Here is a 68950-nt window from a genome sequence, read left to right on the forward strand (position 1 = left end):
ATTCGCAGCTACGCGCTCTAAGTACTTCTTACGCTTCTTATATATATCATCGATAATGCTGTTTAGTATACTAAGTATATCGTTAAGCGGCATGTCCTTCGCATTGTCCGAATCCTTCTTATACTACTTTATAAACGCTAGTACTCGCTTATTAAGGATAGCCGCGTCGATATTGTCTCTATATAGGTCCTTAGTAGGCTTGAAGACCTCGTAAAGGTTCTATAGCTTATACTTTAGCACTATAACGTTTGCTAGAATGTCGCAGTTCCGGCTCTCGTAGATAGTGTTATCGAATACGCGCTTAGCCTACTTAGAAATCCATTCCTCGATATGCTCTAGAGCATAGCCCGATAGACTACTCTTTCTCGGCTTCTACGGTAATAGAGGTGCTGCTAGCGGCTCGTAACTATCCTATACTAGCTTCTTTAGCAAGTCTAGGTTATATATACTATAGCAGGTATCTTTGCCCTATACGACCTTGCCTTTAGGGATTAGGTATATATACTCCCCTTCTCTAAGGTACTTATTAACAATAGCCCTAAAGCACTAGCGCTAACCCTTTACCGAATGATAGCGTATATTAATAAGACGCATAAATATAGGAGATGCGCTCTCTCGGCTCTTTATCTTATCGGAAGTCTATTTCGGTATATTAGAGTTATCTGCGATTGCACTATCTATAGCATCGTTAAAGGCACTAGCGCCGCTTCTATATACGGCTATCCTAGGATATATAGCAGCCTCGTCTATAGTACGACGTACGCGGACCGTAATGCCTTCTCTATTATCGTGCTTATCTAGACTATCTAGCTAGTTTATAATGTTAAAGATATCCTCGGAGAAGTCGTCGAATTCCTCGCCTAGAACCTATTCAATCTTATCCGAGACTACCGTATTGCGGAGGCTACTAGGATTCGATAGAAGATATGCCTGCTCTTAGTATAGAATAGCCTAGTCCTTGTTATAAGGATTGATTATAGAGACATAGCTGCGCTTCTCTAGTAGAACACGGCCCTATCTATTATTGTACTAATACGGCAATATAAACACCGCGAGAGCCTTAATATTTAGCAGACGCGTACCGCGACCGAGCTTCTATATTAGATCGAGAATATCGTTTGTAATAGGAATACCCTATTGTCTAACGATCTCGATATCCGGAATGTTAGTACCTATCGTAGTAGCTAGCGTGCCCTATATAATACGGATATGTAAGTCTAGCTTCTTAAATTCCTAGTATCGGAGGTCCTTATCTAGCGGCGCGATATAAGCCGTATAGAAAGAGATTACCTTTCGAATATTAATAGTTAGCTTTCCTCTTAGCATAAGTAGTGTACTAGTCTATGTATACTTATACTCTGCTAGCTCTAGGTCGATGTCCTTAGTTAGATCTACTAACTAAGATCGCATTAGGAGATAGGTACGATTAATGCTTACGCGGCCGTCGACAAAGATAAGAGTCTTCTAGATTAGGTCGGATGTGCCGTAGCCTTCCTCGTTAATCGCATACTTTAGTACGAAGTACTAGAACTTAAAGGATGTTAACTTGTTCTTCGGCAGAGGCTTAATAATATATATCGTATCTAGGCGATTAATACTACCGCGCTAGACAATGCTCTAAAGAGGCTTGTCTCTAATTAGACGAATAGCACGACTCTTAACTAGGTAATCGATTACATCTTTCGGCATAGTAGTAGAGGCTGCGATAGTAGGCATATATATATCGTAGAGGTCGCGAAGGAAGGCGATCTTTCTAAAGGCAACTCGGAAGTTTAGCTACCGATAAAGAAGATATACCTTATCGTATGCGATTAACCCTAAGGATAGAGCTATAGAGCGTAGGACCTCTTAAAATTCCGGAGTAATGCCTTGCTTAGGGCTATAGAGGACGTAGTAGTACCGGCCTGCCTTTAGGTCTGCGAGCATATATAGATCGCGCCGCTTACTATCTACTATAAGGATACAGACATTAAGTAGTCCTTACTCCTATAGCGACAACTAGCGTATAGCTTCTTCGATATTACCGCCTTACTCGTCCGCGATCCGAGTTAAGACTGCTACTTGCTATATAGCTATACCGGTTAGGAGAGCGAAAGCCTAGTAGATTAATAATTTTCTAGAGCTAGTAGCAGCCGGATATATAACATCCTGCTAGCTAAAGAAGAGCGACTAGAATATATCGATTTGCTACTATAAAGGTTCGGGTTCTAGGATGCGATGCAGATATAGTATTAATAACACTACTAAGAGACTAAGGCGTACTATTTCTTCCTATAGATGCTTAGACTTATCGTAATACTGCGCTATATCCTATATTAGGAGCTAGATCTCTTTAAGGAGGTACTTATCGTCGCGTATATACTCTATACGCGCCTCGAAGTAGGCATGCTATATATAAGGTAGTAAGTTGTCCGGAGGAAGTAGTAGGCGGGCGACGATATCGAATTGCGGGTTATAGCGATTAATAGCGCGTCGACCTCCTAGTAGTAGGCGCTTTAGATCCTTCTTACGTCGCTAGACCTTAGCGGCCTGCTTCGTAGCTTATTCTTCTTATTATACTTGCTTCTTTCGCGCCTCTCTATCCGCCTTTACCGCCCTATAGCGATCCTTAGTGCCTAAGTGCGAGTACTTGCTAGTCTTGCTGCTACTACTACCGCCGCCTCTACCTCGACTAGGAGGAGCTATAGTATCGTCGAATTGTAGAGATAGGTTAATAGGTTAGAGGGTTAAAGGGTGTTTAAGGCTAGAGTTATTAAAGCGCGGAAGAAAGAGAAAGAGTTAGATATACGCGTTACGTATTTGCAATAATGCCGGAAAAGTAGAGCCTATACCTTTTACTTTTACTATCGCTAGACTCGAATACCGCCGCTATAGATCTAGACGAAGCGAGAAGTAACTAGGCCTATTCTAGACCTCTAAACGTATGCGCTAGAGTCGCTAAGGTATATTAAGAAGGTTAGTATAGTTAGAAGGGCGGAAATCGATCGACCGATACTAAAGATATCGATACTTCTATAAGATAGTAGAATATCGCTAGTTCCTCGAGCGAAAGGGCACTTCTAATAACTTTAGCTAAAGCAACCGACCCTCTAAGATATACCGAGTCGATCTATATCGTTAGAATAGTAGAAATCGAAGGGGTACGAATATAGTCGCTACGACTCGGAATTTAGAATAGTAAGCGGAGGTAATGCAGCAATTAATAACGCGATACTATATAACTAAGCGGGTAATAGTAATAGAATCTACGAATATCGATACTAATGTTTGCTAAGTTTAAGGTTGCTCGGTAGCGTAGTTATTGTTCTATATAGTCGTTTGTTACAAACATAAGTTAAGCTAGTTTAATTTCTATAGAAGAAGGTCTATATATAATACAGTTTTACGCTTCTTACGAATACTTTCTAATTACTATATATACTGTCGTAAATCTATAAATATAGTAAGTTTAGAAGGACGGGAGCTGAAAAATGGCAGCGAACAATCAGAAACGAAGGGAAGACAGTTAAGAAGGAAGGGAGGACGAATAGAAAGCACTATATACTAGGGTAGAGGAGGTGCTAAAGGCGGAAGATAGAAGAACCCCTAAAAGGGCATATAGGATAATAATCTTAGAACTCCTTAGAGGACTAAAAGCAATCTACAACTAGGCAAGCTACGTAATTATAAAGGTAGCTAATATAGTCGCAGCAAAGATTACGAAGAAACAATAGGAAACAAGCCTAAACTACCGCACCTAGGTAGTAGTAGCTAGTTAGGAGGCGCTAAAACCCCCGAGGACAGTAGTTAGAGTCTATATTACGGACCTATAAGAGCAAAAGGAAATCTAAGGACTTATAGGGAAAGAGATTGTAGAAAGAATTGCAGTTAAAGAGGTAATTAGGGCTAGGAACGAAGGAAAAGGGGTAATCAAGCTATTTATAGTACAAGAGCAGGACAAAAAGAAGCTAGAAACACAAAAAGAATAGACAACTAAGATAGGGAAAACAGCAAAGGTCTCCTAACAACAATTTATAATTATAGCCTATAGTATAACAAGAAGCTTTAAGGAAGAACAGGATATTAGGAGCCTATAGAGACAAAACTAAGCTATATACCTAGGCCTAAAGATTACAAAAGTAGCATAGATTAAAAGGAAAATCGAAGAGACTAAGAAGCAGTCTTCCCTAATTATCTAGGTAGGGAGTATAGAGCAAGCTAATATAGTACTAGACTAGGGGTTGTTCTAGGACTATAAGAGATTAGAAACAGAGATATATAGAAGCAACTATAGGATAATGCAGTGCTTCAAATGTTAATACTATAGACACTTAGTAGCTAAGTGTATAAAGACAACCAATACCTGCTCCTATTATATAGGGGATTACTAGGTTAAAGAATACAAGGCATACAAGGGAGAAGTAAGATGTATATACTGCACTAAAAGACACCCCTCTTAGGCGAAGGAATGCCTAGTAAGAATATAGGCAGCGAGGAAGGCAAAGGAAGCTAGAATTAATACACTAAAAAGATATACAATAAGCTAGGGCAGCTAGGTACAGAAGCAACCTAGCTAAGTACTATAAAAGAGGTCTAGACAAGATAATAGGTTCACATTTAGGGCCTTACTAGTATAAGAGAATTACTAACAACTAGGGAGACTAAGATACCTTAATATTATAGGAAAGGAAGCAGGGTAGACAAAGCTTAGTCAAATGTTAGTCTAAAGTAAGGGAAGACTAAAGGAAAACTTATAGGGAAATAATATAGATAAAACCTAATGAATATTGCAACATTACTAAACATTATATAGTATAATGTTAATAAGAGCAAAGACAAGGTACAAAGGAGCTTCCTTTAAGCACTAAACCTAAAAGAACATTACATTATTACAATCTAAGAGCCCTAGCTCAACCTATATATAAAGAGACTAGCAATAGTTAAAGACCTAAGATACTACCTAATTATCCACAACTAGGGAGCCCTAAGGACATATATATATATTAGTAAGGAGATAGATACAGAAACCTAGCAGGCTATACTATAGGAGGATAGGGACCTAATATTAGTTTAAGTAGAGACATCCTAAGGTACACTCTAAGTCTACTATATATATAACCCACTACTAGACTTAAGAAGCAGTACCTAACTAAAAACCCTAGAAAGACTACCTAGAGTTATCTAGGGGAACACCTACTAAATCCTACTTAGGGATTTCAACCTCTACTATCCCCTCTAGGGCTTAGACTTTACCCTAGCTTACTACTTCCTAGTAGGAAGACTAATTAATATATTAGAGAGGGAAGAAATAGAAATTGTTACCCTAAAGGGACTAATTACTTAGGAGGCAAGAGGAAGTAGCAGCACACTAGACCTATGCTTTATATTACATTAGATTAGGAATAGGATTACAAGATATAGGATCAACTAGGAACTAGAAGAATTATTAGACTACTTCCCGGTATAGATTGAACTAAATGTCTAAGCCAATTAGGAAAGGGAACTAGAGGAGAAGCTCAACTAGAAGGGTACCTAATAGGGCAGGATTAAGGAGGAACTAGAAAGGGACCTAAAACTAGAGGAACTTTTAACAAAGTACCTACTAAGGCTAGAGGACATTAACAAAGCAGTAGAAGAACTAACAGGAATCCTAAAACAGGTAGCTAGAAAGCATACCCTAGCAAAGAAACATTCACTATACTAGCAACTATACTAGACTAGTAAATATATAAGGAAGGTTAAAGTAGCAAGGAAGGCTAGGAGGCAGTAGATACAAACCTATACCTAGGAAGCATAGGACAACTATAACAAAGCCTACTAGGAAAAGAAGATCCAGATTAAGAAAGACAAGATATAAGAATAGAGATCTATAATAGGAATAATTATAAAGAAACTAGAAGAGATATAGAGGATAGCTAAATAGGTAAGGAGACCTAAATAGGATAAGGATATACTACTACAATTCCCGGACATTATAGACTAATAAGGACAAATATAGACTACAATAGAAGGGAAAGTAAGAGCCCTAGGCCAACACTTCTTCTATAGAAAAGTATAAGCAGACCTATCAGATATAAGGGAGATAGAATAAGAGACTCTACTACTAGGCACACTAAGAGACACCTAGGTTAAACCCGAAACTATTGAAAAGATCCTAAAGAAAATTCTAGGCAATAAGGCACTAGGAGAAGACAAGATCTATAATAAACTTCTAAAAGCATATAGGAAGGGGCTAGCCCTAGTACTAGCTAATATCTTTTTATAAAGCCTAGCACTAGGACACTATCTAAGACCATTTAGGAAGTCCCTAACAGTAGTGCTAAGGAAGCCCTAGAAGGAAGACTATATACAGCTTAAGGCCTACAGACTAATAGCCCTACTTAATATAATAGGCAAGGTGCTAGAAAAAATTGTCGCTAAAAGGCTAATAACCTTTGCCGAGGAAAGGAACATCCTTCCTAAAGGCTAGATAGGAGGAAGAAAGAAGAGGTTAATACTAATAGCTATAGAACTAATTATAGAATAGATCAAGCATATCTAGTACTATAGTTAAAACTAGGTAGTAACCCTCCTCTCCCTTAATATCTTAGGAGCCTTTAACAATGTCTCCTATAAAAGGCTCCTATATATACTTAAACAGAAAGCTATACTAAACTGGATAGTCCAATTCATCTAGTCCTTCCTATAGGAAAGATTAATACAGCTTATTCTAGGCAAATTCAAATCAGACCTAATGCTAACTAAAAAGGGAATCCCCTAAGGATCAACACTCTCCCTAATCCTCTTCCTTATCTTTATAGTAGACCTACTCCTACTCCTAGAATTAAAAAATATATTAGCATTAGGGTTTGTAGATAATACGAATATCCTAGCCTAGTCTAAGACAACAGAAACTAACTACAAGATCCTAGAAGAGAAGCACTAGGAGTATAAAAAATAGGTAAGGAGGTATAGAGCAAAATTCGCCCTAGAAAAGTACTAACTTATCTACTTTAGTAAGGCTAAATCAACCTACAATATAAAGCAATCAATTACTATCTAAGGCTTTGAAACCTAATTATTAGCAGAGCTTAGGGTACTAGGGATCTAGCTAGATCTAAAACTGAATTAGGGACTACAAGTAAAGAAGGCAAAGCAGAGGGCAGATGCTAATATACAGTCTATTAATAGGCTTATAGCCTCTATATAGGGGGCTACATTCGAGAAAGCTAAAGTTATATACAAAGCAATTGTCAAACTAGCAATGCTATATAGAGCACAGATATAGACAGCCTAGGAGAAAACACTAAAGAGGATTAAACAACCAGTTAGCAGGTCCTAAACCTAAAGCCTAAAGAAAATCCTAGGAGTATACAAAACTATACTAATAAGGGTAGTAGAAATAGAATTAGGGATCCTACTAGTTAAACAATACTTTAAGGGACTAAGACACTAATATGCAGCAAAGATAATAGAATACCTAGCCTAATAGACTATCTAAAAGGCACTAGACAAGATAAAAGCCTAGTGCATTAGGACTAGGAGGCGAGACAGACTATAAATAACTCCCTAAAAAGTCAAAGACCTAGAGCAATATAGAGTCTTAATAAGAGAAATACTAGAGAAAGAGCTTTAGGGACCAAATATAAGGCTAAAGGAAGACAAACCAAAGGGAGAGAAACAAAGCTTAGCAGAATCAATTACTAGATACCTATAGGAGCAGGAATAGAACAAAACACAAGTTAGACTAGGAACCCTAAAGGCACTAATCAAATTTGGTTAATACAACTACTAGCTCTATAAGGACCTAAACAGGGCCGAGGTAAGCCTAGCTATCCAAATCAGATCTAAATATATTAGATTTAGATCTTACCTATTTAGAAGAAACGTCCTAGGAATTAAAAGCAGGGCTTGCTAATATAGCTACTAATCTTAGAACCCTAAGTATATACTGCTAGTCTACCCTTAATAGTTAGAAGGCAGAAGTAATTAGAGACTAAAAGCAATAGAAAGGGAATACGATAAGCTAATCTAGAGCAAAGAAGACCTAAAGAGGATAGTAAAGTGGATTATTAAATAGGGATTTATATAACAATTCGCACTAGTAAGGGAAACTAAGGAGTAGATAAGAAGGAGGGAAGAAGAGGGGGAAAGAAGGGCAAGGTAGTAGGCAAGGTAGTTAGAGAGTAACAACTATAATACTAGTGCACCCTAAAGGAAGGAGAACAAGAAAACAAGGAAGATTAATACTTATAAATAGGACAGGAGGGAGGTTTTTACTAACTAAGTTGGTTTCCTACCTAAAACAATACATAGAAATAGACCTATATAGGCCGAAAGGCACTATAATAGGCGAATGAAATATCTATCTATCTATATACTATCGTAAAATGTATAACCCGCTAAAGAGACATTTGCGAGAACTTGTGTATATATAAAGTTATATATTAAATGCTATCTAATAGAATGGCAGGTTATAGTGTATATAGTCGCTTCCTACTGTTTGTCGTCAGACGCTCCGCTGGAGCCGGTTCCTTGGCAGAACCTGAGGCATCCACGGAGCTTCTGAAAGGAGACAGACTTTGCCGAGTGAACCGAAGCTGACCCATGCCAAAGAAGTTCCTGGCATGAATGCGGACAATCAGAACCAACCCCCATCGTCGACCTCGCTCTCGTCTTCGAGATGGGACCTTTGGCTTTCCAGGGGCGAGCAGGACCTCGACTTCCTGGACAGTATGGCGGCCAGTCTGAGATGTAGCGTGCTCCGTCAAACACGCAGTGTAAGACGAGGAAGCGCTTCCGTTTCGTTCCGTCACCACTCCGTGAATGCTGCGGCAGTAAACAAGGCGTCTGCTGTGCGAATACTGGAAGTTGGGCCACGCGATGGTTTACAGAACATCAAAGCACAAGTCCCTACGCAAACGAAAGTTGAGCTGATCCGTCGCCTTGCACATACTGGGCTTCGAAATATCGAAGCCACTTCCTTTGTGTCACCCAAATGGATCCCACAATTAGCTGACAGCCAGGAAGTCCTCCAAGCGGCCCAAGCGATCGGAGAGCCCCTGGGGGTCTGGCTACCTGTGCTGACTCCCAACATGAAAGGTCTGGAACGAGCAGTACAGAACCAGGCAAGGGAGGTGGTTGTCTTCGCATCGGCGTCAGAAGGCTTCAGCTGGAAGAACACCAACTGCTCAATTGAAGATGCTCTCCAAAGGGCCGAAGAAATCGTAAAGGCGGCGAAAGCTCATGGCATTCGAGCACGTGGCGTGGTATCTTGCGTCGTTGCTTGCCCTTATGATGGTCCCACAGATCCGAAGCAAGTCCTGGATGTCGCAAAGCGTTTCCTAGAGATGGGCTGCTATGAGGTTGGCCTTGGCGAAACGATTGGCGTGGCCACGCCGCATGATATCGAGGAGCTGCTTCGTGTGCTGCTCGCTGAGATCCCAGCAGAAAAGCTTGCTGGTCACTATCACGACACGTATGGCCAAGCCATCGCCAACGTGGTCAAGTCGTACGAAATGGGACTTCGAGCATTCGACAGCAGCGTCGCCGGACTTGGAGGATGCCCCTACGCGAAAGGTGCGAAGGGAAATCTGTCGACAGAAGACATGGTATACACCTTCGAGAAAGCTGGAATCCCCACAGGAATCGACTTGCAGCAATTGTCAGAAATCGGCGACTGGATCTCGAAAGAAATCGGCATCCCCAACAATAGCAGGGCAGGATCGGCTGTGGTCGCAAAGAGCCAATCCAAGGAAAACACTGCCGTTTCCAAACAGGAAAACCACGTCGTCAAGAGTCCCGAGTGGTCCTTGCTCCGGGACGCCGGGGACTACAAGGTGCAAAGGGCCGACCATGCTGTCAGAATCACGTTGACCAGGGCGAAGAATGGTACTGCTCTGACGAACGACATGGTGGAAGGAATCACAAGAACATTCAAGGATCTCGCCAGCGACCCGACAGTTTTCCACATCATTTTGGATGCCGAGGGCAAATACTTCTGCACAGGCATGGACCTGAGTGGCGGTGGAGCAAGTGCTTCAAATGATCCCGCTGAGAAGTCAGAATACTACGGCAAAGTCGAAGCACTGTACGAGGCAATCGACCATGCACCACAAACCACGATTGCTGTGGTGGATGGTCCATCGTATGGGGGAGGTGTTGGCTTAGCCTTTGTCTGCGATGTCCGTCTCCTCTCCTCGAATGCCCGCTTTACGATGACCGAAATCCAACTCGGTCTGTCTCCCGCAATCATCTCGAAATACATGATTCGGGAATGGGGCATCCCATTCCTGCGCGAAGCAATGCTGGCTGGGCGAGAAGTCAAGCCCGACGAACTGCACAGAATTGGAGTCGTTCATGGCACGGCCTCGAGCTCGCAAGACCTGCAGGAATTGACCTCCCGATATCTTCGGGATTTGAGGAAATGTGCGCCTCGGTCTGCAGCAGCGTGTAAGCAGCTTGTCAGACTGGGATGGAGAGATCCTGGCGGAGCAGAGCAGCAACACTTCGTGACCAAAGTGTTTGCAGGCATGATGCAGCCGGGCTCGGAGGGTGAGCATGGTCTTGCACAGTTTCGGCAGAAGATCAAGAGTGTCGATTGGGGCCAATTTCATGCGATGAAGAGCATCAAAACGGCTGCATCGTGAAGCACTAGGTCTGTTATGAAGTTCTGATTGTAGATGATTATATAGAGGAGGAAGGTTAATTGCAGAGGTAGCCGTTCCTCCATTAGTTAGCTAGCCCCTTGACTGCTTCCTCCTTGTTCCGTGGACCGTAACAAGGTCTTTCACTGGGAAGCATACCAAGCAACTCCGCATCAGAAGTGGTCGGTGGCATATTCTAGAGCTCAATAGGTACCTGCGCTAGAGCCAACCGTTCCTCAACCCCGCCATCAATCAATACCTGGAGGCCTAAGGGTTGCAGTGCCGTATAGTCTACACTACAATCACTGCTCTACAATCGACCCTTGTGTAGCGCGTTCCGGAGAGAGTTCTATCATGGCCAAGTACAATCCAGCGGACTTCACAAAGCTATACATCAATGGCGAATATGTCAATTCGTCATCGGGAAAGACGTATGCTTTGAAGAACCCAAAGAACAATTCCGAGGTCTGCAATGCAGTGCCGATTGCCAACGACGAAGATGTCGAACGAGCTGTGATTGCTGCTGAGGCTGCTTTCAAAGGAGAATGGAGCAAATTCACAGCCTTACACCGAACAGAGTGCCTTCATAGGTTGGCTGCGCTTATGGAAGAGGAGATCGTGCCCATCCTCAGCCTCGACAGCTTGACAAGTGGCAACCCCACCAGCATCATTCCCACTCGGGAGAAGACGTATATCAAAAATTGTATCTTGTACTTCAGTGGCTGGACAGACAAGCAAGCAGGCGATTTCTTCCCGGACGACGATGGCTTCACCAAGATTGTGACACACGAGCCACACTTGAATGTAACTGATGTATTCGAGAGAGACTATCTACGAGAAAGTCGGAAGAAGAAGTGCGGCAGTTGCAGCCTGAGGCATTATGCACGTAATACTATACTATACACACTCTTCAAGTCACCCCCTTATCGCGTGCATACAGCCAAACAAAGCAAACAAGGGGTTTAAATAGACAGTAGTTAAACTAGACAATAAGCATGTCTTCTATCTATTTAATACTTAGTAGCAGGCTAAGCGGCGCCTTTAATAGCGGCCTTATAATCTACTAAGTTTAACTATTTAACGAAGCGAGCGTGCTTAAGCTTATTAAGCGGCTTAGTAAAGCTATTAGCAATCTAATCGTAAGTGCTAATCTAGGTAACGGTTATAGTACCGTTAGCGATCTTCTTACGGATATAGTATACTCGAGTATCTATATGTTTAGTGCGGCTATTAATACTCGTCGACTAAGTAATAGCAATAGCGGACTAATTGTCCTCGTATAGCGTAATAGGCTTAATAGTGCCCTTATAACCAATCTCCTCTAACAACCGAGCTAGAGTAACGGCTTCCTTAGCGCCGGTTATTAATTGAATATACTTAGCTTCTATAGAAGACAGAGTAACTAGCGTCTAGCGACCTAACTTGTGTAATAACAGCCCGCTAGCTAGAGTAAAGTAGAAGCCGCTAGTAGAGCGGCGAGTAACCGGGTTATTAGCCTATAAGGCATCGTAGTAACTAGCGAGATTAAGCTTATTATCGCTCTACGTGCCTTAGAAGCGCATGCCGCGGCTAAGAGTGCTAACTAGGTACTTAATAAGCTATAGGAGCGCGTAATAGTGTTCCTTAGTTAGATTAGCGACAAAGCGTAATAACAAACCGGCGGTATAATAAGCGTCCGGTCGAGTAATTATTGCCGGCTATAGAGCCTCGCTAATGCCCTCTTAGTACTTAGTCTTGAAGGTAGCACTAGCTATATAGGTCTTAGGCGTACGCTAAATAGCCGACTTGATATAGCGTAGAGCTATTAGAGTAGTAGGAGCTATACGGCCCTATATACCGTACTTCTTACTAAGCCGGTTTAGATAGGCGTCCTATACTATATAGATAGTACGGTCCTTGCGATTGCGAATAATGCGCATACCGAGATAGTAGTAAAGGTTACTAAGTTCTCGCATATTAAAGCGATCCTTTAGCAGTTAAGCGACTGCCTATAAAGCAGCTATTAAGTGTGCAATAATAATTATATTATCTACGTAAATGACGATAATTGAGTTGCTAAGCGTGTGTTTAAACACATGTACGTCGCTTATTATAGGGATAAAATTAAGGCTCTTCAAGTACTTACGGAGCTCTTCGTGCTGTAGTATAGGCAACTGCTTTAAGCTATATAGAGCCTTTAGTAATAGGCAAACCATGCCCTTGCTACTACAGTCTTCAAAGCCGTATAGTTGTTTAACGTAGATCTTGTGCTTGTCGCTAATTATAGCGTTTAAGAAGGCAGTAAGAATATTAAACTGCTAAGCTTCTAGGTTATAATAAGCAATAAGGGCGAACAGGGCTCGAAGAGTTAGTAGCTCAGCAATAGCGGTATAAGTCTTATTATAATCCTTACCCTTAACTTAAGTAAAGCCCTTTACAACCTAACGGGCCTTAAAACGGCTAATCTTGCTATTAGCATTACGCTTAATAGTAAACACCTATCTACTACGGACAACCTTGCGGCCTACAGGTACTTCTTGCTTAGCAACGTAGACCTAGGTTGCGTTGTCGATAAGTGACTTGTATTTAGCCTTATAGGCCTCTTTCTATTGTAGCTAGTATAGTAATTCCTTAGTAGCCTTAAAGCTCTTTAGAATAGGAATATCGTTAGCAGGATTATCGGCCTGTTTAGCGATATAATAGGCAGCTATAAAGCCCTTTACATAGGCTATTAGTATATTAGCTAGGTTACGGCGCGTTAATCGATTAACGCTAGCATCGGCTAGATAGCTACGCAATAGCTCTCGTGCTAACTTGTTGCTTCGAGTAGTACGTATTAAACGAGCGCCTGCGGTATTTAGTCGCTCAAACTCTAGCAACTAGCTAGGCTCGCCCTTCTTAGCATTTAGATTAAATAGTGTCTCTTCCTTAGCAGATTGGAAGCTATCTTCCTCGCTTAATAGTTGAATGTTAGGCATATCGTCTTCCGTTAGTAGTAGGTTAACTACCTTATCTACTAGCGGTATATTAAGTTGCTCTATAGGGACCTCTTATTAAGCTAGAAGTTGCTAAATAACACTAGCTACTTCTGTAGCCTTCGGTGCCTTACTCGTTGTCGTATTAAACAAGGCTAGCATAACTAACTTAATAGTTATAAACCGGCTCTTAGACGGGTTGTTAGGATTGGTATATAGCTTAACGCCCTCCGGAAGCGACAACTTGTCGTCTCCTAACTTAATAAATTAGACATCCTTCGAGGTAACAACCTTGTGCTCGTTAGGCAAGTAGATTGTGTGTTTACCTAAGTCTACGGAGTCCTTCGCATAGCTAACTAGCTTGCCGAGCTTGCCGCGAGCGTTAAACTTCTTGCTACGAGCTATACTATAGTCGTAGACAATAGCTATATAGCTATAGGCGCGCAGGTATCGAATATGTAGCTGCTTACGTAACTAGCCGAGTTCCTTAGCAACTACTATATAAGGGCTATCTCTATCGAGGGCCTAGCTTAGTGTGATATTAATAACCTGTATAGCGGTAGTAACAGCCTACGGCTACAGAGCCTTTAGAAGGTTAGTATGCAATATTATCTTTCGAGCCGTAGTACAAACGATATAATTGCTAACCTTAGCTAGGCTATTTTAAGTCGAAGAATAAGGCGCCGTAACCTGCAGTACAATACTATAATCGCGAGCCTAGCTTAATAGCTAATTTCCGCCGTACTTACCCTCTCTATCGAGGCGGTAAATAGGGATTAAATAGCTAGTCTGTATACGGACGTATACACGATAATCCTTAATAGCTACTACAGCTCCTAACTTTAAGCTGCTTGAGTATTCGTAGCGATAAGCTAACTTAGCGCATATAAACAGCGTAAAGTAGCGTTCCTTGCAAAGACTAGGGTTAGTAATACAGACTACGTCAATATAGACAATGTAGTAGATCGTAGATAGCCGTATTCGAGGCAGTCGGCTATACTCCTTATAAGCTATTGCTATGCGGTAGGCAATGTAGTTATAGAATGCTTTCTTGTCGCTAGTAATAATAATATAGCCTTTAGCCTCTAGACGTAACAGCTTAGTATAGTAGATATAGCTAAGACGTAGATGCTACTCTTCTATAGTGCCTGTTAGCACCCCCTTCTTTAATAGAAACGCAATAACCTAGCTATTAGGACTAGAGGTAGGTATGTAAAGGAAAGGAAGGCTATCCTTACGGTAGGTCTAAGCGATAGTAATCTTATTGCCTCTAGCATCGTATGTAAATAACACTCGCTTGTTATTGCGGTAAAAACAGCCCTTGTCGGCAAGCTTCTTAGTAGACAGCAAATTAGCTACTAGACTAGGCATATAGAGTGTCTCTAACAACCGCAGTGTGCTTATACTAAGCTTATTAACAACCTTAGTATAGGCTATACTAATTAACGTAGTATGCTTAGTATTGCTACTAAAGCGTACCGGCACGTTACAACCTTCGTATTCGATAAGAAGTGCTAGATCGTTAACTATATATATACTAGTACCTAAGTCTACGACCTAATTAGTAGTACGAGTAGCAGCTGTAAGCGCAGTTGTAGCTATATTACTAATAGTAACAGCATTGAATAAGTAGTGTCGCTAATCTAACAGAGGTATCCGTACGAGGATTGTTATAGGCAAACAGGCCTTATAGAGTTGCCGGAGGTAGCAATTGTTGCCAAGCAGTTAGTCTACGCTACTGCTACTATACTCCCTTCTTCTTAGCCTTTTGCTGCTTACGGCGCAGTCGGTCTTCCTCCTCCAGATAAGGGTACTTGTTATAATAGCGGTCGGAAGGATGCGAGCCTTAATAGCAAGCGCACTTCCTACGGTTAGATTAGTTTTAGTTGCTTCTACCGCGACCTCGACCGTTGTTATTGTTTCTACGGCCACTACGGCCGCTACGGTTTAAGTCGCTTCGAGGCGTATTGCTACTATTGTTACCGCTAGCAGGCAACGATTGCTGCGGCTTCTATAGACTATAGTATCTACTATACTAAGCCTAGTTAACTTATGCGACATTCTCGTTAAGCAACGCGCTAATAATATTGTCTAGTATGTTGCCGTTAACCGTAAAGTTAGCGGCTCGCATTTGTTTACGTCGCATCTGCGTAAACGCCTCGTAGAACAGGCTAATTAGTATAATAAAGAAGTAGATAGCTTAATAGTCGCTAATCTTTAATTTAGTATTGCTTAACGTACCTAACTTCTTCTTATAATCGTTGTAGAACTTCTTAACGTCCTTGCCCTCGTACCGGAGGGTAGAATATTCCTAGAATAATATAAACTTAGTAGACCTACTATTACTAGTATACTTCTTCTTAAGGAAGTCCTATACTTCCTAGGATATAGACAGGCTAAGTAGTAATTGTTAAATATTACTAACACAATTAGCAAAGATCTAGGTACGCGCTAACTAGTCCTTTGCCTCCTATTTATCTTAGCGGTCTTTAAATTCTTCCTATGTTTTAGTAGATAACAACTTAAACTTAGGCTTTAGGCGGATCCCTTAGATATAGCGCTATACCTATATGCCTTTAAGGGCACCCTTAGCGGCATAGGCCTATGCTAGATAATTCTCCTTATTCTTTAGCTTAGGGATATTGCTTATATAAGCGTTAGAAGTTGTAGAGGGAGCTATTATAGATAGCGACGGCGATGTTAATATAGAAAGAGACTATAGACTTGTCTTAAGAGGCCGCCGATAGGCGCGCCTAAGTTGTATTCGTATAGCGGACAGCTAACACTATTATAAGAAGCTCGAGTCTAGTATATGCTAGAACCCTCGAGTAGTAGCGACGGCGGCGATAATAAGGTGTTAGCGGCGGCGCGCGAATTTTTTCTAGTAACAATACTAGCTACGTAGTAGTCGGTAGAGTTGTAATTAGAACGTAGAATGCGTGTTAGAAACGCAGAGGGCTTATAACCACTTGAATGTAACTAATATATCTATAATATAACAACTTAACAAAAGTTGGGGCCCCTTTAGGCTTAGTGCGGCTCAAAACGACCGAAAAGCCGACTCTAATTAGTCGGCGGCGAGGAACTTTAAAATTTCTCGATTCTCGAGCGGTCCGGAGGGCGTAGGAGTCGCGGTATCGACTATAACGCTCCGGCGCCGCGATAGTAGTGTTTCCGAGGCCGTCTCCGTCGTTTACGCCTAATCCGGCGGCGTTTTTTGCTCGAGGCGGTATCGTTTACGCCTAATCCGGCGGTATTTGCTCGGAGCGGTAGGCTCGAAAGGCTTATCCTACGCGTTCCGGATAGTACTACTCGCTATAGGCGTTTTATAGGGTACTTATAGTAGGCGTTAGATAAGGTACTCGCTATAAATAGTTCGAATCCTATTTAACTATAGGCGTTTTAGATAGTATTTGCTATAAGCGTTTCGGATAGGACTATTCGCTATAGCTATCTCGGACAGTTACCGCTATAAGCGTTTCGAATATTACTACTCGCTATAAGCGTTTTTAGTAGTATTTACTATAAGCGTTTCGGATTAGACTTGCTATAAGTATTCTAAATAGGACTTACTATAGGTATTTTAGATAGTACTACTTGCTATAAGCGTTCTTAATAGTACTTGCTATTTGCGTTCCGAATTAGACTTACTATACGCGTTCCGGATAAGACTTAGTATAAGCGTTTCGGATTAGAATTGCTATATAGCGCGTTCTAAATAAAACTTAGTATAGGCGTTATAGACAGTAGTACTAACTGTTAGCGCTCCGGATTAGAGTTATTAGACTTACTATACGCGTTCTGAATAGTACTTAGTATTATAAGCGTTCTGAATTAGACCTATTATAGGCGTTATAGATAATAGTTAGCTTATCCTACGCGTTCCGGATAGTACTACTCGCTATAGATATTCTATAGAGTACTCGCTATAGGCGTTATATAGGGTACTCGCTATAGATAGTTCGAATGCTATTTAACTATAGGCGTTTTAGATAGTATTTGCTATAAGCGTTCCGGATAGTACTACTCGCTATAGGCCTTCCGGATAGTACTTCGTATAAGTATTTAGTTTCGGATTAGACTTAGACTTACTTTATACATTCCGGACAAGACTTTCTGTAGGCGTTTCGGATTAGATTATTAGACTTGCTATATGCGTTCCGGTTTATATAGGACGAACTATACTAAGCGTTTAAAATAAGGCTTGTCCTACGCGTTCCGGATAGTACTACTCGCTATAGATATCTTAGATAGTTACCGCTATAGGCGTTTCGAATATTACTACTCGCTATAGGCGTTTTTAGTAGTATTCACTATAAGCGTTTCGGATATAACTTGCTATAAGTATTCTAAATAGTACTTACTATAGGTATACCGTATTTTAGAAAGTACTACTTACTATAAGCGTTCGTAATAGTACTTACTATTACCGTTCTAAATTAGACCTACTATACGCGTTCCGGATAGTACTTACTCTACGCGTTTCGGATAAGACTTAGTATAGGCGTTTCGGATTAGAATTGCTATATAGCGCGTTCTAAATAGAACTTGGTATAAGCGTTATAGATAGTAGTACTAACTATTAGCGCTCCGGATTAGACTTGCTATACGCGTTCCGAATAGTACTTACTAAGTTACTATTATAAACGTTCTAAATCAGACTTTCTATAGGCGTTATAGATAGTAGTTAGCTTGTCCTACGCGTTCCGGATAGTACTACTCGCTATAGGTATTCTATAGAGTACTCGCTATAGGCGTTTTATAGGGTACTTACGGCCCCTTTAGGCTTACTACGGCTTAAAATAAGCTAAAAGCCGACTCTACTTAGCTATAGCCGAGGAACTTTAAAATTTCTTAGTTTACGAGCGGTTCGGAGATTATAGGAGTCGTAGTATATAGTTCGTAAGCGGTTCGGAGATTGTAGGAGTTATAGTATATATCGTAAGGCTACGATAGTATTATTTCCGATGCTATATCGGTCGTTTATACCTAATCCGGCGGTATTTACTCGAGGCGGTATGCTCGAAAGGCTTAGCCTACGCGTTTCGGATAGTACTACTCGCTATAGATATTCTATAGAGTACTCGCTATAGGCGTTTTATAAGGTACTCGCAGTAGGCGTTATATAAGGTACTCGCTATAAGTAGTTCGAATACTGTTTAGTAACTATAGGCGTTTTAGATAGTCTAAAATATAACAACTTAACAAAAGTTGGGGCCCCTTTAGGCTTAGTGCGGCTCAAAATGGGCTAACCGCGGCCTCTAATTAGTAGACGTAAGGAACGTTAATACCTCTACGATCCGGAAAGGCGTAGACGTCGTAGTATATACCGCGACGAGCTATAACTTCGATAGCAGTCTCGAAAAGGGCGTCTTCGTCGTATATACCTTATCCGGCGGTGTTTGCTCGCGGCGGTATTGCGCAGAGTCTATATTATAACGCGTTGCCGCCGCGATAGTAGTATTCCGGAAGGGTATATCTAACTTTTAGGCCTAATCCGGCGGTATTTGCTCGCGGCGGTATTGCGCGGTTACGCTATCTCTAATATAATAATAACTTAACAAACCGTAGGTCTACTTTAGGCTTAGTACGGCTTAAAACGATCTAAAAGCCGCCTCTAATTAGCTATATCCGAGGAACGTTAAAACTCCTTAGTTCGCGACCGGTTCGGAGGATATAGTAGTCGTAGTACGTATCGTAAGGCTTCGCCGCTATAGTAGTAGTATTTCCGATACTATATATATCTTTTACGCCCGATCCGGTAGTATTTACTCGAGGCTATATAGTCGTTTACGCCTAATCCGGGGATATTTACTCGAGGCGGTATACTCGTAAGGCTAAGCGTATCGGATATAGCTTACTATAAGTGTTCTAAATAGTACTTATTATAGGTATTTTAGATAGTACTACTTACTATAAGCGTTCTTAATAGTACTTACTGTTAGCGTTCCGAGTTAGACTTACTATACGCGTTCCGGATAAGACTTAGTATAAGCGTTTAGATTAGAATTACTATATAGCGCGTTTTAAATAAAACTTAGTATAAGCGTTATAGATAGTAGTACTAACTATTAGCGCTCCGGATTAGACTTACTATATACGTTCCGAATAGTACTTAGTATTGTAAGCGTTCTAAATTAGACTTATTCTTAGTATTATAGATATTCTATAGAGTACTCGCTATAGGCGTCCTATAGGATACTCGTAGTAGGCGTTATATAGGGTACTCGCTATAGGTAGTTCGAATACTATTTACTATAGGCGTTTTAGATAGTATTTACTATAAGCGTTCCGGATAGTACTACTCGCTATAAGCCTTCCGGATAGTACTTAATATAGGTATTTAGTTTCGGATAAGACTTGCTATATACGTTCCGGTTTATATAGGACTAACTATACTAAGCGTTTAAAATAAGGCTTATCCTACGCGTTCCGGGTAGTACTGCTCGCTATAGGTATTCTATAGAGTACTCGCTATAGGCGTTTTATAAGGTACTCGTAGTAGGCGTTATATAGGGTACTCGCTATAAGTAGTTCGAATATAGGCGTTTTAGATAGTGTTTACTATAAGCGTTCCGGATAGTACTATTTGCTATAGATACCTCGGATAGTTACCGCTATAAGCGTTTCAAATATTGCTACTCGCTATAAGCGTTTTTAGTAGTATTTACTATAAGCGTTTCGGATATAACTTGCTATAAGTATTCTAAATAGTGCTTACTATTAGTATTTTAGATAGTACTACTTGCTATAAGCGTTCTTAATAGTACTTACTATTAGCGTTCCGAGTTAGACTTACTATACGCGTTCCGGATAAGACTTAGTACATACTTGCTATAAGCGTTCTTAATAGTACTTACTATTAGCGTTCCGAATTAGACTTACTATACGCGTTTCGGATAAGACTTAGTACAAGCGTTTCGGATTAGAATTACTATATAGCGCGTTCTAAATAAAATTAAAAAATTAGTATAGGCTATAAATAGTAGTACGCTATAGGCGTTTTATAGGGTCCTATACGTTCCGGATAGTACTACTCGCTATAGATATTCTATAGAGTGCTTACTATAGGCGTTTTATAAGATACTCGTAGTAGAGGTTATATAGGTTACTCGCTATAGGTAGTTCGAATATAGGCGTTTTCGATAGTATTTACTATAAGCGTTCCGGATAGTACTACTCGCTATAGATATTCTATAGGGTACTCGCTATAGGCGTTTAATAGGGTACTCGTAGGAGGCGTTATATAAGGTACTTGCTATAAATAGTGCGAATACTATTTAACTATAGGCGTTTTAGATAGTATTTACTATAAGCGTTCCGGATAGTACTACTCGCTATAAGCCTTCCGGATAGTACTTAATAAAAGCATTTAGTTTCGGATTAGACTTAGACTTACTTTATATATTCCGGGAAAGAGTTTCTATAAGCGTTTTAGATTAGAATTACTATATAGCGCGTTCTAAATAAAACTTAGTATAGGCGTTGTAGACAGCAGTACGCTATAGATATTCTATAGAGTACTCGCTATAGGCGTTTTATAGGGTAATCGCTATAAACAGTTCGAATACTATTTACTATAGGCACTTTAGATAGTATTTACTATAAGCGTTCCAGATAGTACTACTCGCTATAAGCCTTCCGGAATCCGGATAGTACTTAATATAAGTATTTAGTTCCGGATTACACTTAGACTTACTTTATATATTTAAGATAAGACTTTCTATAAGCGTTTTAGATTAGACTTGCTATAAGCGTTCTGGATAGTACTATTTGCTATAGATATCTCGGATAGTTACCGCTATAAGCGTTTCAAATATTGCTACTCGCTATAAGCATTTTTAGTAGTATCTACTATAAGCGTTTCGGATACAACTTGCTATAAGTATTTTAAATAGTACTTACTATAGGTATTTTAGATAGTACTACTTGCTATAAGCCTAAGCGTTCTTGATAGTACTTACTATTAGCGTTCTAAATTAGACTTACTATACGCGTTCCGGATAGTACTTACTATACGCGTTTTAGATAGGACTTAGTATAAGCATTTCGGATTAGAATTGCTATATAGCGCGTTCTAAAGCGTTCCGGATAGTACTACTCGCTATAGATATCTCGGATAGTAACCGCTATAAGCGTTTCGAATACTACTACTCGCTATAACCGTTTTTAGTAGTATTTACTATAAGCGTTTCGGATATAACTTGCTATAAGTACTCTAAATAGTACTTACTATAGGTATTTTAGATAGTAGTACGCTATAGATATTCTATAGAGTACTCGCTATAGGCGTTTTATAGGGTACTCGTAGTAGGCGCTATACAGGGTACTCGCTATAAATAGTTCGTAGTAGTTAATATAAGTATTTAGTTTTAGATTAGACTTAGACTTACTTTATATATTCCGGATAAGATTTTCTATAAGCGTTTTAGATTAGACTTAGTATACGCGTTCCGGTTTATATAGGACTAACTATACTAAGCGTTTAAAATAAGGCTTATCCTACGCGTTCCGGATAGTACTACTCGCTATAGATATTCTATAGAGTGCTTACTATAGGCGTTTTATAAGGTACTCGTAGTAGGCGTTATATAAGGTACTTACTATAAACAGTTCGAAACGTTCCGGTCTATATAGAACTAACTATACTAAGCGTTTAAAATAAGGCTTATCCTACGCGTTCCGGATAGTACTACTCGCTATAGATATTCTATAGAGTACTCGCTATAGGCATTTTATAGGGTACTCGTAGTAGGCGTTATATAGGGTACTCGCTATAAACGTTTTTAGTAGTATTTACTATAACCGTTTCGGATATAACTTGCTATAAGTATTCTAAATAGTACTTACTATAGGTATTTTAGATAGTACTACTTACTATAAGCGTTCTTAATAGTACTTACTATTAGCGTTCCGAATTAGACTTTCTATACGCGTTCCGGATAGTACTTACTATACGCGTTCCGGATAGTACTTACTATACGCGTTCCGGATAGGACTTAGTATATACGTTTCGGATTAGAATTACTATATAGCGTGTTCTAAATAAAACTTAGTATAAGCGTTATAGATAGTAGTACTAACTATTAGCGCTCCCGATTAGAGTTACTATACGCGTTCTAAATAGTACTTAGTATTATAAGTATTCTAAATTAGAATTCCTATAAGTATTTCAGATTAAAATTACTTTAGGCGTTTTAGATTAGACTTACTATACGCCTTATAGATAGTACTTACTATAAGCGTTCCTACTTAGAAAGAACTATCTACTATAGATATTTCGAATAGTACTCGCTATAGGTATTCCGGATAGTAATTACTATAGGCGTATTCCGGAAGTAGTTACTTTAGATATTTTAGACTATCTTACTATAAGCGTTTCTAATAGTACTTACTATAAGCGTTTCTAAATAGTGTTTTCTAATACCTGAAGTTGTTGTTAGAAAGGCGCGCGATTTAAAAAGTGCGATTTGTAACGATTTCCGCCTTGTTGCTTAGCGCAGTACGGCAATAGCTACCGTAGAATCTTCCAGAATCTAGCTTACCCTACCCCGCTCGTCGCCTTAGCCTTTACTTATAGCTCTTCGGCCTTCACTTGTGGCTCTTCGAGCCACATAAACACTAGTTCGAGAGAGACTATCTACGAGAAAGTCGGAAGAAGAAGTGCGGCAGTTGCAGCCTGAGGCATCATGCACGTGATACCACACCATACACACTCTTCAAGTGCCACTAGGTGTCTGTGCCGCCGTCAATCCATTCAACGCTCCGGTGCCCACTATGATCTTGAAATGCATTCCAGCCCTCGCAACCGGCAACGTGATTATCGTCAAACCCTCGGAGAAAACTCCACTTGGCAGTCTGGCACTTGCTCCCTTATTTGAGAAAGCAGGAATTCCCAAAGGAGTCGTACAAGTCATCACTGGAGCAGGAGAGACAGGCGCCCTCCTAGCTAGCCACATGAGGATTCGGAAGATCAGTTTCACTGGCAGCGTACCAACGGGGAAAAAGATCCAAGAGGCGGCGGCCAAAAGCAATCTCAAACGTGTGACGCTCGAGCTCGGAGGCAAGTCGCCGGCGGTGGTCTTCGATGATGCAAATCTAGACAATGCTTTGACTTGGACTGTCAATGCGATCTTGGCAAGATCAGGCCAGGTCTGTGTAGCTGCTACTCGAGTCTACGTACAGTCGTCGATCGCGCAAGCTTTCGTCGACAAGTACAGCGAAAAGATGAAAGCCGCTGTCAGTGATCTCGGCGATTATTAGGACAACACGATCAAAATTGGCCCTCTTGTCGATTAGAGTCAATTCGAGAAGGTGAAGGCTATAGTTGAGAGAGGCAAAGAGGAAGCTTAGCTTGTAGTCGGAGGGGTTCAGCATGGCGATACCGGCTGCTACATGGAACCTACTCTCTTCTTGAACCCCAGGGCTGACGCCGACATTTACAAGAACGAGATCTTTGGGCCCGTGGCTGTCATCAAGACTTTCGAGACGGAAGAGGAGGTGCTCAAGATGGCTAACGACACCGAGTATGGGCTGATGTCTGGCGTTTTTACGAAGGATATCGGTCGTGCGCTGCGCATGGCTAAAGGTTTGGACAGTGGCGTGGTGGGCGTCAATTGTGTCAGCTATGTGAGCATATCGATGATCTTGAACTGTGTTCTTTCGTGCTGACAGACTACAGATGAATATGCAAGTACCCTTTGGAGGCCGCAAACAGAGCGGCATCGGCAGAGAGTTTGGCGAATACGCATTGCGGGCCTACACTGAGCCCAAGACGATCTTGATAAAGTGAGTCCTTGACTCACTTCCCTTTGCAAAAGATCGAGACTGACGCACAAGCAGCATGAACGCTTGAAGCTCTTCGCGTCCGTATGCGAAGTGCACAACACAAGCAAGACTCGTAAAACAGATGATTCGATTGGTCTTTAAGTGCTGTCAATGCAAGCTAGATACTGTATCAGATGACTGCTTCTGCTTAATACGACCTGGGCAGACCCAGCACTCTTTCGCCGATGTAATTCAGTATCATCTCCCTGCTGACAGGTGCTAGTCTGGGTAGCATTGCCTCTCTAAAGTACCTTTCGACATGATACTCCTTAGCATATCCCATTCCTCCATGTGTCAAGACCGCTCTCTCTGCAGCTTCGTATGAAGCATCGGCTGCCAAATACTTGCATGCATTGGCATATTCCCCAGTACTATGTCCAGCATCATACATCCGCGCCGCTTGGTAGACCATCAATCTGGCAGCTTCAACCTTCATCCACGAATCGGCCAAAGGATGTTGTATCCCCTGGTTCTTCCCTATCGGACGACCAAATACTACGCGATCCTTGGCGTACAAAGCAGCCTTTCGAAGAGCCACGAATCCCAGACCCAGCGCTTCTGCTCCGATCAGGATCCGTTCGGCATTCATCCCGTGCATAATCAACTTGAACCCTTCCCCCTCTTCACCGATCAGATCTTCAGCCGGCACCTGCCAGTCTTCGAAGAAAATCACATTACTATCCACCGCAGCTCGTCCCATCTTTTCAATCTCCGTCACCTGAACCACCGAACGATCCAAATCCGTATAAAACAGCGAAAGCCCTTGCGTCGGCTTCTTAACTTCCTCGAGCGGAGTCGTCCGTACCAGAAGCAAAATCTTCTGCGCAGTCTGCGCCGTCGACGTCCAAATCTTCGATCCACTCACGGAATAAAACTTCCCCTCGGAATTCTTGATCGCGAGAGATTGCAGCTTCAGCGTATCCAGTCCCGTGTTCGGTTCCGTGACGCCAAAACACGCCCTCTCCTCTCCCGCGATCAGTGGGATTAACCACCTCTTCTTCTGCTCCTCGGTCGCAAACTTCACCACCGGTTCCAGACCGAATATATTCATATGGACCGACGACGCCGCCGCCATACCTCCTCCGGATTCGGAAAGCGTTTGCATCATTACCGCTGCCTCTGAGATTCCCAATGCCGAGCCGCCGTACTCTTCCGGCATGCAGATTCCTAGCCATCCGTTCCGCGCCAGGTCGCTGTGGAGGTCTAAAGAGAATTTGTGGTTGATGTCCAGATCTTTCCAGTATTCGTCGTCGTATTTTGATGCGATTTTGGAGATTGCTGAGCGCACTGTTTGTTGGGATTCTGTCCAGTCTACGTTGTAGGATTGGAGGAATTCGGTGGCTGGGGCGTGGATGGATCTTCGTGTTCCTGAGAAGGCTGGCCGACTTGATGAAATGTTGGATTGCCTTGATGTCGAGAATCCGATGCCGCTACGAGGAGCTCGTCTCTGCGATAAATGAGCTTCGTTCTCATTGCGTACAGTTGACTTACGAGATTTTTTATCACCGAAGCCATGATGGGAGAGACTGGATGTAACACTCACGGAGCCTCTGCAGCTCTAGAGCAGTGACTAAGGAATGACTTCGATCACGATGTTTCACGAGGTATCACAGTCGCCAATTGAGATCTATGGCGATCAATCATTTGCTGCTGGGAATGTAATGGTCGACAAATTAATGATATCGATAAATGTGCAACTAGCTGACCTCACATCGGCAGTGATTGGATTCCGCCTTTCACGTCTTGCGATCAAGCCAAGTAATAATTGTGTCGTTGCTTGACAATGAACATTGATGGTGTAGGAGAAAGGACGACCCGGAAACAATCGGTTATAAAGGATCTACTACCCCGGTTTCTACCCAGCCTCCTCCATTCTGCCCTGCACCCCGCTACTGCGCCGATGCCGCCAACTTCACTCTGGACTCTCATCCCTCGGCTACACATCGAACTCAATCCTTTGTCAGTGCCTGTCTGATATAGGCAAAATGGCAGCTGCAGGATGTCTACCCTTCAATGTCAAAAGCAGGCTCAAACGAGGCTGAGTCCTCAGGGACGCAGGTCGTAAAAGCTCAGGAAGCCCCAAAGTCTACATTGGGGAAAATATGGACTCAACTACAGCCATTCGTAATTGGCGGAGGCTCAGGAATGATAGCTACATGTTGCATTCAGCCAGCTGATATGGTCAAGGTCGGTATCATAGAAAACGACCCCCGTCCTGATTGAAGTCCATACTCATCTCCGGCATCAGGTACGATTACAACTGCTTGGGGAGGGCAGTGCAGGGAAAGGCCAAACACCGTTCGCAGTGGCGAGGCAAATCATTCGCGATGGAAGATTTCTCGACCTGTACGATGGATTATCCGCAGGCCTCTTGCGACAGGCGACTTATGCTACCATGCGACTTGGATTCTTCGATCGATTCCAAACCTTCTTTGTCGTCAGAGCCGAAGCGAAGGGGACTACAATCGGCTTCCGTGAACGAGCAGCTGCCTCTTTGAGTGCTGGAGGTCTCGCCGCTGCCATCGCCAACCCAGCTGAGGTAGCTCTCATTCGACTCCAGAGCGATGGCATGAAGCCGAAAGCAGAACGGGCCAACTACAAGTCGGTAGTTGATGCGCTTGTTCGGATTGCTAGGAATGAAGGTGTCTTCGCTTTATGGCAGGGATCCTATCCCACAACCATCAGAGCTATGTCGACGAACTTTGGTCAACTGGCATTCTTTTCGGAATCGAAGGCGCAGCTGAAAAAGCGGACATCGCTCTCTGATCGAAAGGTCAGCCTCGGCGCATCAGCCATCGCCGGATTCTTTACAGCGTTTTTCAGTCTCCCTTTCGATTTTGTCAAGACACGGTTACAGAGGGGCGGATCTGCTTACAAAGGTGTCTTCGATTGTGCGGTCAAGGTTGCACAGACGGAAGGTCTGTTGCGCTTTTACCGCGGGTTTGGCACGTATTTCGTCCGAATTGCTCCACACACTATGATCACGCTGGTCGTCGCAGACTATGTGACAGCTCTTGTGAAGAAGGCCGAAGAGAAGGTTAACGAAGAGTAGGATTGTGCCCAAAATGGTGATCTGGCGCCTCAGGATAGAGGAGTGGCAACGATTCAAATCGAGTGGGAAGCTGCTAGCAAACAGCAGAATACGGAGCCCTGCAAGCCGCGGTCCATTCGCTTGACTAGGTGGAAAGAATCCTAGTTGTTGACGAACAATGCTCGACAAGAAGCGACTCGGGCAACTCGACATGAAGCATAGATTTGCTTGCATATTGAAGGGCCGTAATCAAAGTGGAGTGAACGATCTTCGCCTCGGTAATATTAATGGAGGTCGCAACCGAGCGGAGTGCCACCACCCTTTGTACTCACCAGCAACACCTCTGATCATCGAAAGACAATCATCACCACAAGATGTCTCGTGAGCAAGACTACCAATTTCCAGACCTTCTCACAACATTTCCGTCCGCATTCGTAGCGCACGTCCAACTCAATAGACCCAAGCAATACAATTCCTTCAGCCCAGAGTAAGTGCACGGAGGTTTGAAGTCGATATACATCCTCTCCTGACTGTTGTGTACAGCGTCTTCCATAGTTTAGCATTAGTATTCGATAAGCTCAGTATCGACGAGAATGTCCGAGTGATCTTGATATCTGGCGTTGGTCCGCATTTCTCGGCAGGACTGGATGTAAGATCTCACGTAAAACATAAGAATAGTAATACATGTGATGCTGATTTATCCTCTAGGTCAAAACAGCATCATCTGGCGGCCCAGTATCGCAATCATCAAAGACGAGTGACATCGCTCGCCGGACATGGAAAGTCCGAAGACATATGTATGATTATCAGAATGGCATGAATGCGATCGAGCGATGCGAAAAGCGTACGTCTACGCCTCCGAAATGAACGAGCATGCACTGACAGTGTGTGTCAAGCGGTCATATTTCTCGCCCACGGAGTGACCTTTGGCGCCGCCATCGATCTCGCTGTCGCCGCTGATATTCGATACTGCGCCCAAGGCGTGCGATTCTCAATCAAAGAAGTCGACGTCGGGTTAGCAGCAGATGTCGGCACTCTTTCAAGACTGCCGAAAATCGGGGTTTCGTATTCCTGGGCGAAAGAGGTCGTCTACACGGCTCGAGAGTTCGGCGCTGAAGAGGCTGAAAAGGTCGGGTTGGTGTCGCGGGTTGTCGAGAGCAAAGAACAGCTTTTGGAGAAGGGTCTGGAGCTTGCTCACTTCATTGCGACGAAGAGTCCTGTTGCTGTTCAGAGCTCCAAGGCTTTGTTGGACTTTAGTCGGGATAGACCGGTTGAGGATGGGCTTAAATATACTGCGGCTTGGAATGCTGCTATGGTGCAGTCGGAGGATGTGAAGAAAGCGATGATGAGTGGGATCAGGAAGACTAAGCCGACGTTCGAGAAACTTTGAGATGACTTTTAGAAGATCGGGGAATGAAGACAGTGTCTAGCATTGATGATGTCGGTATGCTGGATAGGGCAATGCCGAAGCACGGAGACCAGTTTCTGATCCATGCGTGTTGACAACAACAACAACGATGCTGTATCTTCCAGATATCGCATGGAATGCGCCATGCCCACTGCTCAGGGATCATCCCACCATATGTCACACCGGACGAATCCTCGAGGACGACTTCCCAAGGCGTATTGCGCGAGACCATTCCTGCCAGCCGCCAATTGCGTTCACGAGCAGCATCTTTGAGCAGCGCACCGAGCCTGTGCGTTGGATTTCGAGTCAGTAGGCCTGGGAGAAAGAGCATGAAAGTACTGGGTGGAGGTATGCGCCTGAGAGTTCATGAAAAGAGCATGGCGGCACGAAACTCTTGGAGCTGTACTTCAGATCAATGCCACTCTCGTGCGTGTGGTGTAGCGATGCGCAGGCTGCATCATTGTACCTGGAAGTCAGAGCCAGGAAATAGCAACAGGCCAGAGCAAGAGAGCACCCAAGCAGGTGTTGTGGTAGGACAGGACGTCGACTGAATCTCTGTGTGCCAGTATGAGTCGTACGTAGACTCCGTGAACTGAATGCACTCCGGCGAGTTCAGTCTCATTATTCCACCCTCTCACTCCCTCAACGTACAATGCCATCGTCACTCCATCGGGCATCTAGACCACGACTCGACTCATGGTATACCTCTGACTCGTCTCAAACTCAATCCTCACTACGTCACCGCGGTCCCCCACACATATTCTATGCAGGTCCCAGAACAACCACACTGCTACTACAGTACCACCCACCCTCCATTCCTTGTCCCCTTTGCATAATATCACAACTCCAATCTCCCCCATCCCTCCCAACATGGCCGAAGTGAAAAAAGCCCTCGTGGTCTTCGGCTCGGGCCCAGGAATCGGCCGCAACGTCGCCGCCGTCTTCGCCGAAGGCGGCTTCTCCAAGATCATCCTGTTATCTCGCGACAAAGCGCGCTTATCCGAAGATGTGAAGTTCGTGCAAGCAGCGGCTGAGGCGAAGGAGGTGAAACCTAGTGTCGATGGATTACCGATTGATCTTGCGGATATGGGGAAAGTGAGGGAGACGTTGACGAATTTGGATATGTTGTTGGCGAGGTATAGATTGGAGGCTGTGTTGTACAATGCGGCGAGGGTGGGGAAGAGTCAAGTTTTTGAGTTTTCCGCCGTGGATATGGAGACGGATTATCGGGTGAGATGGGAGATGATTCGAAAGATGTGTTCGTTGCATTGGGCTGACATTTCACGGGTTAGATTGCTGTTGTGAGCTTGTATATGGTCGCCGGATGGGCATTGCCACAGCTTGAGAAGATTGCTGCGAAAGATCCGGAGTCGAAACCTACACTTTTGGTGACGAGTGGTGGACTACACAAAGATCCTTTTCCGGCGTTTTTCAGTCTGGCCAATGTCAAGGCCGCGCAGTATAACCTTGTTCATTCGTTATACAAGGAGTACAAGCCGAAGAATGTCCATGTTGCGGCGATCGTTGTTGAGGGTGAAGTCAAAGATGATGCGAAGGTTACTACAGCTCGGCATATCGCGGAAGAGGCATGGAAGCTGTATGAACAACCGCAAGGCGAAGGCGATTTGGATGTAGAGATTCAGGATCCTGAATATGCTGAGTTCATTGAGAAGAACAGTTGATGTGTGGTGGGCGGGTTTCTGTGGAGTTTAGGGAATGACCAGTTGATGAATTAGAAAGGCCAGGAATTAACCGGCTATATTGTACAAGACTACCTTCGAGAGCAGTGCATGGTGCATCTGGTTCCGCTCTTCTTTCTCTTTTAATTGTATCAGGGTAGGCTTCACTCGATGCGTTTGAGTCCCTGACGGTTCGCAGTCTCGTGAGCGGGCCCATCGTTGCCGGTGGTAAAGTTGAATTGCAGAGGACAAGCTGGACTGCCGGCTTTGCAAATGGCATAACAAGCAGCAGCGTTATTAAATTCCCAGATTATTTTAGTGACTTGACGCTTGTCCAAGTCAATGAAGTGTATCTGAACGCCTCGCACGGGAGTCTCATCAACATAGAATTGCTGCTGAATCGTGGGTATACAGCTTCTTCCTTGCCTTGTAGACAGTAATGGTTTGTAGGACAATATCGTCCGCCACATATTCATGGTGTCGGCCAACGATCCAGGTTGCGTACAATTTATCATCGGTCAGATTGCGTACGATCTATCATTTGTGAAATCGGCGAAGCTTTCGTCTTAGCTCTCGGAGACTGTCGTATCGTGAATGGTGGGCGGTAGCATGGAGCTCTATCATTTTGCCCACGGAATAGGACCATTGGATTGCTCGTAGTCCTTGATTATCCGTTGTACCAGCTTCAGCAGATCAGCATGCACACTCGAGGGAGCACAGACCAGACCATGATCTGCAAGTTGTCAGTCTCTGCACACGAGTCGATTTGTCTAGCAATGCTCACTCTTTGCCATCTTTCTACCGGTAGTGAAATCGATTGGCTTTCCTTCCAGATCTGTGACCTTCCCGCCCACCTCTTCAAAGATCAAGACACCTCCAGCGTGGTCCCACATATTGCTTCTCCAGCTACCGTATCGAAAGATCCTGATCACAACATGGCTTCGACCAAGCCCTAGCGCAGCATACTTCATCAGAGACGAAAACAGGTCAGTACCAGGCCATGATGTATTGATCTCATCGGCAAGCTTTTGATGTAGAAGCGAAATGGTAGATGTGTATGTACTGCAGTCAGACCAGATCAGGCTGTCAGACTTTGCAGTGTCTCCGTGGCGTTCAAGCTTGGTAGCCGGCGCCAGCTGCCCATCGCTTCGCATCGGTCGTACCCATGCTCCTTCGCCTCTGATTGCATAAATCATGACACCAAGACCATCTTTGTCGATCTCGGTTTCCGTGATGGTGTCGGAGCTGGCAATAACATTCGGGCAGCCGATAATGCCGATTTCTTCTTTGCCATCGATGAGAAATGCACAATTGATGGCATACTGCTGTCCTTTGAGGAAGGTAGCTGTGCCATCGATAGGATCGAAGACCCACGTTCGTCCATTGCTACTGCTCTCATTCTTACCGCCCAAGTCAATCAAGTCAAGTAGTTCTTCTTTTGAAACGGGAGTAGCAAGATCGCTGGCAGAGAAGGCCGGCTTAGCCTTCTCGCACAATTGCCATATTTGCTCCAAGAGTTGGGGGCTTTGGCGTAGTTGATCCGCAGACTCTTCTCCAAGGAACTTGTCGTCCTTGAATACTCCATGTATGGCGGCTGTGAGCAAGGCTTGGCTGGCGAAGTCGCCTACAGTCACGGGTGAGAAGTCGGACTTTGCGATTTGACCATGCTGTCCGACGGTATTCTTCTGGATGTCCTTGGTCAAGCCTGCACAGTGCTGGACCGCAGCACATGCTACATCCAGCTCCTGCTGCAGTCTGCCCATATCGAAAGGAGGTGTTGTGTAGGGGAAAGAAAGAATTGAAGCAGTCCAACAAAACTTTGGCGATGATCCATCAAAGTGCAAACGGGATTTTAAGGGTGACTAAGCAATACGTCATCAGACCTATCCTCTCACTCCTTTCGATCGTCCGACACCATCTCCTTTTGCATGTATTTCATCGGTAGAATCATCAGGATGGCTGCGTCGCCTTTTTGCATGGCAAGCGACTACTGTCGGCGGCAAGAGTCGTCCCGTCGGCAACAAGTACGGTATGTAGAACAGGTATCCTTGGCCTCTCCGCTTCGTACCACCACACCGCTTTCCTTGCTTACTCCTTCACATACAATCAATTGTCTCGAGAAACGAAGCAGGATATCGAAGTCCCTGGTAGACGAAGCAAGTATGTTGCATCTCCTGTATTCCATTCTCCTGACAACAGCCGCTTTCTCTCTCCCTGCATCTGCCGCGCAAACCTCCCCCTGGAAACGACTAAACAACCCAACAATCAAACACACCGGCGAGAAGTCCTTCACCGTGACAGCACCGCCAGCCACAGATATCTGGAGACCGAACGTGACCGCAGACAACTTCACAGCACCCTACGTCTACCGCGTGTGCAAGACGTCGGAATTCCGGCGGATTTCTGTCACAATCAGTGCCAACTGGAAGACTCGATACGATCAAGGCGGCATTGCCATCGTCTGGCCTGGTAAGAAGCCTTGGAAATGGCTCAAGACTGGGATCGAGTTCGAGAATGGAGCTCCTCAGCTCGGCACCGTGGCTACTTATGCTTTCTCGGACTGGAGCTTGAGTCCTGTTGTACCCAAGAAGACGACGACTTCGAGTTTTCTGGTAGAGCGAAATACTACAGAGATGTGGGCGTATAACGTTGTTAAAAACGAGAGGTATCCATTGCGGGAAGTGACTTGGGTAGGTCACCGAATCAGAAATTCATTGGCTTTCCGCTGCACTTGCTAACGAGTGATCTTCCCGACAGGCCTTCTTAGAAGATCGAGGCAAGAAGAATGCCAATATGTGGGTTGGAGTCTATGTAGCGAAGCCAACCTACACAAATGGGAAGCCCGCTCAGAACCTCACTGTGGAGTTTAAGAATTTGAGAATTGAATGCTGAGTTCTTTGGCGTGTCCGAAGAAGGAGAAGACTCAAATGCAGCTGTGGTAAGAATGGGTTTGATAACGGTCTTCAGGCGTGCAGCAGTCCAAAGACATCATGAACCAAATACATCTTCGGCTTTCCTGTTCCTGATCTCGAAGCGTCAACTCAAAGTCATCCGGTCGCCGATCTGTCCAAAGTCGTGAGCCGTCATAGCTGGTCCCTCGTGTCTGCTGTCTTTTTGGGGTGTCAATAATGGTGAAGCACGAAAGGTATTGACACTGCACTCCGTAGTTCGGAAATCCTGGCCGACTGCAGAGTGCAATTGAGCAAGGCTCCCACTGCAGTCCATGCGCGGCAAAGGCTCCAAGGGTCCCTGCTAGAACTACTCCTCTGACTCCACTTTCTGACCTCATCTGCTTACCACTTCTGATCTGATGAAGAGACCTTTGAACGAACGATCTGCAGCTGAGGTATACAGCGCTTCGTATTTTCTCAAAGGATTCATTGAAGTTTCGCACGAATGGGCAAGACTAAAGGATCACGCGCAGTGGGAATACGAGCCGGGCTAAGCTGGAAAGAGGTGGAAGATTGCTCTTCCTCAAGCTGCGTCAAGCATTTGCCCTTGCACATGTACGCCATCGCACAGCTTCACCTCCAACCAAGCCCAGACTCGGTCTTTTGATGGAACATTGCTTGCCTCATTATTAGCCTATAAGTTCGAGCTACCTGCTAGATCGTGCAACGTACCGAGTTTACGGCTCAGCGCAAAGAAGACACATTCCAGCGTAGTGGTAGGTGTAACCGGATGACGGCACCGGATTGCTGTTTCCATCCGCAGAGAACCAGTATATAGTGCCCGAGAAAGCGCCTTGCTGCAGCATATTCACACCTCAGATCTTGCATCTCGCAAACAGGTACCTCACTCAAGACATTGCGGATCCAGACCGCACCGCGGCATCAGACCCAAAATACAGGAACCACCATGAAGCTCTTCACTTCCCTTCTGGCACTTGCAGGCCTTGCCACTGCCGCTCTGAACACAACCCGAGAATACCAGCTCAAGACTTGTCTCAAATCAGGCCAGTCTGGAAAGTCACGCTACGACAATCTCTGGCTGTCATCATACCACACCGGTGCCGGTCTCAACGATGTCGTCTTCGACGAAACACGAGCTGCGGCAAGCAAAGGCTTCCTGAACGCCACAAATGTGACAAGTGGCGATCGCACGTATTACAACCAACTTTTCGACCTGGGCACGACCTTTGCCTGGGGCCTCGTGATCGTTGAGAGTGAGAGTTTCTACGCTGCTTGGCAACCAGTCGAGATGAATGCTGGCGTTCAGGGCTCTGACACCGTCGTTTCCGGCTTCTTCATCAACAGCACCGGCCTGCAATGGACCAGTGACCCGAAGAGTCCCGGGAGCTCCAGCGATGCCTTTGGTGGATGGCTGGGTGAGTGCTTCTTCGAAGTTTCATTGTAGCAAACAAACACTAATACACGGATATAGTCTGCGACTGGTGGCACGGTGTCCCGCAACTTTTCTTCCGCTTCAAGTACTATCCAACGTCCGCCTATCCCGCTCCCGCCAGCTGTGCAGATATCGACTTGCTCCCGCAGTACATCTAGGAGAACTGTACTGCCGAGGGTACCGATGTGGCTCACGGCATCATTGCCAAGCCGGAACAACGTGCAGACGCTGCGTTCTTCTGCAAGTCTGGATAAGTCTTGTACAGTCAATGTGGCGGGTATGAAGGGGGTAGAGAAAGGAGCGTTGAACATGAAGACATAATTTTGGGTTTCAGCATCAGCATTGCATTAGCATGAATGTAACGACGTAATGTAATGATCACCACAGCAGGCCTCTTCTGGCATCCCTCCCCGAAGGCTGAGTATCTATTCGAGACTGCGACCGGCTTGAAGATTTCCCGAGTTCTGATATCCTGGGTACCATCGACCACCGACCTCATTTGGCATCCAAAACAGTCTCGTCGTCGATCCCAAATCTCTCCTTGCAACATCTCTCGCCCTCCAGATCACGCACGGCCCTTCGCCTCGCAGCTCGACTCAATGAACGTCAAATCGCGGCTCGCCAACCATCAACTCCATCTGCGCCGTCGTGAAGAATTCCCTCCAATCGAACACCTCGCTCGGCTCCGGCATGCCAAAGTCTCTAGCAACCTCCTCATTCCGCTGCCACCAATTTCCTGCCTCCTCAACCCGCTCAATCCCATCAGCGGCTTTCTGTAAGCTCGCTGCCAGATCGAATAACCCTCCGAGTGGCTGCAACTTGACAGTGACTTGGGCACTCCAACAGAACAACTCAATCCCCGCTCGCCTAATCATCCACATGTCCCACTTCGAAATTCGAACAACAATGCATTCTCGTGCCGGGCGCTGAGGGTACATCTTGAGAAACGAAGCCGGGCTGTCTTTTGGTGCACCTTCGAGGACGTGTGGGTAGCGTGGCCTCTCGAACCAGATCATTGGGTATGGAACTTCGTCGGAGAAACTCTTCTTGCAGAGATGTACTCTTGCATTCCCTTCAAACTGCCATACGAATCGATCAAATGCCCAAACTCGGCCGTTCTGCTTCGTTTCTCCGCGCTTATCATCTTGAATTCTTTCCGGTCTGAAACCGAGACGGCGCTGGATCTCCGGTGAGCCCGAAATGCAGGATCGGAAGGCTCTGCTGACTCGCTGAGACAGAAGGACATCTCTTGCTTGCCACGTCGGGGTGAACCAGTCTTTGAGAGATTCCCACGATCGGGGGCATTCTATTGCTTGGACTTCGAGGAGGATGGCTTCGAGGAGTTCGGGTGTTGTGAAGACTCGAGTCGCGGCCGATATAGGCTGTGTAGTTGCTGCCATGATGCGCTGGTGCTGTTGGAGTTGTTCAGTTGGTTGAAGTTGAGGGAAGGGTTTTGTAGTCGGAAGCGCTGGTGTTTTTAAAGTTGTTCAGGTAGTTGAAGTCGAGAAAAGGGTTTTGTGGTCGGCAATCGCGATTTAATCACGCTAGTGGCTCTAGCGTGCACGGGCCGCTGTCACAAGATTGAGTCACCGAGATCCTATCCATGTGAGAGAGACAAGCATATAAACGCCGAGATCCTTTCCATGTGAAAGAATGCTTAATCAAGATGTTGACAAGCATTCGATGGTCGTATATGCGCTGCATTCATCTCACGCACCGACGGGAACTGCGTTCGCTGTCAATGTCGTCGCAATAGCGGGTATATACCATTTCATTCTGAACGTATATTGATAAGGCGACACGCACACGGGGATCTATCTGGGACTAGACGACGTGGAAGGATATACGTCTGGATGGGAAACAATGCTTGCTACGCTGCAGATTGCTTTGTGCTCGACGTCCTTTGTCCGAGGCCTTTCTACGAAGAAGCTGCGACTATCGACCAATTTCCATTGGGTTTGAGGTATGTACCGCGCTTCAATACCTCAATATTCAGCTGGGAAACATCATACACCCGCCTAATATCTCCGACACGAGCCAAGAACGCCATGTTTGTTACAGTCTACGAAGCCGGTGCCTTGCTTACAGCTTCAGGATCTTTGCTGTATAATGGCTCATGATAAGAGACTCAGCTCCATCATCGAACATGGCCGGCATGTTATGGCCATAGTTGCCAATGGCGACATCGATGTAGATGCTATGCACGACGGCGAAGGAACGGGTGACTGCAGAGAGATCCACATCATCCGCGACTGAGTACACCTCATCTACTGGCCACCGCAGGTAGCATGACCCATCTGAGTATGGGCAGCCATTATGGGCAGATAGAACCGTAGACTCAGAGGCAGCAGGCAGAGGCACTATTTAAGCGTGACACAGGCAGTGTGTTGTACGAGGTTGATGGTATCTATTCTGCACTAGGAGGCTCTCATGGCCCTCGCAGCCTATTACTGGGGGTGAGCCAGTTGCCAGCCAATATTCCCTCCCTTTCCATGTGTCTGACGAGACACGGTTACAAAAACGCCAAAGCAAACAAGCAATCATGCATCGCTCCAATCAGTTGAAGCGCCGGTTTCCATCTATTTCCAATCTTAGAAACCTCCCATGCCGAGAAAAACAACGATATGCGCGATGCAGCCTGAAAACTCCGAAAGGTCTCTTCGATCTCTGCCCCATAGGCGTGCATCAAATGAGGATGGACTCCGACAAATCACACAGCAAGTCCATCTCACTTGAAGTGTGTGGTGTGTGTGGTATCACGTGCATAATGCCTGAGGCTGAAACTGCGCACTTCATCTTTCGGGCTTCCTGTAGATTAGCCCTCTTCTGAATACATCACAGTTTACATTAAGTGGTTATGAGCCCCCTGCGTTTCCAACGCGTACAATACGTTTACTACGTATTCTAATAGTCACTCCGACTGCTACGTAGATAGCGCTCGTTACTAAAAATTGCGCCGATACTATTATCGTCGCCGCTACTCTCGCCGCCCTCGAGTATTCTAGCAGGTGCTAGACTCGAGTCGGCTACTGTTAGTGTTGGCTGTCCGCTACACCGGTTTCTAACATTAGTATTAGCTGTCCGCTATACTAGAATACAGGCGCGCCTATCGGCCGCCCCTTAAGATAAAGTCTATAGTTTCTATATCGCCGTCGCTGTCCGCAATAGCTCCCCCTACAACGTCTAGCGCTTATATAAGCAATATTCCTAAGCTAAAGAACAAGGAGAATTACCTATTATAGTCGTACGCCGCTAAAGGCGCCCTTAAAGGTATATCGGTCTAGCGCTATATATAAGGTACCCGCTAGCGACCCCTTTCTAAGGCCTCTAGTAAGACTTCTAAAGAATTTAAGGACCGTTAAGATAAATAGGACTCTAAAGATCAAACGGCGCGGACCTGGATCTTCGCTAATTATATTAGTAATATTTAACAATTACTGCTTAGTCTATCTATATCCTAGGAAGTATAGGACTTCCTTAAGAAGAAATATACTAGTAAAAGTAGGTCTACTGAATTTATACTCTACTAGGAATATATTACCCTTCGATATAATAGTAAGGACATTGAGAAGTTCTATAATAAGTATAAGAAGAAGCTTAGTGCCTTAAAGGATACTAAATTGGCTATTAGCTAATACTAGGCTGTCTATATGTTTATTATACAGATCGCACTATTCTACGAGGCATTCGTATAGATGCGCCGTAAGCAGATGCGCGCCTCCGAATATACTATTAACGATAACACACTTAACAACATTATTAGCGCGTTGCTTAATAAGAATGTAGCTTAATTAAACTAGGCCTAATACAATAGCTTCTTTAGTCTTTAGCGCTAACTACAATAGCAAGGTAGCAATAGCAATAATAACGGTCGAGGTAACTCGAACCGTAGCGGTCGTAGTAGCCGCGGAAATAGCAACAATAGTCGTAGCCGCGGTAGAAGCAACTAGAATAGTTATTAGTCTAACCGTAAGAAGTGCGCCTATTGTTAGGGGTTATACCCTTCTAACCGCTACTATACTAAGTACCCTTACTTAAAGGAGGAAGACCGACTACGTCGTAAATAGTAGAAGGCTAAGAAGAAGGGGGTGCAACAACAGCAGCAGCGTAGACTAACTGCTTAGTAGTAGCCGCTATCTAGTTAGAACGGTGCTTAGGGGCTGTATGCGGCTAATGCTACCCTAGGGGTGTTATTAGACCTAAGCAGCAACTACGCCTTTAATGCGATTACTGTTAGTAACGCAGCTTCTATAGCACTTACTGCAGCGACTCGCACTACTAATTAGGTTGTCGACTTAGGTACTAGCATATACATAGTTAATAACCCTTTATTGCTTATTAAATACGAAGGCTATTACATTCCTGTCCGGTTTGGTAGCAACACGAAGTACGCTACGATAGTTGGTATAGCTTAGACTAAGGTTGTTAATAAGCGTAGTATAAGCAGCATAAAGCTGTCTAATATACTGTATGTTCTAGGTCTAGTAGCCAACCTTCTATCTACTAAGAAGCTTGCCGATAAGGGCTGTTTCTATCGGAATAACAAGCGAGTACTATTCACTATTGTTGACGGCTCTAAGGTTACTATTGCTTAGACATACCGCAAGAATAGTCTCCCCTATCTGCATATACTAACCTCTAGTCCGGATAGCTAGGTTGTTGCGCTTCTATCGAAGAAGGGGGTACTAATAGGTACGATAGAAGAGTAGCATCTACGATATAGTTATATCCATTACCGCAAGCTGTTACGAATGGAAGCTAAGGGTTAAATTGTTATTACTAGAAGCAAGACCGACTTCCGCAACTGCATTGCCTGTCGAATAGCTATATTATATAAGGAATACAATCGACTGCTACGCGTACGACTATCTACTATCTATCACATTGTCTGTATAGATGTAGTTACTATTACTAACCCTAGTCTATTGTAGGAGCGCTATTTCACACTGTTTATATACGCCAAGTTAGGCTATCGACACGAATATACTAGCTTACTAAAGTTAGGGGCTGCAGTAGCTATTAAGGATTATCGTATATACGTCCGTATACAAACTAGCTATTCGATCCTAATCTACCGCCTCGATAGAGGGGGTAAATACGGCGGAAATTAGCTATTAAGCTAGGCTCGTAATTAGGGCATTGTACTGCAGGTTACAGCACCTTATTCTTCTACTTAGAATAGCCTAGCTAAGGTTAGCAACTATATCGTATATACGACCGCTCGGAAGATAATGCTCTATGCGAATTTGCTAAAGGCCCTATAGCCGTATACGGTTACTACTGCTATATAGGTCCTTAATATTACTCCTAGAACCTTAGAAGGTCTTAGCCCCTATGCTATTATAGCTAGGGAGCTTAATTAGTCTCGAAAGCAGCTACGCCTTTAACATCTTCGTGCCTATAGCTATACTGCTATTATATATAATTACGGAGTTGCTCGTAGAAAGAAGATAGATAGCAGAGGCCTTATTAGCAAGCTAGTCGGCTATGCTAAGGACTTAGTAGACTTAGGAAAATACATAATTTACCTCCCTAACTAGTATAAGGTTATTCTATTAAAGGATGTCTAATTTATTAAGACGGCTAGTAAGCTGTTGCTTCTAGAGGGCATAAATCTATACGCCAATCCTAACGACCTAGCTAAGAACGAGTTTGTTACACTCGAGTCTATTATGCCGGCTCTATTCAATTCTATAAGCAACGAGGCTCCGTTACCAGCCGACGCCGCTAGTGTAGTCTAGCAGCTTCTAGCCTAGTAAGAAGAGCCTCCGGACGAACCTGCTTAGCAAATGCCTAATAAGGTCGCTAGTCCGCTGCCGCTCGACGATAACCTACTAGCTATTCAACCGCCTTTAAGTAATAAAGATGGCTTTTAGTTAGCCGAGGAAGAACTAGCGTACGATCCTTACGCTAAGAAGGGCGAGCCTAGCTAGTTGCCGGAGTTTGAGCGGCCAACCGAGACTAGTAGTCGTTCTATACGTAAGACACGAAGCAATAAGAGCGCTCGTAAACTGTTGCGTAGCTATCTAGCTAATGCTAGTGTCTAGCGCTCTACGCGCCGCAATATAGCCAATATGCCTATAGCCTATATAAAGGGCTTTATAGCTGCCTGCTACGTTGCTAAGCAGAACCCGAATAAGGAGGCTATTCCAATTCTAAAGAGCTTCAAGGCTGTAAAAGAGTTACTATACTAGCTATAATAGAAGGAGGCCTATAAAGCTAAATACAAGTCATTAATAGACAACTATACATAGGTACACGTTTCTCGGCTAGAAGTACCTAGAGGTCGTAAGGTTGTCCGTAGCCGATAGGTGTTTACTATCAAGCGTAACGCTAATAGCAAGGTAAGCCGGTTTAAGGCTCGATAGGTTGTCCGTAGCTTTATATAGGTTGAAGGACAGGACTATAATAAAACCTATGCGGCTGTCGCTAAGCTATCTACGTTGCGAGCACTGTTTAGCCTAATTGCTTATTACGACCTAGAGGCTAAGCAATACGATATTCTAACGGCCTTCCTTAATGCGCTTATCGGAGATAAGTATAAGATCTACGTCGAGCAGCTACATAGCTTTAAAGACCGTAGTAGCAAGAATATAGTCTGTCTATTGCTAAAGGCACTATATAGTCTAAAGCAGTTACTAATGCTATAGTACGAAGAGCTTCGAAAGTACCTAAAGAGCCTAGACTTCGTGCCGATAGTAGCTAATGTGTGTGTGTTTAAATACACTGTTAGCGGCTCTATTATTGTTATCTACGTAGATGATATAATCATTATCGCCTATACTCTATTAGTACTAGAAGCCGTTGCTTAGTTGCTAAAGGACCGCTTTAATATACGAGAACTAGGCGACCTTTACTACTATCTTAGCATACGGATTATTCGCGACCGCAACTAGCGCACTATTTACGTCGTTTAAGATGCCTATTTGAATAGGCTTAGTAAGAAGTATAGTATATAGGGCCGTGTAGCACCGGCTACGCTAATAGCACCTCGATACGTTAAGACATCGATTTAGCGTACACCTAAGGGCTATACTGCTAGCGCTGCCTTTAAGACTTAGTATTAGGAAGGTGTTAGTAAAGCACTGTAGCTAGCAATAATTACTCGACCTAATGCTTGCTATACTACAGGCCTATTGTTACGATACATTTCCAACCCGACTAAGGAACACTATACCGCACTTCTCTAGCTTATTAAGTACCTAGTTGGCACTCTAAGCCGTAGTCTATGTTTCCGAGGCACACAGAGCGATAAGCTCAACTTTGCTAGATATTATAACGCTTCCTAGGCAGATGATCCGGTTACTCGTCGCTCTATAGGAGGCTTCTACTTTATACTCGCTAGTAGACTACTACTGTACAAGTTAGGCCGCTAGACCTTGGTTACTCTGTCGTCTATAGAGGCTAAGTATGTCCAGTTAACAACTAGCGCTAAGGAGGCCGTTACTTTAGCTCGATTGCTATAAGAGATTAGTTATAAGGGCACTATTAAGCCTATTACGCTGTACGAGGACAATTAGTTAGCGATCGCTATTACTTAGTCGACTAGTGTTAATAGCCGTACTAAGCATATAGATGCTAGGGTTTACTACATCCGCGAGAAGATCGCTAATAGCACTGTCGCCGTTGCCTAGATTAGTATATACGACCAGATCGCTAATAGCTTTACTAAGCCGCTTAATAAGCTTAAGCACGCTCGCTTCGTTAAACAGTTGAACTTAGTAGATTGTAAGGCTGCTATTAAGAGCGCCGCTTAGCCTGCTACTAAGTACTAAATGGATTGCTTGTGTTTGTTTAATTGCTCTATTACAATAGCCTAAAAGTGGTCTAGTTGTTTCTACACCTAATACCCCTTTGTTTGCTTTACTACTTTGTTTGTTTAGCTATATATACGCGATAAGGGGGTGACTTGAAGTGTATAGTGTGTGTAGTATTACGTGTATAATGCCTGAGGCTGAAACTACGCACTTTATCTTTCGGGCTTCCTATAGATTAGCCCTCTTCTAAATATATTACAGTTTACATCAAGTATCTCTTTAGATTCTCTCAAAAACCGTTCCTTGCAGCGAAAAGTAGATGCGGCGCGAGTCGCGCTCGTGCTCTAGTTTCTCGTTCTTAGCGCGTATATTACCCTCCGAAAACTCTTACATCGATATAGCTACCTCGAGAAGCTATCTAAGAGTACTTATTAGCACCTATTATAGATAAGCGGTAAACCGATAGAATTGCTTGCTATTCGAACAAAGGACTTACTAGCTACTTATATACCCTAGCGCCAAGAATCACAAGCTATTACTAAGCCGTAAGTAAATGACCTCGCAACTTCCTTCTCCTTCTCTTGCTTATAAATCCAACTAGACTCGTACATTCCCGAGTATTCTAACACTCCCTCTACTTAGCTATTTAGCCGTAAACCAAATAGCTAAGTCCTAATCCTTCTTAATCGTTTTATTGTCCCTAGGACTCTTTTTACGTTTTCTTCGAACTTCCCTTTTGTTAGGGGCTTAGTAAGGAAGTCCGCGAGTTGGTCCTTTGTCGGAATGTACTTTATATCGACTAGCTTGTCCTCGACTAGTTCCTGTACGTAATGTGCCGCTACGTCGATATGTTTCGTTCTAGAATTACTTTATAGTTATTTTAATCGATTAATGCCTTGTTCTTAGCTAGCTAATCCTAGATCTCCCGAAGCGATATAGACCGTAAGGTATCCGACTTGCTCGAGGAAATTTCGGATCCAAATAGCTTCTTTTGCGGCGTAGGATAGCGCTAAGTATTCGGCTTCTATAGTACTAGTCGTTACGGACCTTTGTAGTTTAGTAGACTAAGATATAGGTCCTCCGGCTAGTAGGGATATATATCCTATCGTTAACTTCCTAGTTGAGTCCGCCGCGTAATCCGAATCGGTATAGATAACCGGTAGACGAGTAACTAGAGTACTCGTATTGTTTTCGTTCTTCGGGATAGGACTATACTTTATATAGTAGTCCCGAGTGTTCCCTAGGTATCTAAGGCCGTAGATACCTCCGTCGTAGTGTCTCCTAGCCGGATTTACCGTAGATTGGCTTAGTCTCTGCGTTAGAAAAGATATATCCGGCCTCGTAGCTCGTACGGTCTAATTTAGTTTTCCGATAAGTCGTTAGTATCTCCGGACGTCTACTACCTCCTCGTCCTTTGTTATAGGTAGTAAATTCGTATATCCGTTTGCCGGAGTCGATACTCGGAAGGTTTCGTCTAGATCTAAGCCCTCTTCTCTAAGCGTATTTTCGATATAGTGCCTTTAATCTAGTAGTATAGATCCGTCGGCCTCTCTCTCGATTCGTACGCCTAGTATAAACTTAGCGGGACCTAGATCCTTCATTTCGAACCTCTGTATAAGCCCGTCCTTTAGCGGTTTAACCTCCGCCTCTGTCTTCGCTAGTATAATAAGATCGTCGACGTACAACGCGACTATTAGCGTATAGTCGCTATTAACGAAGACCGATTGATCCGCGGGTATAGCGTAGAGGTCGTATTCTTCAAAGAAGGCCGTAATAGTCTTATTCTAAACTCGTCCGGATTGTTTTAGTCCCGGTACTCCTTTTAGGAGTTTAAGTACTTTATTAGTTCCGGGAACATCTAGGCCTTCCGGGATAGCTAGGTAGACTTCCTCCGTTAGTTCTCCTAGTAGGTAGGCACTTACTACGTCCATTTGGAATATAGCAAGTCCTTTACTAGCGGCGATAGCTAGGAGAAGGCGTAGGCTTTCGAGACGTATTACCGGAGAAAACGTCTTAAAGTAATCGATTCCGTAGCGTTACGTAAAGCCCTTTCCTACTAATCTCGCCTTAAATTTATCGATTTGTCCGTTTGGTAGTATTTTTACTTTAAAAACCTATTTCGGAGTAATAACGTTTATTTGCCCTTTTCCGTCCTTTAGCTTAGGATAGTCGACAATCTCGTAGGTATTGTTAGCCGTTAAGGACTCGATATGTTCTTTAATAGCGTCTTTCTACTATCGGGAGTAAGGGCCGGTAATAGCCTCTATATAGGTCTTAGGGGTAGGTATTTCGAAAGCCTTTCGATAGTCGACTTTTAGAGCTGCTAGCCCTATTTCGTCCCTTAGTCTCTTAGGTGCTTTAGGGACCCTCGTAGACCTTCGTAGTTCCCCTTCGTTTAAATCCGTAGTAGTAGAAGCCGTAGGAGTAGTAGACCTTTCGTCGTCGTTTTTATTTAAACCGTCTTCTTCGTCTTGCGGTTTCGTTGTTAGGGCTAAAGAGGCTACACGTAATTGGCATATAGCTAGGCCGAGTAAAGCCGGGGTCTCGGTGCCTTAGGCAGGGCTTGGCGCTTAGCGTTAGGCCAACTTGCCTACCTTCCTCCCTCTCCTTCTAGATCCTTATCGAATACTACTCGTACCTACTACTACCCTATCTACCTACTAATATACCCTTCTTATATAGTATTCGATCTACCCTTTAAGGGCAGTAGCTAGATAGTCCTTATTTTAAGCTTTTAGCGGTATAGCTACGAAAACCATCGATTTAACTATATTACGCCCGAAGGACGGGACCTATACGTACTATTCTACTAAGAACAACCGTACCAATTATCAAGTAAGGCCTTCTATACGGCCTATTACACTAAGTCAATCGTACTAGACTAATACCTACTAATTCCGCTATATCCGTATCTTAGGGGCTAACAATACATTATTAGCGTTACCCCCTATTACAATAGCCGGCTTATTACGAAGCAATAACAACCGTGCTGCCGCTAGCAGCGCTAGCAATAACAACGCTAGTAGTACAGTGCCTACTAAGGTGCCTACTAAAGCACTTACTAAAGTGCCTCCTACCGAAGAGCCTGCTATAGGACCTACTAAAGAAGAACCTATAATTCTAGGTAATAATCTAGAATTGCCTATTAACGACATTCTTAACAATATTGTTAATCGTCGATATAGCTAACTAGCCTTTAGCCCTTAGCTAGTAGCGAGACTTTAAGAAGCTACTTAAAATAGGCTTACTGCCCTACGTTAAGAATAATAGCTAAAGGATAATCTCCTCGAGATTCGCCGCCTATAGGAAGCCCTAACAACTAATGCTAAGCTAACGATAACAAGTCCTCCTCTACCCGTCCCTACTTAAAAGAAGGATGCTAAACTTAAGGACTATACCGTATTTAACGGCTCTAGTCGAAAGCAATACAACGATTACATACGTAATTGTAAACTCAACTAGCGAAACGCACTAAGGGCCCTTCTAGATAACTACTTATTAGTCGTCTATGCTATACAATACATTAATAGAGACCTAAAACGCACCTAGGATAACTATTTCGACTCCCTTACTAATTAGACCGCTGTTTAGTAGCAAACCTATAAGACTATTATGCTAGACACCCTTAGAAACCCTATACTAAGGCAATAACATGCTTAGGACTAGTACCTTCGAGCTAAACAAAAGACTAATCAATCGGCTCGTTCATTTAAGGCCTATTTAAAGACCCTCGAGGACGATCTCCCGGCTAAGACTAATTCTATATAGATCTCTAAGATACGCCTAAAACTTAGGTAGGAGCTTATCCTTGAATTAGACCGCCGTCGTGTGTTCGAATAGGCTAATCTAACGCGCATTTAATTCATAGTCGAAGTAGAAACAGCCGAACGGGCTGTTTAGCTCTAATAACGACTAGAATCGAGGATCCGACTAGCTAGCACTAACCGCGGCAATCGTAGTAGCCGCGGAGGAAACCAAGGTTCCTACTATAACAATAATGCTGACAATAGGAACAGTAACGACCGTAGAAGAGGCCGTAGCCGACGTCTATATAGAGGAGGCCGCGATAGGGGCCGTAGAAGGGGCTCGTATCCCTATAATGCTAACCGCTCTACTAACAATAATAACAGCTACGGCAGTCTACTAACCGGGTTGAAGTGCTTTAACTGTAATAGCACTAGCTATCTACTAGGCTAATACGACAAACCTAAGGATTAGGCCCGAATCGACCGTGCTACCGCTAAGCACCGTAAGTACCTTTTAGCCGCTAATACTACCCCTATCGGTCCTTCGAAAAAAGAGTAAGCGCTGTACTAACTGTTAGCCTTGTGCGGCGTAAGACTATCGACATTGTGCTAGCTATTATACGCACCTGTCTCGTATCGGACTCGTATAGTAACAATTATAGAACTAAGGTTACGCTAGACCTAGGAAATTCAGTTAGTGCCCTTATTAGCTATCGCCTAGCTAAGCAATTAGACCTTCGACAATTGCCTAGGACTAACCTGCTAACCCTTGCTTAGTTTAATAACGCTCGGCACTTGACCTACGGAGCCTACTATATCTATATAGCTCTAAAGGACGACCTCGGAAATAAACGCCTACTAAACTTTACTGCCTACGCGGTAGACATAGACAGCCTCCTATCCGACATTGTTATTAGCAACCCTATTCTTAAGTACTATACTATAGTTATAGACTTAGGCAGTCAACAATAGCGATTTAGAATCGCTAGGAAAGAGGATATTAAACATATCGACATTAGCGAGTATCCTAATAATATTAGGGTCCTATTTATTAGCAACCTGACTCCCGCCTTAGCTAATCCAACTGCCGACCTGCTTAGTAGTAATAACGATAAACTAGTGCCCCCTAATAGTATAGATCCTAAATAGCTTAAGCGTATACTAGAACCTATTCGAGAGACCTATATTAATATGTTTAAACACTACTTAGCATCGACATTGCCTATATTTAAAGAGACGGATTATAAGATTAATATTATAGAAGGTAAAGAGGTCCCTTTTGGACCCCTCTACAACCTTAGTAAACGAGAGCTTGCTATGTTGCGTAAGTACCTAGAGGAAAACCTAGCTAATAGCCGGATACGGTATAGTAACAGCCCTGCTAGTACCCCTATCCTATTCGTACTAAAGAAGGATAGTAGCCTACGTCTCTATATCGATTATCGTAGGCTTAATACTGTTACTATTAAAGATCGCTGTCTACTTCCTTTTATTAATAAGACCCTCGATCGCCTTTCTAGTGCCTACTACTATACTATATTAGACATTAAGGACGCCTATTACCGCATCCGTATTCGTAAGGGCGATAAATGGAAGACAGCCTTTCGTACTCGCTATAGCTATTTCGAGTACTTAGTTATACTATTTAGGCTAGCTAATGCCTCTGCTGTATTCTAGTCCTACATTAATCGGGCCCTATTAGGCCTATTAGATCACCTCTATATAGTTTACCTAGATAACATCCTAGTTTACATACACTTACCTAACATTGTAGAACACTAGGCTATAGTACGAAAGGTCCTCGATCGCCTACGGGCCTATAGCCTATATTATAAGCCTTCTAAATATACCTTTGCTACTAAAGAGGTGTCCTTCCTTAGCTTCCTCGTATTAACCGAGGGTGTTAAGGCTAATCCTGATCGAATTAAGACTATTACTAAATGGCTAACACCTACTAGTATTAAAGAGCTTCAATTATTCTTAGGTTTTGCTAACTTCTACCGTCGATTTATCGAAGGTTACTCGCGGTACGTAATGCTACTAACGGAACTTACTAAAACTAAGGCCAATCTATCTAGAGAGTTTAAATAGACTAACAGAGTATAAGCCGCTTTTAACGGTTTAAAGCAGCGCTTTACTAAAGTCCCCTTGTTATACTATTTCGTGCTAAACAAGCAGATCCGAATTGAGACTGACGCTTTATAGTTCGCTATATCGGCTATTATGTCCTAGCAATTAGATAATAACTATTACTAGTACCCGATTGCCTTCTTCTCGAGGAAGATAATCGATGCTAAGCGTCGCTACGAGACCTACGAGCAAGAGCTCTTAGCTATTATCGAGGCCTTTAAGTATTAAAGGCATTACCTCGATAGGGCCTAATATACGATACAGGTCTATATAGACTATAACAACCTCCGTAGCATTACTAAGGTTACTAGAGTTATAGGTCGACAGGCTAGATAGGCCGTCTACCTCGCTAGGTTTGATTTTAATATATTATATCGGCTAGGCGTAAGCAACCCTACTAATAGCCTATCGAGGCGACCTAATTACGATAGCGGGACTTAGCAATCTATTAATTTATTGTTTCCAACCCTGTAGTATAAGATTGCTATAGCCCGTATTGTTAATAAGCACGCGTAGGATAAGCGGCTTACCGGACTCCGCGACGGCTTAAAGCATATTAATGCTCTTGCTATATTAATAGTGCGTATTAAGGCAAGGGCTAAGGATATAGATAGGAGAAGTTATAATAACTCCCTAGTCGATATCGCAATATATAGTAATAGCGATAGCACTAATGTAGTTAATCCGGCTACTAGTGCTATTAGATGTATACAATGCGTACCTCGTTTAATAGCGAGGGTACTATTAAATAACCTTACAAATAGGGATAGTCAATCGTTTATAGATAAGCTGTTACGGGCTTAGCAGAGGGACGCCTTTGCTACTAAACGTATCGATAAGCTTGTAAGTAGGCGAAAGACTCGATCTAGTAAGAGTAACAACTAGTCGATCGATAACAAAGGTTATTTAAAGTTCAAGGGTAGATACTATGTCCCCGCTGAACATTCGATCCGATAAGAGCTTCTTAAGCGACACTATAATAGTAAGCTTGCCGGTTACTATAGTATAGAGAGGTCGTACGAGCTACTATCGCGTACATACTACTAGCTAAATAGTAAGCGGGACATAAAGGACTACGTAAACACGTGTGCCGTGTGTTAACGAGTTAAAGTACTAAAGCACTTACTATTTAGCGAGTTGTCTTTACTCCCTATTCTAAAGAAGCTATTTGCTAAGCTTATAATAGATTTCATTATAGGCCTCCCGCCTACTAAGCGTAGGGGTAGTAAGGATGTGTATAATGCTATCCTAGTTGTCGTAGATCGGTTTACTAAGGGCGCTCGTTACATTCCTACCCGAAAGGATTAGACGGCTATTAACCTAGCTAAGTCGTTGTAGAACAACATCTTCTATAGCTATTAGGGAACCCCTAAAGGGATAGTCTCCGACTAGGGCTCGACATTTATATCTTACTATTAGAGTGAGATTTGCCTATAGCTAAGACTTAAGCATCGCCTGTCTATAGCATTCTATCTACAAACAGATAGTTAGACTAAAAGGCAGAATGCTACCCTATAGTAGTACCTGCGTAGTTACATTAACGAGAACCCTAACGACTAGGTTAACCTCCTATAGCCTATAGAATTCGTGTACAATAATAGTGTCTACTTATCAACCAAGGTGTTACTATATATAGCTATAATAGGCTAGAACGCTGCTATGCTATAAGACCTATCGCTCGAGGCCGAGCGTAAGGAAAGGGAAGCGGGTTAACCTAAGATACTAGCGGCTATTGAGAGGGTTTAAAAGATGCGAGAGATTTACGCTAAGATAGCTAATAAACTAGCGAAGGCTTAGGCATATTAGAAGGCCTACTATAACAAACACCACACGCTAATAACTTTCAAGCAAGGCGATATAGTTATGCTAAGTACTAAGAACCTCCGTATCCGCAAACACCTATTACCTAACGGTAAAACAAGGCCTAAGCTCGTACTAAGATATATTAGGCTATTCCGTATCCGAGAACCGAAGGGCAATAGCTAGGCCTACTAGTTATAGCTTCTACCTTATTATACTATCTATAATACCTTCTATATCTCCCTCCTTAAACCGTACTACTAACGCGAAGGCGATGAAGCGCCTGCTAAGTTAGAAGAAGTCTTAGCTGATAGCGAAGAACTATAGTCTATAGAACGTATCCTAAACTATCGGACTAGGCAAGGCAAGAAGGAGTACCTGTTAAGATAGTAAGGCTATTTACTAGAATAGGACTTATAGGAAGCTAAAAACTCCTTTAAGGATATAACCGAGTTGTTGGATAAGTATTAGACTAGCGTAAAGAACAAGAAGAAGGCCAAAAGCTTATAATATTACTATTAAGGCCTAGGATTAATGCCACCCCCGGGGTACTATTAGCTAACTAATTAGAAGCAAGCAATTGTTAGCAACAAAGGACAATAAGACTATACTACTATAGTAAACGCGCACCGAGTGTTAATAAGCGCGCTACGACGCGTTAACTAATTGCCTACTCTTTTAAGGACTCTACCTCTTTACTAACGCGCCCTATAGGTCCCCCTCTTATTCCCTTATTCTGTCGAGGCCTCGAGGCCTAGGTAATCGGCGCGGCCGGCGCGGCTATATTAGTAACAGTGTTGCGGGGTATGTCGCTAGTTAAGGAAGGAAGGATATAGCTATATTAGTAACGGTGTTGCCGAGTTGTTATTAGTTAAAGAAGAAGATTAGAAGCGAGGTAAAGTTAGCGCTAAGACGACTAGCGCCGCTATTATTAACATTACCTGCTATTATTACTACGCCTATAGATACAACCTTACCTACACTACGAGCCTAAGGCGCTGCACTAACTAAGTTAAAGATTGAACCTGTTAAAGGTTTAATTAAAACTTTAAGGCTAAGTTAAAACTTTAAGTCGCTTAAAAGATTGAGTAGACTAATAGACTAACTAACTAAGGGCAAAACTATAGAGCTAAGCTAGCCGGGGTCGATCTTGCGGATAATAGGTTACTCCTCGATCTATCTAATCCTTTAAGCGAGGCGAACCTCTACTACTGCACTTATAATAGCCTTTACCTATAGAAACTAGACGAGCTGTGTTTTTAAAAGATAAGATAAGATTGACAATTGAAGGCTACTAAACCTAACTAATTAGGGCTAGTAAAACTACGATAGTAAATAATAGTCCTCGTAACAATAAGAACAACCCTCGGAACGGACAAACCCTCGGAGCGGATATTTCTAGGTCTTTTAGAGTAGACGTAGAGAACTCGGAACGATATTACTTAGAACGGAGGTAGTGCTACAATACCTCGTACGCCTACCTATTATAGTAGGGAAGGCGCGCTCGTATTGTAATTAGTCGATAGCCCTTAATTCTTGTAGCTTTATATCCCTTTACTTTATTATATACAAGATAGCGTAGTTAGAGTTAGACGTTATATTAGAAAGTAAGGTTTAATATAGTTATATAACTAGGTAGTTAAGTGTTCAATTTAGCGCGAGCTAAGTAGTCTATTAGACTTGCTAAGTTAGCAGCAATAGAGGTCGAAATTGATAGGCTACGAGGGCGCGGCCTTTAGAAGGGAAGCGTATATTAGGGCTAAAGAGGCTATACGTAATTGGTATATAGCTAGGCCGAGTGAAGCCGGGGTCTCGGTGCCTTAGGTAGGGCTTGGCGCTTAGCGTTAGGCTAACTTGCCTGCCTTCCTCCCTCTCCTTCTAGATCCTTATCGAATACTACTCGTACCTACTACTACCCTATCTACCTACTAATATACCCTTCTTATATTCGTAGTATTATCTTCGGCTTCGGAGTCTCCCTCTACTTCCTCTACTTCTCGAGACTCTCCTTTATCTAGGATATCGATATCTCCGTCGTCGTTGTCCGTAATAGGCCGTAGGGTAGGTAGCTCTTCTCCGGATAGTAGGCTACTTCCCTTAGTCGATTCGTCGAATTTAACGCTAGTATAGATCCCGATAGCGTCCGTCTTAGGATTATAGATCCTATACTGTTTCGTAGACTTCGTATATCCGACGAAGATTCCTAGGAATGCCGTCTTTTCTAGCTTGTCTTTCCTTTTCTCTTTAGGAATAAACGGATAGGCTAGGCAGCCGAATACCCGTAAGTGTTCTCCGCTAGGCTTTCTTCCGGTATAGAGCTCCTCGGGAGTTATATCTTTTCCTTTAATAGGTAGCCTATTATGTAAATAGGTAACCGTATAGGCCGCTTCGCCCCAAAATCATTTAGGTAATCCGGACCCTTCTAAAGCTGCCCGTACCTTAGTTATAATAGTACGGTTTTGTCTCTCTGCTACTCCGTTTTGTTCCGGAGTATAGGGCGTCGTTGTTTCGATTCGTAGTCCCGGATAGGCCTTAAGAGCTTTAATAAGCTCCGGAGTGTTATCGATTCTTACGGCCTTTAGTTTCCTCCCGGTTTCGAGTTCGGCCTCGTTTTTCCAAGCCTTAAAGGCTTCGTATACGTCGCTTCTATAGCGAGTAAGACGGATATCTAACCGTCTCGTAGCGTCGTCCGTAATCGTTAGTATATACCTGTTTCCTCCTAAGGTACTATACTTATACGGACCCCAAAAATCGATATATACCCTATCTAGGCAATAGTCTGCCTTTTCGGGTTCTTCTCGACTTTGTCGTCTATCGGACTTCGTAGTAATACAAGTCTCGCAAGACTTATTTAACGTCGAAAGCTCCGGGACTCCTAGTAGTACTTTATGTACGTTTCGTTGTTTTTCGTCTCCCGGATGTCCTAGGCGTCGGTGCTAAAGTAGCGTAGTACCTTTAGTCGTAGTAGTAGCTATTCTCGAAGTCCCGATAGACTCGGATTCCTTTAGAACGTAGGACCTTCCGACGCGTACTCCTTTTGCTAGTTCTTCGTTTCCTCTTCGAAGTATAGCCCCTTCTTTAGTAAATAGAGTCGTAATACCTCGTTCCGAGAGTTGGCTTATCGAAAGCAGGTTATAACCGATCTCCGGTACGTATATAACGTCCGGAATCGTAGTCGGAATTCCTTTAAACCGGACAAGGATTATACCGGATCCCGCGACCTTTATTGTTTTACCGTTCGCTAGAGTAACTTTTCCGGTTATTTCCTTATAGTCCGTAAAGTAGTTCTTGTCGTTAGACATATATCTAGTGCATCCGGAGTCTAGGATCCAATCCCCTTTATTAGATAGTCGAGTCGTAGAATCGATAGCCGTCCAAGCCGCGATCTTAGATTCCTCCTTATTTTCCTGGACTTTTCCGTTCTTTTAGTCCTATTTATATTTCCTACAGTCCCGTTTAAAGTGCCCGACCTTTTGGCAATAGTAACACGTCTTTCCTTTAGCTTTATTAGGCGTATTAGTCGTATTGCCCTTCTTTCCGTTACCGGCCTTATCTTTCGCCGCTTCCTTAGTATATCGGGCTACTACTTCGTCGCCTTTAGAAGTAGTAATAGTATATTCAACGTCCCGTAGTCGCTGAACTAGTTCCTCGTAGGAAAGAGTAGATAAACCGGCCGCCTTTAAGGCGAATACGGTAGACGAATACTCTTCTCCTAAGGACGAAATAAGGACTGCCTTCTTAGAGGCCTCCGAGGGAACTTCGTCTTTATCCGCGGCCTTAATCTCGGATTGGATTTACGTAAGAGCTGAAGCCGTAGTATCGATATCCTTAAGTGCTTTAAAGGAATAGAAACGGGAGAGTAGCGTCGAAACCCGTTCCTTTGTCGATACCTCGCTTACTTCCTTTATCTTATCGATTACCTCCTTAGTCGTACGTAGTCCTAGGAGGTGTATACGCTTATCCCCGGCCGTAGACTTAATAAACGCAACCGCTTTTGCGTCTTCTTCTTTAGCCTCTCTTGCTTTAGCCGTATCTTGGCTTATAGATTCCGGTATACCGTACCTATACCTCTAAAGGCCTTGTCCGGATAGATAGTCTTGAATTAGATCGATCCAGATAGTATAATTCTCGGTAGTAAGTTGCGGAATTCCCTTTACCGCGCCGATAGTCGTCTCGGTAGTAGACATCTTTATCGTTAGATTTCTCGACTCGTAACGGTCGTATCGTTGATATTTTTAGATCGTTTGATTCGTATTAATCGGTTCTTTTCGCCTATAGACCGGCGTCTATAGCGGAGCAATAACCGTTATCTTATTGTTGTTCGAAGTTGGTCGCTTTCTTCGATTTGCGGAGTAACGTCGGATAAGGTTTAACCTTGCGCAAGCGGGTTGCCTGATCGGGTAATTTCTCGAACTTTCTTGTTTCTTCACTTGCGTTCCGGGCTTATAACTATTGTAGATAAGCGGTAAACCGATAGAATTGCTTACTATTCGAACAAAGGACTCACTAGCTACTTATATACCCTAGCGCCAAGAATCACAAGCTATTACTAAGCCGTAAGTGAATGACCTCGCAACTTCCTTCTCCTTCTCTTGCTTATAAATCCAACTAGACTCGTACATTCCCGAGTATTCTAACAGCACCTCTACCTAGACAAAGTCCCAGTCTATGCGTGAGGAGTCCGCCTTCGCGTCCTCGTTCCGAATAGTAAGGAGGCCCTTGCGAATCTTAGTCCGGAAGATATACATGTCGAGGAACGAGGGACGATAGGTATTGAGAGTCTTGCGGAGCATCTCGAGGTTGAAATTGGTGAACTCTACTTCTGGGATATCTTCGTCCTCGATCGTCGCCTCGCTGCGAATCAGGTAGAAGCTCCGTAGGCCCGGAATGTGGACGTATGGGCCTTTGGCACGTAGGAGTAGATTGCGTCGTAGGTAGTAAGGGTGGCTCGCAGGCATTTCTTCAGGATCAGGCAGCTTGAAGAGCAGCTTTTGCTGCAGTGGCGAGGACTTCTTGATGCATGACTTGAAGAAGTAATTGACTCGCTGCGAAAGAAGAACGGTGCACACATCCACCTTGAGAAGGATGGGCTCGAGGAGTTCGAATGTGCCGAAGACTTTCGCGATAGGGGAAGTGTTGTCGGACATCGTAGCGCTAAGTATCGTAGTGGCGGGCTGTCTTGATTGACTGAATGCTTAGGCGGGAGAGGTTCTGGTCAGAGACAGGTTGCGATTGCGATAATGTGCAAGAGAAGAAGAAGAACTTGGAAGACCCAACAAACTCTTTATAAAGGCTGTCGTGGCGGCCATTCACTCGGAACAGGTGAACGAGTATAGCATGTGATGATGTAATGTCTAGTGAATGAGTATAGCGCATAAATAGGGCATATTGAACGCTATGAGTGAATCGATGGAGGGACTCATAGAACAATAACATTTCGATAATGTATCTAGACAGGCAGCGAACCGAGAAGTAGAAGTATTCCTAGGCTGTTTGCTGCCCAAAGCGTCTAGGACAATCACTGAAACCTCTTTGTTCAACAGTGCAGGCTCGATACCAAAAGGGGCGTCGATTCTGGGATAGGCTCAAAGGAAATTACAACCAAAGCTGCAACAAGTCTATGTGCCATTGATTAGTGTGCAGACGTTCTGCAGAGAAATACATTAAGGCATCCGCTACCTGGATCTAGAGACGTGATATCTCCGACGTCGTCTCTTCATGCACTCCCATCTTTCCTCCCAATTGCAAGCTTGATCTCACATCTGGTTTTCCCGTGCTTCAGCATTATGTCAGAGAGCCTCTTGCATCCAACCCTCGACACTGGGAAAAAGAACCATGCTACATGTATCCAGGTCAAACTAGCTGACTATGATCCTCGGGCCCTCAACGATCATCACAAGCTGCTCCGCAGTGAACCCCTTCCTCCAATCGAATCTCTTATCAAGAGGGTCCTGCCAGTCAGTGACCTTGATCTTGTAGTCAACCTCTTGAGATCGGGCACGCTCAAGCGCTTCAGCCGCTTCCTGCAGATTCGCAGCGAGGCCTGCCAGCACTCCCAAGGCTTGAGCTTTGACCTTGGTCTCTGCTTTCTACAAATACGATTTGCGAGCAAGCTCTGGCCTTATATAATAGCTCTGAATGCTTAGGTGTACATGTTCGGGCATTGGGCATTGAAGCCACATGCTGAGTAATGAGGATGGATTGTTTTTCAGAGTGTCTTGAAGTTTATACGCATCGCTAATATCGAATAAGACTGAAAGGCTCGCATGGTTGTTGTATACATAGAAGCAATCGAGGCCGCCGATCGAGATTGTAGAAAACCATGGCGCGATCCGTCTCTTCGGCTCGGCAAGCAAGGCGTTGACACTGGTTGCTTGATGTGCTCCAATATGAGTCTTCAGGCCAAGTTGACAAAGTAGCTTTGGGAAGCCCAGAATGCAGGACTGGAACGCTTTGCTAACGCGTTGCGCGGTAAGCACAGTCTTCGCTCGCTGGGCCTGCTCCTCATAGCCTGTAATCCGCTCGCGATGTCCACTACCGCGATCGATATGCTTACTTCCTAGAACCTTGAGCAGGATAGCTTCTAGTAGCTCTGGTATAGCGAAGACTCGAGTCGTGGACGTGCATTGCGGTTGTGTCGTTATAATAGTGATGATCTTCTTGGGTTTGATGCCTGAATATTACTCGAGAAAGAACTGCCTTCGAGGTATCTGTGAGGTCTCGCGAGATTCGTACTCTGAGCTTGAACTTCTATAAGAGATGGGGTTATAAGAGGAGGTTGGCTTGATATACTACCAGTACAACTTTGATGCTCGTGAATGCCAAGCCTTGACGCCTTGCTACTAGCACAGGGTAAGTGCATGCCGTACAAGTCGTGAAAACACATTGATTACACCCTTTCGTATTTCAAAGTTTGGAGAGGGCTCTATGAAACTCACAAAGTTATATATCAGATGCAGGTCAGCAGATCCGGTCTGCGAGAGATGTTTGGATGGAAAGCAAACAACTTTCAAGACATCGAGGACAATAAGAGCCTCCATATCTCTGAACCTAAATTGAGCCCAGTAAGGCTTCTTGTGGTGCTTCTTGTCGGTAGTGCTCTTGCTGTTGTCATTATCCCCACTCCCGCTGCTGCGGTTGCTACTATTCTTCTCGGTGTCCGTAGTCTCAGTGGACTCTGTATTAGCATTCTCGTCAGCATCTGTGAGTTCCTGATATTCCGAAGTCTTACGGTTCTTTTGTGTACTGGGTGGAGTCTGTCCGGCAAGAGAGTTAGAGTCCTGATCCGAGACGCCGTTTCACTCTTCTGCTTCTTCGTGCTGAACGCTCCTGGCTTGGTCATGGCTACTTGGGCTGGTTGAGATGTATCCGTGTCATCTTCAGAAGCCCTACGCAATCTGTCAGACAGCAAGATGACAATGAATATGGTGCCAACGTTGAACGAGTCTCTGTGTTGCGCGATTCGCAGGCGATGTAGCGAAGAGAGGCGACGTGTAGGACTCGCCTTCACGAACACGAATGACAGCACGACGTACTCTGGACAGTGGTCTGTCGCGAGCCACAGAGTCGCTCTCCGCTTGTGTAACATGACCAGAACTGCATGGTACGCGATTCAGCCGTATGTGTGTCCATTGCAATAAATATCATTCGTTTTCCATGTGACCAAGCTCTGACAGTTCTCTCTTCACTCCCAAGCTCTTTCTGCTGCTCCGTAATGTTTTCATGGCCGATCGTGCGGTATTCTCGACGAACATGGCCCTAGTTCGAGCGGCGTCCAGATCCTACTTGATCGTAGCAGGTTGTCTAGATAATGCCGATTTGACAGTACAGAGGGTTGTATTGTTAAATCGTCTGAACACCGCAGGACTAATGACGATGAAAAGGCCAAGAGCGGAGTGCCAAGACATTCCTCCACCTCAAACATCGTTCTCCTCCTCATTCTTCGACATATTTCCCACGCAGAGGAAGATTGAATCCAGGAAGTCTAGTTACGGTCGTCCTGAAGTTCTCAAGCCAGTGAAGCTGCGTGCACATCTGCGACTCCATACAAGGCCCTCGGTGAGAGGAATGATCGAACCACGTCGTCAATGAGCTGGACACAAAAGACAGTGATCTTGAGGCAGGCCAGAACACCGATTCGGACTGTATTCTAGGCGTCTGCAGAGTTCTCCGCAGTTATGAGATAGCTGGCCGCTGATTTGAAGCCTCCAGCAGCTCTGTTCTTCGATCCTATATGGAGAGCTATCAGTCCAGACCCACTTAGCTGAACTGCAGTAGAGCTACAGGCGCCAAGATACCACTGGGACCGAGCTTGACAGTGCTTATAGCTTCGTTTTCGTACTCAGATGATCCTACGATAGCCTTTGGAAGCTGAGATGCACAGTCGGTGACGAACTACGATTGATGGATACTTATACTTGACGAGGAACAACTTAACCTACAGGTATCCTTTCTACACGAACAGCTGCCCGTTTTAAGATCTAGTCTACAGCCATCTACGCATACAGACTCACAGCAGCGATCAAGGCATAGGAGCACTCAAGAGACCGCTATCGACCCACACACAAACCACTGACCTGTTGGAGAACTCTATCCTATCGAGAAACTCAAGCGCCTACACAAGATGACCCAGGACGACACAAACCTAGACGCCTTCAAATCACAACACTACGACTACCTGATCATCGGCGGCGGCACTGCCGGCCTCGTAATGGCCGCCCGTCTAAGCGAGAACCGCACCTTCAACATCGGAGTCCTCGAAGCCGGCTATGACATCCCAGAAAACACGCCCGCAGTCAGCGTGCCCGGAAACTTCGGAGATGGAATCGGGACCGAATACGACTGGAAATTCTCCACAGCACCACAGAAACAACTCAACAATCGAAAGCTTCCATGGCCTCGAGGCAAAGCTCTAGGAGGATCTAGCGCTCTAAATTTCATGACGTGGAATCGACCGAGTAGAGATGATCTCGATGCTTGGGAGAGATTGGGATGTGAAGGGTGGGGGTGGGAGGGGATGCTGTAAGTGAAAAAAAAGGAAAACCCCAAATCTGAGAGAATAAAATAAATAATCCTGCTACTAACATACATACTATCCCTCTAGTCCCTTCTACAAAAAATCCGAGCACTTCATCGAACCCTCTCCTCAAACCAAAGCCCGTTACAAACAGTATTTCGACGCAAAAGTCCATGGAAAAAACGGTCCTGTTAAGATTTCTTTCTGTAAGGAGTACTCCGAAGCTCATGAACTCTGGCACGAGACGATGAATAATTTAGGTGTAGAGACGAATGAGAAACCGATGTCGGGTTCGAATATCGGGGCGTGGACGAGTTGTAGTGCGGTGGACCCTGAGACTGTGACTCGTGAGTATGCGGCTTCTGCGTATCTCAAGCCGGCGAGGGAGCGGGAGAATTTGTCGGTGTTGGGTGGAGCGAGTGTTAGGAAGATTGTTATTGAGAGCGTGGAGGGGGAATGGGTAGCTAAGGGGGTGGAGTTTGAGTATAGTGGTTCCTATCACACCGTTCTCGCATCGAGAGAAGTGATTCTGTCTGCAGGAAGTGTCAATTCACCTCAAATTTTAGAGCTTTCTGGAATCGGCAACGCTGCAATCTTGCAAAACGCTGGGATTGAGTGTAAAGTCCAAAATGTGAATGTGGGCGAGAACTTGCAAGATCATCTCAGTAAGTCCGTACGGAGCAGATTCCATTCAATGATAATCTCACTAACAAAAAAATCCCTCCAGTGACCGCAACAATCTACGAAATCGACCCCTCAACCCTCTCACCCGATGACTTACGCAACGATCCCGAAAAAGCCACAGCAGCAGGCCACGAATACAAAACAAAGCGCAGCGGGCTTCGAACCCGACTCACCGGTTCATTCGCCTACATCCCCCTCTCAACCCTCGTACCCTCCGACAAAAACATTTTAGCATCCCTCGTCTCCCTCGCCACAAAACCTCATTCCCAAACCCTCGCACACCGCCTCACAAACCCCTCATCAAAACACGGCTACATCGAATACATCTTCGACGTTGGGAACTGGAACCCCCTCACACCCGTCTCTCCCGGGAAAAAATATGCCACACTCCTACAAATTCTACAGTACGCGTTCTCGCGCGGGAACATTCATATAAATCCTGCAGCTCCGTCCGAGCATCCGGTGATCGATCCGCAGTATTTCGAAAACGAGGGACACATCGATCTTGAGATCCTGATGCGTGGAGCGGAGTTTGGGGAGAAGATTCTCGAGACGGAACCTCTCAAGCGTTTTGTTAGGGGTAGAGTTTTTCCGCCGAAAAATGTGACGACAGAGGAGTGGAAGGAGTGGGTTTTGGGGAATGTTACGACGGATTGGCATCCGGTGGGAACGTGTGCGATGGGGAAGGATGTGGGGAGTGGAGGGGTGGTGGATTCGAGGTTGAGGGTGTTTGGTGTGAGGGGGTTGAGGGTTGTGGATGCTAGTGTTATGCCTTTGCAGATTTCGGCGCATTTACAGGCTACGGTTTATGCGATTGGGGAGAAGGCGGCGAGGATGGTTCTTGAGGATGCTGGAGCATAGATGGGAATATATCAAGTGGCATTTACAGCATGATTGAGATGCTAATTGCGAGATAGGCGATGAGCAAAGAGTATCCGGGGAACTTGCCAATAGGACTTCCAATTGAAGTGCCAGTTGTCGCAGGATGGACAAAGCTTGAGGTAGCTTTGATTTCGTTGCCACTCGTCACGCTAGAGGTAGCACTGTTTCTGGCAGGAGAGAACTCAATCGTCTCGGTCCCGTTGACAACGAGGTTGCCATCACTTGCAAGGCTGATCACTTCGCCATCAAGCGTGATCTGTGGACCACCAGCGAAGAGTGTCTCGCTGCCAATTATGGCTTCTTCTGTGGTGTGGCCATCACTACCGGTGATGACTGTCTCGAAAGCGCTGAGAGTGAGGGAGGGAGTGATTGACAAAGTCGCGACGCTTGGGAAAGCTGAAGCAAGCGCCGTAAATTCAACAGTCTTAGATCCATCGACGGTGAGTTTATCTGGCTGGAATTCGATGATGTGACGCTGTCGGGCCCAGATGTACGATTGTTCCGTCAATAACTGCAAGTGTGCTGATTTGGCCGCTCCTATCGGTCGTGATGATTTCAGAAGCAGAAAATTCTGCAAAGTGCAGAGTTGCAACAGCTTCAAGCTTCGATGTGGCTCCCGATCCGAAGTATTCAGTGGTTCTGCCGTCTATGACGATGTGGCCGGACTCGAAGGCAACGAGGTAGCCATCAATGATTGCAGCGGCTCCAGAGGCCAGGGTTGTCTGTCCAGCAGCAACTACCTGTGTGATCATTGCTCCATCATCACCTGTGACGACCGTTTTTGAGGCGAGGATTGTCGAGCCATCGAGTGGTAGCACAATAGTCTCGCTGTCATCTCCAGAAGTCGAATCGGTAGGACTGCCTATAACGCTGGGCTTCGTAGTCGGATCGTTGGGTGATGCTCATAGCTGTACCGCCGTTGCGCTTTTGCTCTGTGACAGATTTGGCGATGGAGTCGGTACGGTTATCTGAGCAACTGCTGTCGGCTGGGGTGTGGGCTTTGGAGGTTCCGCAGGGAAGAGAAATTCCTTGTATAATACTATCTCCGTTTCAGCCCCTTGCTGTTTGAGCGCAAGGAGGTTTTTAGTGTGGCAGGTGGTGGGCTCTTTCTAACCACCTCCTTCTACCTTCTAACTATTCTATATTCTACCTTCCACCTTCCACCTTCCAACTATTCTATATCGGACTACTACGCGACTGGACCTACACACCTATACACCTAGCTACACTAACCCCCTTGCGCTAGCAAGGGTCTAAGGACAAATGTGCTAAATCTATAGTATTATCCTTATAAAAATAAAAGATTACCAACTAGCGTAGAATACTATAATTTGATGCATATATGTTGTAGCCCTACTATTTCTAAGTCATTCTATATATATAATATTCAAATGCGACGTATAGTTATAAAGAAAACAAGCAATCCTTACTACGGGTAGATATACGTATACGACGGATTGTTGCAGAGCGCTACTACCTAATATCTAATATAGGAAATACATACATCTATAACTAGGAGGTTGTAGACCGGCTAATCCTAAGTACTGTTTGTATAAGCTATATATCGAGAAAATGTATACCTACTATCTACTAGCTCTTAAGCGGAGCTAAGCTAGGTACTCGAAATAAGACCTTCGGATCTCGACAAGTAACAACTCGGAGGTTCTAGAATAGCCAATTCTTGATCACTTTAATATAAGCTATATTTGCATAGAGCGTAGTATTGTTATATTGTGTCTAAGTAGCGGAGGTTACTTAGCTATTACTAAAAGCTAGCACTAAAAGCTAGCACTAGCACTAGCACTAGCACTAGCACTAGCACTAGCACTAGCATATTGTCTACTAACTATTCTCGGTTGTGCATTAAGCGATAGAAGATCCTACGTGTAGGCGGCCTTCTATAGGCGGCTTCCTATAGGCCGTCGTTTGTCGCGCTAAGAAACCTCGTAAAACACAGTCTTATTTAGCTTCGGATGCGCGTTAAGGTAGACTGTCTCTGTATATCGTATATCGTGTATCGTGTGTCGTGTGTCGTGTGTCGTGTGTCGCTATTAGTAATTCGAAAAAAAGGCCTTATTTATACGCTCTTTATTTAAGTAGGCCTAAAGGCAATAGGGCTTTGCCGCTTTAAGCTACGGGTATAATAGCGGGCTGCCGCCCTTCTTCTTCTTCTTCTTCTTCCTCTTGCTCTTAGCTTCTTCCGCCTCGTATCTACTACTCGCATTTACTACTCGCATTTACTACTCGTATCTACTACTCGTATCTACTACTCGTATCTACTACTCGCATCCACTACTCGCATCCACTACTCGCATAGATACCGAGGAAGCTATCGAGGTTCCTTAGTAGGCCTATATCGCTACTAGCGATAGCACTCTTACGCTACGTTAAGATCTAGATAAGCCTATTGTTAGCGACCGCTTCGAGGGCAATATCCGCCTCGAGGAGTAGCGCCGCTAGCGATAGATCGAGCGCTAGGCTAAAGGCTAGAGTCTTTAGCGTATAGTCCGTAGATAGCGTATAGATTATCGCTAGTCGATACGTGCCGCCGCTCGCTAAGGCCCGCCGCGACTATTAATAGAGTTAAATTAGGAGGACGTCGATACTGTCGAAGGCGTTAAATATAATAATCCCTCTAATCTTCCTCCTCTACGTATAGCGGCTCTAGATCTAGTCTATTATAGAGGCGGTAGCTTCCTTTAGTTAGGGAGAAACCTTAATATTAGCAAAGGCCGTCGTAAGGAACAGAAACAGAAGAAGTAGTAGTAGTAGTAGCAGTAGTATACCTAGGTTAGTAAGAAGGCAGTAGGACGTCCGGCTAAGATATACGATTAGCGTTATTAATAGCAGCAGCAGTAAGGCATACAGAATACCCTACTATAAGCCGTACTAATTCTTCTATCTCGTAAGGCTTATACTCGCTAGCGGCTAAACTAGTCTACCGAGAAGCTAGAGCTTCCTTAAGATCTATAATAGAAGACCGCCTTCTTTTAGGCTACGACTAATTATATGCTCGACAAGCTATTTAATCTAGAGGAAATCTAGATATTAATATAGGATGCCGGTCTTAAGCGAGAGGCTATCCCCTTCTAGCGGGACATTGTTAAGAATAGCCTATAGTAGGTACTAAATGCATTCTATCCTAATAAGGGCTATATACCTTCGGACCTTTAGCGTAAGGTACTATATAACCTAGTTTTCGCGGGCACCGATATAGTAATAATCGAGAAGACCGGTAGCGGTAAGAGCTTAGTCTACTAGGCATATACTATACTAACTAGTCGTATTAATATCTAGATTATCCCTCTAAACCGCCTTAGTAAAGAGTAGAAGGCTAATATCGACTAAACGATACGTACGCTTGCTTAGAAGTCTATAGTTACTACCGGAAACGTCGAGTTAGTACGTTACTGTATAATCTCTACTAAGACTAAGCGTAAGGACCTAAAGATATACGATAATATCGTTACTAGCAAGTACTACTATATCTTCTATAGTCTAGAGTAGGCGTCTACTCCGGAATTGCGAGAGGTATTTAAGAAGATTAGCGATCGCATTAGCCTTATTACTATCGATAAGCTGCACTTAGTATATAAATAGAAGGACTTCCGCGAGGAATTTGCCTAAATATATACCCTCTATAGCCTGTTCCGCAATGATACCCTATAGCTAGGTGCCTCTACGACTATCTCCTAGGAGATACTCGAATTTGTCTTAAAGTATAGAGGCTTCCGTAATAATAGCCGCGAGGCATTTAAGACTAAGGTTATCCGTACGAGCATCGATCGGATCGATACTATATATATCTTTAAGACTATTCCGTAGAAGTATAGTAGCGACTTCGATTTGCTATACCTATTGCTAAAGAAGGCCGTTACTAATAGACAAGCTATACCTACGAATATCGATAAGGCGATCGTGTTTATTAATAGCCGGGGAAAGGTTAATAAGCTAACCTATATTCTGCGTTAGTAGCTTGTCTAGCTAATAGAGGGCTAAGAAGATCTAACTAAGAAGTATACCTAGAACAATACCGGCTACAATGTATACAAAGTCGTCGCTTTCTATACCGTATATATCGCTAATTACGATAAGGATCTCCGATATAACGAGTTTAAGAAGCCTAGCGCTCGTTTATTAACTCGCATTATAGTTAGTACCCTAGCGATCGCTATAGGCACTAACATTAGCGATATCAAGTTCGTTATTATATAGTAGCTGCCTATTACGAAGGATATCGACGATGCTATATAGCGAGCTAGTCGTACTAGTCGTAAGCTTAGCGTAGGATAGCGGTTATATACTATCTTCTTCTTCCCTTAGTATATCGACGATGCAGCTAAGCGTATTCTAGATAGTATTAACTATGCCTCTATTATTAATCGAGAAGGTCGACCGGCTAACGCGGACTAATACAAGAATCTCGCATAGGGTGCTATTGTATACTAGCCGATCCGACTAAGCGGTCTACGTAATACCGAGATCCCTAGCGAAGATATTAATAGAGACCTAGATTAGGATAAGGATAACGAGGATACTATTGTCGTTCCGAGAGGTACGGGCATAGGCATAGCTGCTATACTAGAAACCTAGGAAGCAGGTAATACTAATGCTAATACTAATGCGCCTAGGCGCAAGAATTAGTCTAAGAATAATATAGAAAAGCGTAACAAGATCCCCGACATCTTCCGCTTATTGTTTAATAGCTAGTATATAGCGACACCTCGATGCCTACGTACTATCCTTAATAAGCGATACTAGGAAGAGCTCTAACTATAGGATCCTAAGGAGAGCCTAGATTCGAAGGACTGCTATAACATTGTCTATAATCGCGATCTAGATTCGGTATTCTAGTAGGATAAATAGGTACTACGCCTACCGAAAGCCCTAGTTGCACCGTATAAGGGCTCTAAGCAGTACTTCTTACTGCTATACCTATAGAAGTTCTTCGACCGGAAGGCTAATAAAGCTAGCGGCCGGTTTGATACGTACTTCTTTACTTTTCTATCGAATACCCTTATCGAGGACCGATATATCTAGGACCTCTATAATATTATACGGCATCTAGCACTCGGCGATAGTGAAGAGCAGTCTACTAGTATAAATAGGGAGGAAATGCTTAAGAGTGCGCTAAAGTTCGACAACTAGTACTAGGCTAGCGGTAATAATCTTTATAATAAGCTTCGCCTCGGTAAAGTACTTAGATATATTAACTACGACTTTCCTAAGGCATTTAAGGACTAGTAGAAGTACTATAAGGAGCGGAAGCGTAAGTAGGCCGAGCGAAAGACGGCCGTAGAGGTAGTAACTAGCGACAATAGCGACGACTAGCCTCCGCCTCCGCCTCCGCCTATAGCCTAGGATCGTCTTCGCTAGTTATAGTAGGATTCGGACAAGTCTCGCGATACTAATATATCGCTAGTAAAGAAAGCTATCGCAGGTAATCGGAAGGTAAAGGGGAAGCAGTCTTAATCGTAACTAAAGGCGAAAGGCAAGTATATAGGAGATCTAATCTAGGATAATAGTGCTACGGCCTTATCTACTCGTATACTAATATAGCGGACACTACGCCGCCGGCGCTAGCGAGAGGATAAAGACAGTAATTATAGCACTTTAATCTCGGTCGCTAAGTCTGCTCTTCGTAAGGCTATAAGCAATCGCCCGCGTCGTATACTATCGCTAACTCTAAAGGCACGAGAGAACCTTGCTCTTATTAGCGCGGATATCCTACCGGAGAATCTGCTCGAGGAGAGCCCGACTCGTCGTAAGAAGAGATAGATAGCGCTAGAATAGCGCTAGAATTAGCATTGGAATTAGCGCTAGAATTAGTATTAGAATTAGCGCTAGAATTAGCATTAGAATTAGCGCTAGAATTAGCATTAGAATTAGCGCTAGAATTGGCATTGGAATTGGCGCTAGAATTAGCACTAGAATTAGCATTAGAATAGCGCTGGAATTGGCATTTAATAAGGTCCTTCCTTACTACCCTTCTATTATATCCTTATAAGCTCGCTAAGTAGGCTTGTTTCGAGCAGGACGACATAATCTAAGGACTCTCCTTGCTTATTAAAGACCTTATCCCTCTCCGTAACAAAGTCTAGTCGAGCATATTGCCTTAGCTATTAACGCGCTTGCTAATAGGGCTTATAAATAGTCGTAGGTGTCCTAGTTGAGCTACTTCTACGAGAGCTATTAAGCTGCTTCTACGAGAGCTAGCGTATAGTAGAGCTAGCGTATAATACCTAGTTAAGTTGCTTCTACGAGAGTAGGCCTAGTTGAGTTGCTTCTACGAGAGCAGGTAGTTGAGTTGCTTCTACGAGAGCTAGCGCTAGAATTAGCACTAGAGATAGCGCTAGAAATAGCACTAGAAATGGCGCTGGAAATAGCAGTAGAGTTAGTAGTAGAGTTGGTATTAACAAGATCCGTTATAGCTACCGTTCTATTATGTCCTTATAAGCTCGCTAAGTCCTTGTCCTTCTACGAGTGCAGGCCTAGCACTAAGCTATCGCCGCTAACCCTACCTAGTTTAGCTGCTTCTACGAGAGCCGGCGTGTAATATAGGATGCCTAGTTAAGCTACTCCTACGAGAGCCGGCGTATAATATAGGATACCTAGTTGAGTTGCTTCTACGAGTGCTAGTTAAGCTGCTTCTACGAGTGCTAGTTAAGCTGCTTCTGCGAGTGCTAGTTAAGCTGCTTCTGCGAGAGCTAGTTAAGCTGCTTCTGCGAGAGCCGGCGTATAATATAGGATGCCTAGTTAAGCTGCTTCTACGAGAGCTAGCGTATAATGCCTAGTTTAGCTGCTTCTGCGAGAGCTAGCGTGTAATGCCTAGTTGAGCTGCTTCTGCGAGAGCTAGCGTATAATGCCTAGTTTAGCTGCTTCTGCGAGAGCTAGCGTATAATGCCTAGTTTAGCTGCTTCTGCGAGAGCTAGCGTATAATGCCTAGTTTAGCTGCTTCTACGAGAGCTAGCGTGTAATGCCTAGTTTAGCTGCTTCTACGAGAGCTAGCGTGTAATGCCTAGTTTAGCTGCTTCTGCGAGAGCTAGCGCTAGAATTGGCGCTAGAATTAGCATTTAATAAGGTCCTTCCTTACTACCCTTCTATTATATCCTTATAAGCTCGCTAAGCAGGCTCTTTACTACCCTTCTATTATGTCCTTGTAGGCTCGCTAAGTAGGCTCTTTACTACCCTTCTATTATGTCCTTATAGGCTCGCTAAGCAGGCTCTTTACTACCCTTCTATTATGTCCTTATAGGCTCGCTAATTATATCCTTATAAATAGTCGTAGGTATCGATAGTCGTAGGTATCGATAGTCGTAGGTGTCTATAGTTAAATCGTATATAGGAGCTAGTCGAGGAGCGTAAAAATCGCATATAGGAGCGTAAATGCGAGGAAGCGACAAGGATGCCGAGTCCCGCTAAGACCCCGGATTTAGTATAGCAGAGCGCTTAATTAGTAGGATTAAACGTTATAGCTACTTCCTTCCGCGTATTTACAACACCGACTTTTACGACTTTTATAACAGTATTACTAATATAGCGAGATACGTCGATTTAGCGCGTTTCTAGCAAATAGCGCTAACAAAAGTGTCTAATACGATAACGATAGCCGCCTTAGGCACTAAGAACAGCCTCCGAAACCCGAGAAGTTACTAATACTAGCGAGAAGTTACTAGCGAGACTAGCGAGACTAGCGAGACTAGCGAGACTAGCGAAACTAGCGAGACTAGCGAGACTAGCGAGACTAGCGAGACTAGCGAGACTAGCGAGACTAGCGAGACTAGCGAGACTAGCGAGACTAGCGAGACTAGCGAGACTAGCACTATACTTATTGCACCGCATGCTCTTATAGGCACTATAATATATACGGCAAGGATAGATACGTAGGGCGATAATATATATCGAGCGTAAGCACTCTTCGAGAAGCTACGATAGCCCTCTTACGTTAACGCCCTCTATTGCTTAGACTCTCCCTAGAACGATTATTCCGATAACTAGTTACTATACAAGGTAGAGAAAACGAATAGTAGCGTCCGGGGATCTAATTAACTAGCGGTACTAAGCGGCTATAGAAGCATACACTTAGAA

The 68950-nt window shown here is 44.1% G+C and overlaps 15 protein-coding genes across 15 annotated transcripts; 8 read left to right on the forward strand and 7 right to left on the reverse strand.

The window, feature by feature from the left end:
* Nucleotides 1–8585: 8585 nt before the first annotated feature.
* MYCFIDRAFT_205161 (uncharacterized protein) lies at nucleotides 8586–10607 on the forward strand (the record flags this gene model as incomplete). The annotated part of the gene is made up of 2 exons (XM_007932846.1): nucleotides 8586–8691; nucleotides 8797–10607. The coding sequence occupies 2 exons, from the start codon at nucleotides 8586–8588 to the stop codon at nucleotides 10605–10607; spliced, it is 1917 nt and encodes a 638-aa protein (XP_007931037.1).
* A 3969-nt stretch (nucleotides 10608–14576) lies between these two features.
* MYCFIDRAFT_178857 (uncharacterized protein) lies at nucleotides 14577–24487 on the forward strand (the record flags this gene model as incomplete). Its single annotated transcript, XM_007932847.1, has 8 exons — nucleotides 14577–14581; nucleotides 23243–23253; nucleotides 23283–23801; nucleotides 23858–23872; nucleotides 23919–24214; nucleotides 24240–24346; nucleotides 24379–24423; nucleotides 24451–24487. 8 exons carry the CDS (start codon nucleotides 14577–14579, stop codon nucleotides 24485–24487), a joined length of 1035 nt encoding a protein of 344 aa, XP_007931038.1.
* Nucleotides 24488–24533: 46 nt separating this feature from the next.
* MYCFIDRAFT_199874 (uncharacterized protein) lies at nucleotides 24534–25900 on the reverse strand (the record flags this gene model as incomplete). The annotated part of the gene is made up of 2 exons (XM_007932848.1): nucleotides 24534–25770; nucleotides 25866–25900. The coding sequence occupies 2 exons, from the start codon at nucleotides 25898–25900 to the stop codon at nucleotides 24534–24536; spliced, it is 1272 nt and encodes a 423-aa protein (XP_007931039.1).
* A 498-nt stretch (nucleotides 25901–26398) lies between these two features.
* Nucleotides 26399–27437, forward strand: MYCFIDRAFT_190924 (uncharacterized protein; the record flags this gene model as incomplete). The annotated part of the gene is made up of 3 exons (XM_007932849.1): nucleotides 26399–26446; nucleotides 26504–26572; nucleotides 26634–27437. The coding sequence occupies 3 exons, from the start codon at nucleotides 26399–26401 to the stop codon at nucleotides 27435–27437; spliced, it is 921 nt and encodes a 306-aa protein (XP_007931040.1).
* Nucleotides 27438–27790: 353 nt separating this feature from the next.
* Nucleotides 27791–28806, forward strand: MYCFIDRAFT_47359 (uncharacterized protein; the record flags this gene model as incomplete). Its single annotated transcript, XM_007932374.1, has 4 exons — nucleotides 27791–27903; nucleotides 27960–28065; nucleotides 28125–28260; nucleotides 28313–28806. 4 exons carry the CDS (start codon nucleotides 27791–27793, stop codon nucleotides 28804–28806), a joined length of 849 nt encoding a protein of 282 aa, XP_007930565.1.
* An 816-nt stretch (nucleotides 28807–29622) lies between these two features.
* On the forward strand, nucleotides 29623–31221 carry MYCFIDRAFT_216750 (uncharacterized protein). The gene is made up of 2 exons (XM_007932850.1): nucleotides 29623–30054; nucleotides 30117–31221. Exons 1-2 carry the CDS (start codon nucleotides 29695–29697, stop codon nucleotides 30504–30506), a joined length of 750 nt encoding a protein of 249 aa, XP_007931041.1. The 5' UTR covers nucleotides 29623–29694; the 3' UTR covers nucleotides 30507–31221.
* MYCFIDRAFT_212469 (uncharacterized protein) lies at nucleotides 30554–31407 on the reverse strand. Its single transcript, XM_007932851.1, has 2 exons — nucleotides 31288–31407; nucleotides 30554–31236 (listed from the first exon to the last, which is right to left on the reverse strand). Exon 2 carries the CDS (start codon nucleotides 31016–31018, stop codon nucleotides 30668–30670), a length of 351 nt encoding a protein of 116 aa, XP_007931042.1. The 5' UTR covers nucleotides 31019–31236; nucleotides 31288–31407; the 3' UTR covers nucleotides 30554–30667.
* MYCFIDRAFT_61360 (uncharacterized protein) lies at nucleotides 30554–32266 on the reverse strand (the record flags this gene model as incomplete). Its single annotated transcript, XM_007932429.1, has 2 exons — nucleotides 30554–31236; nucleotides 31288–32266. 2 exons carry the CDS (start codon nucleotides 32264–32266, stop codon nucleotides 31124–31126), a joined length of 1092 nt encoding a protein of 363 aa, XP_007930620.1. The 3' UTR covers nucleotides 30554–31123.
* Nucleotides 32267–32791: 525 nt separating this feature from the next.
* Nucleotides 32792–33341, forward strand: MYCFIDRAFT_7602 (uncharacterized protein; the record flags this gene model as incomplete). Its single annotated transcript, XM_007932281.1, has 2 exons — nucleotides 32792–33197; nucleotides 33274–33341. Coding segments are annotated over 2 exons (474 nt in total), but the record flags the coding sequence as incomplete, so codon positions are not given.
* Nucleotides 33342–34275: 934 nt separating this feature from the next.
* Nucleotides 34276–35235, forward strand: MYCFIDRAFT_89396 (uncharacterized protein). The gene is made up of 2 exons (XM_007932852.1): nucleotides 34276–34830; nucleotides 34887–35235. Exons 1-2 carry the CDS (start codon nucleotides 34362–34364, stop codon nucleotides 35003–35005), a joined length of 588 nt encoding a protein of 195 aa, XP_007931043.1. The 5' UTR covers nucleotides 34276–34361; the 3' UTR covers nucleotides 35006–35235.
* Nucleotides 35226–36897, reverse strand: MYCFIDRAFT_178864 (uncharacterized protein; the record flags this gene model as incomplete). Its single annotated transcript, XM_007932853.1, has 8 exons — nucleotides 35226–35341; nucleotides 35396–35442; nucleotides 35481–36315; nucleotides 36425–36545; nucleotides 36575–36623; nucleotides 36656–36717; nucleotides 36784–36843; nucleotides 36880–36897. The coding sequence occupies 8 exons, from the start codon at nucleotides 36895–36897 to the stop codon at nucleotides 35226–35228; spliced, it is 1308 nt and encodes a 435-aa protein (XP_007931044.1).
* An 18032-nt stretch (nucleotides 36898–54929) lies between these two features.
* On the reverse strand, nucleotides 54930–55427 carry MYCFIDRAFT_85566 (uncharacterized protein; the record flags this gene model as incomplete). The annotated part of the gene is made up of 1 exon (XM_007932854.1): nucleotides 54930–55427. One exon carries the CDS (start codon nucleotides 55425–55427, stop codon nucleotides 54930–54932), a length of 498 nt encoding a protein of 165 aa, XP_007931045.1.
* Nucleotides 55428–56138: 711 nt separating this feature from the next.
* On the reverse strand, nucleotides 56139–57868 carry MYCFIDRAFT_85567 (uncharacterized protein; the record flags this gene model as incomplete). The annotated part of the gene is made up of 6 exons (XM_007932855.1): nucleotides 56139–56369; nucleotides 56433–56846; nucleotides 57016–57030; nucleotides 57219–57428; nucleotides 57512–57668; nucleotides 57816–57868. 6 exons carry the CDS (start codon nucleotides 57866–57868, stop codon nucleotides 56139–56141), a joined length of 1080 nt encoding a protein of 359 aa, XP_007931046.1.
* A 1035-nt stretch (nucleotides 57869–58903) lies between these two features.
* On the forward strand, nucleotides 58904–60841 carry MYCFIDRAFT_47386 (uncharacterized protein; the record flags this gene model as incomplete). The annotated part of the gene is made up of 3 exons (XM_007932376.1): nucleotides 58904–59301; nucleotides 59384–59961; nucleotides 60024–60841. The coding sequence occupies 3 exons, from the start codon at nucleotides 58904–58906 to the stop codon at nucleotides 60839–60841; spliced, it is 1794 nt and encodes a 597-aa protein (XP_007930567.1).
* Nucleotides 60842–60863: 22 nt separating this feature from the next.
* MYCFIDRAFT_178868 (uncharacterized protein) lies at nucleotides 60864–68704 on the reverse strand (the record flags this gene model as incomplete). The annotated part of the gene is made up of 7 exons (XM_007932856.1): nucleotides 60864–61433; nucleotides 61456–61598; nucleotides 61629–61690; nucleotides 61732–61770; nucleotides 61802–61971; nucleotides 62020–62065; nucleotides 68700–68704. 7 exons carry the CDS (start codon nucleotides 68702–68704, stop codon nucleotides 60864–60866), a joined length of 1035 nt encoding a protein of 344 aa, XP_007931047.1.
* Between the last annotated feature and the right edge of the window lie 246 nt (nucleotides 68705–68950).

This window comes from Pseudocercospora fijiensis (genome assembly GCF_000340215.1).
Source record: "Pseudocercospora fijiensis CIRAD86 unplaced genomic scaffold MYCFIscaffold_9, whole genome shotgun sequence".
NCBI lineage: Eukaryota > Fungi > Ascomycota > Dothideomycetes > Mycosphaerellales > Mycosphaerellaceae > Pseudocercospora > Pseudocercospora fijiensis.

What these genes read in the sequence shown, in the direction of transcription:
- MYCFIDRAFT_216750 (XM_007932850.1), top strand. Translation starts at nt 29,695, where the DNA reads ATGGCCGAAGTGAAAAAAGCCCTCGTGGTCTTCGGCTCGGGCCCAGGA. An exon ending in ATATGGAGACGGATTATCGG is followed by an intron (nt 30,055 to 30,116) that starts GTGAGATGGGAG and finishes TTCACGGGTTAG; the next exon opens with ATTGCTGTTGTGAGCTTGTA.
- MYCFIDRAFT_212469 (XM_007932851.1), bottom strand. Translation starts at nt 31,018, where the DNA reads ATGATAAATTGTACGCAACCTGGATCGTTGGCCGACACCATGAATATG.
- MYCFIDRAFT_89396 (XM_007932852.1), top strand. Translation starts at nt 34,362, where the DNA reads ATGAAGCTCTTCACTTCCCTTCTGGCACTTGCAGGCCTTGCCACTGCC. An exon ending in TGCCTTTGGTGGATGGCTGG is followed by an intron (nt 34,831 to 34,886) that starts GTGAGTGCTTCT and finishes ACACGGATATAG; the next exon opens with TCTGCGACTGGTGGCACGGT.